This window comes from Myxocyprinus asiaticus, chromosome 26, assembly GCF_019703515.2.
Source record: "Myxocyprinus asiaticus isolate MX2 ecotype Aquarium Trade chromosome 26, UBuf_Myxa_2, whole genome shotgun sequence".
Taxonomy (NCBI): Eukaryota; Metazoa; Chordata; class Actinopteri; order Cypriniformes; family Catostomidae; genus Myxocyprinus; species Myxocyprinus asiaticus.
The window spans coordinates 30,497,123-30,557,688 of record NC_059369.1 but is presented as its reverse complement, the minus strand read 5'-3'; the positions used below and the strand labels follow the sequence as shown (position 1 = coordinate 30,557,688).

The 60,566-nt window shown below is 39.8% G+C and overlaps 2 protein-coding genes and 1 long non-coding RNA gene across 7 annotated transcripts; 1 reads left to right on the top strand and 2 right to left on the bottom strand.

Annotated features, from left to right (window-relative positions):
* Positions 1-16,673: 16,673 nt before the first annotated feature.
* On the bottom strand, positions 16,674-20,253 carry LOC127416992 (uncharacterized). Of its 2 annotated transcripts, none has more exons than XR_007893219.1 (3): positions 19,447-20,253; positions 18,535-18,685; positions 16,674-18,442 (listed from the first exon to the last, which is right to left on the bottom strand). It is a non-coding gene; the product is annotated as an uncharacterized LOC127416992 (long non-coding RNA). The 2 variants fall into 2 exon arrangements; XR_007893218.1 differs by having other exon boundaries at positions 16,674-18,685; positions 19,447-19,560; positions 19,679-20,253.
* Positions 20,254-20,973: 720 nt separating this feature from the next.
* On the bottom strand, positions 20,974-25,502 carry opa3 (outer mitochondrial membrane lipid metabolism regulator OPA3). Its single transcript, XM_051657316.1, has 2 exons — positions 25,351-25,502; positions 20,974-22,306 (listed from the first exon to the last, which is right to left on the bottom strand). The coding sequence occupies exons 1-2, from the start codon at positions 25,490-25,492 to the stop codon at positions 21,975-21,977; spliced, it is 474 nt and encodes a 157-aa protein (XP_051513276.1). The 5' UTR covers positions 25,493-25,502; the 3' UTR covers positions 20,974-21,974.
* Positions 25,503-25,577: 75 nt separating this feature from the next.
* ppp1r13l (protein phosphatase 1, regulatory subunit 13 like) lies at positions 25,578-49,628 on the top strand. 4 transcript variants are annotated; one of them, XM_051656840.1, is made up of 14 exons: positions 25,578-25,964; positions 26,671-26,791; positions 33,548-33,634; positions 33,766-33,881; positions 37,515-38,076; positions 39,117-39,209; positions 39,291-39,370; positions 39,863-40,220; positions 43,943-44,397; positions 44,502-44,636; positions 44,928-45,061; positions 45,156-45,322; positions 46,042-46,235; positions 48,701-49,628. In XM_051656840.1, the coding sequence occupies exons 3-14, from the start codon at positions 33,598-33,600 to the stop codon at positions 48,734-48,736; spliced, it is 2,367 nt and encodes a 788-aa protein (XP_051512800.1). In that variant the 5' UTR covers positions 25,578-25,964; positions 26,671-26,791; positions 33,548-33,597; the 3' UTR covers positions 48,737-49,628. The 4 variants fall into 4 exon arrangements, with proteins under 4 accessions (XP_051512800.1, XP_051512796.1, XP_051512799.1 ...); XM_051656836.1 differs by having other exon boundaries at positions 43,925-44,397; XM_051656839.1 differs by having other exon boundaries at positions 26,671-26,795; positions 43,925-44,397.
* The last annotated feature ends 10,938 nt before the right edge of the window (positions 49,629-60,566 follow it).

The following is a 60,566-nucleotide window of genomic DNA, read 5'->3' as shown; positions in this document are numbered from 1 at the left end:
GCAATTGTCATTTATTTTAATATTTTGAGAATAAAGTAAAAATTACGAGAAGTCAAAACATTATGAGATTAAATCGAAAGAAAAGTAACATCAAAGTGATCTGGTGGACAACAGCAAAGTAGAGCATCTAGGTCTTTACATACAACACCACTAACCAGGGAGATAGCTTGGCTATGCAACCGAGCTGAATTTGTGGGAAGTTTTTGCAAGCTCTCTGTTCATGAATGAGGTGTGCATTTGTACAGGAGTTTTCAACATATGGGTGTCTGTCAAAAGAGGCATGAGATATAGGCTTGCACTCAAGTGAAGTGAAAAAATAACTGGAACTGCTATGAATGATATAAGTTCATATCAAGATGTGGTAACATCCCCTCAGTTACAGTATTGTTTAGAGAGGAAAACCCAACGCCGATCGGGATTGTGCAAATCTGTCTGGTTCTTTCTCCTGAATAAATAAAGTTTACATAACCGCTGCAGAGTCCGGATACTAATAACTCTGTGCTGATGAGCCAAAAGACCATGGATGTCTTTAATGCTAAATCCTAAACAAAAGTAGTCCTATGATTTAACTACATCCTCCACATCCATCTCTCGCATTAATAAAGCTGCAGGCTCGCCGTCCGAACCGTTGTGATAATGACGCTCTGTTTGGCCTAATATTGAAATTTTTTTTCTCTAATATTTCTACTTTATTCACACAATATAGGCTACTACTTTATTCTCACAATGCTATGACTTTATTCTAATAATTTTTACTTTATTCTCTAAATATTATGACTATAATCTCAAAATGCAATGACTTTATTCTAATAATTTTATATCATTATATACAATTTAATATCATTATGCTATGAATTTATTCTCAAACTATTACGACATTAATCTCTTAATGCTAAAACTTTATTCTTGTAATTATTTGCAAAATATTACGACTTCACTCTTGAAATGTCAGGACAGCGAGAGCGAGACAAATAGACCCAAGAGCAGAGGAACAGTTCAAAGGACTGTGCTGGCGAAGAATGAAGATCCCGTCACCGGCTGCAGTAGCGGGGGAGAAGTGGATGGGTGCGTGCCATGGCCGCGCAATGGGAAAATCCGTGAATAGTGTGTTTGTAGGCGAGTGTGTGTGTTGTGGTAGTGAGGAGCATATTCGTGAGGAATCCTCAGCTGAAGCGTAGTGAGGTGCGGGGAATAAGTGCACAGCAGACAGGAAGGCAATCGCTATCTCGACATGCGGGCAGAGACGAGGAATCCTCAGTTGAAAATTCCTGAGTGCAGAGAACAAGCGTACAGCAAACAGGAAGGCAACCACACTCCCAACACACGGGCAGAGACAGGCAAACAAACAGATACACGAGACAGGACCAACTAGGCAGAGAGAGTGAGGTAAGTTACTTCACACCAAAGAATAATCTAGCAAAGATTTTGACAACACGAAGGGATTAAGTAGGGAGTGATTCAGCAGAGAACCAGCTGCTGCTAGCACGCTAATTAGTGGCATGATCAGCGTTCCCCTGGGAACAATCAGTGTTCCCATGGAAACACTGATCATGCATACCGGCAGCGCCTGTATACCCCATCCCCCCCCCGACGTCCTCAGCAGAATTACCCAACATCTCTCCTCAAGTCCATAATCCTACCAGTCAACCAGGTACTGGAACCCTCTGCCCCTCTGCCTGACGTCGATCAGTCTCCTGACCCTATACGCCGGAGAGCCCTCAACAAGACGCGGAGGTGGGATGTAAATTAGAACGTAACGGGTTTACTTTTGGAGATGTGAAAAACAGGGTGAATGTGTTTGAGGTGAGGTAGTTTAAGACGGACTTCCACCAGACTAATGACCTTGGTGATGGGAAATGGCCCGATAAACCTAGAACTCAGCTTACGTGAGGGGAGTCAGAGCGGAATGTCCTTAGAAGACAACCAAACCTTCTGCCCGCACGGGTAAGCTGGGGGCTTAGACCGGTGCCGGTCCACCGACCTCTTAACATGGGCATCAGTCCATATGAGGGCTTCCCTGGTGGCTTTCCAGGTGCGCTGGCACCTCTGAATAAATGCGTGGACGGACAGGACCTGAACGTCAGGCTCTTGTGTGAGGAAAAGAGGGGGCTGATAACCGAGACTGCACTGGAAGGGTAATAACCCCGTAGATGATGACTGAAAGGAGTTGTGGGCATTCTCGACCCAGACTAAATGATTGCTCCAAGAAGACAGATTACAGGAGGCCACACAGCACAGTGTTTTTTCAAGCTCCTGATTCTCCTGCTCCGCTTGTCCATTTGTCTGGGGTTGGAACCCAGAGGACAAACTCACCGTAGCTCCCAGCTGTCGTCAGAATTCTGCCCAAAAACGAGACACAAATTGGGGGCCTCTGTCAGAAACCACATCAACTGGGCGGCCATGAACGCGGAAGATGTGGTTTATGACTGCTACCGTTGTCTCCCTCACTGTATGGTAATTTGGGGGAGGGGAATGAAATGAGCCGCCTTCGAGAACCGGTCCACTACAGTCAAAACGAATGTGTTGCCATGGGAAGGGGGAGACGAGTTACCAAATCCATGGCTATGTGCGACAAGGGTATAGAAGGGACAGACAGCTGTTGGAGGAGCCCGGCCAGGGGGTTACAGGAGGTCTTATTTGTTACGCAAACGGGGCAAGCGTCTACGAAACGATGTACATCTTGCGCAAGCGATGGCCACCAGAATCGCTGTCTAATGAGCATCTGGGTGCGAGTCGCCCCTGGATGACAAGCCACGTTGGATGAGTGACACCACTGTAGGATGTGCATCTGAAATGATCGCGGAACTACCAACCAACCTGCTGGGCACATAGCGGGGACTCAGTGTTTTGTAGCGCAGCACGGACTTTAGCCTCCACCTCCCAGGATACCATGCCCACAACTCGAGTGGTGGGTAGAATGGTATCCTGTGGGACGGTGGAGGTCTTGACCTCAAATATCGAGAGAAAGAGTCAGGCTTGATGTTTTTTAGCCTGGGCGATACGAGAAAACGAAATTAAAACAGGTGAAAAATAGTGCACAGCGAGCACAACTACTGTCTATAGTTAAGACGTTTGGCGCTACGAATGTACTCTAGGTTCTTATGATCAGTCCAGACCATGAAAGGTACCCCCAAACCCTCTAACCAATGACGTCACTCGCCCAAAGCCAGCCGGACAGCAAGCAATTCTCTGTTGCCGACGTCATAGTTCCATTCTGCTGGTGTTAAGCGGTGTGAGAAAAAGCAAACAGATGCATCTTTCCGTCCGAGGAAGAGCGCTGCGACAGGACCGCTCCGACACCAACCTCACGCATCCACCTCCACCACAAACTGACATGCAGAGTTGTGTAGAAGGTGTGTGGTAGAACACCGCTTCTTTAATTTAGAAAACGTGGCCTCGGCCCGTGGGGACCAACAACAATCAGTGCGGGTGGAGGTGAGATCCATCCGAGGCGCGGCGAGTTGACTGTAATTCCGAATAAACCTCCAATAAAATTAGCGAACCCCAGAAACCTCTGCAAAACCTTGTGAGAATCATGGGTTGGCCAATCGGAGATGGCTCTGACCTCGGCAGGGTCCATGCACACTCCCTCGGTTGAAACTATGAACCCCAGGAACAGAACTGACTGTGCATGAAAAGCGCACTTCTCTGTCTTGACGAACAGCCGATTCTCTAGCAGTCGTTGAAGCACCTGCCTGACATGCTGAACATGGTCCTGGATATTCTGGGAGAATATCAGAATCTACATAAACAAACCCAAAGCAATCAACCATGTCTTTAAGCACGTCATTTATGAGCCCCTGGAAGACAGCGGGGGACTTGACCAATCCAAAGGGCATGACCAAATATTCAAAGTGCCCCTATGGGTGTTAAAAGCATCTTCCACTAACCCCCCTTCCTGATCCGAACAATGTGATAAACATTGTGTAGACCCAACTTCGAAAAGACGGACGCTCCCTGCAAGAGTTCGAAAGTTAAGGACATCAACAGCAAAGGATAATGATTCTTCACTGTGATGTCTTTCAGCCCCCGATAATCTATACAGGGTCTAAGTGAGCCATCCTTCTCCACAAAGAAGAAACCCACCCCTGCCAGCGATGAGGAAGGGTGGATCAGACCGGCTGTCAGAGAATCACTGATATACCTGTTCATGGCCTCCCTCTCGGGAGCCGAGAGTGAATACAGCCATCCCTGAGGAGGCAAAGTGCCAGAAAGTAATTAAATCACACAGTCGTATGGGCAATGAGGAGGAAGGGTCAAGCGTGGGACCGGCTGAACAACGCCTTCAAGTCATGGTATGTTAACGGAACTCTGGATAAATCCACCGGTTCATCCTGCAACGATGACTGGACAGGGGAGACAGCAGAGTTAAGACAGTACCACAAACAGTAAGGACTTCAAGGAAGAACAGTGTTGGTTGACCAGTCTATGTGTGGGTTGTACGTTACCAACCAAGGATGCCCCAACACTACCGGTGCTGATGGAGATTGGATCATGTAAAAGGACAACTGCTCGTATGATTTCCAGAAACAAAGGTGACTGGCTTGGTGGACTGGGTGATGATGGACAGAGGCGTGCCACTGAGGGTGTGGGTGGTGATAGGTTCATCCCACTGGACCATAGGAACCGGCCATTCGGAAGCCAAGTTGATGTCCATAAAGTTACCTTTGGCTCCGGAATCCACCAGGGCTGAGACCATGTGAGTGGTAGATACTGCAGCCGGGCCGGGAGAAGTGTAAGTAATCCAGGGGCTTTGTCCAAGGGTGTTGCGCTCGCCAGTAACCCCCTTCCTACTGACGAGTGGTGTAATTTTCTGGACAGAAAGCGGAGAAATGACTCAATGAAAGCATAATCCTTGAAAGAGGCGCCGCTGCTTCTCCTTATGCGATATCAGAGTTCTCCCGACTTGCATGGGCTCTGTGTCGGGCCGTGATTCTGGTGACCTGGCTGAAGCGGTTTCTCATGGAAACACTGATCATGCATGCTGGCAGCGCCTGTGAAATATGAGGGAGAGAAATAACAAAACAAACAGAACAAACTGACAAACTCACTGAAGCCGTGACACGAAATCTTAATTTTTTTGCATTTTATTTAACGTGGCAATAAAACAGCATCATGGGATCACTGAGTAAAGTTAAAAATAACTTTAATTTTTATAAACACATCTCGAAACACTTGCGTTGGGTTTCAGGATTCCAGGTTGTTTTTAACAAAGCACAGTTTCAATGCTTGATAAACGGTAAGACAGTGTTTTTTTTCTCTTTTGCTCAGGTGTACAGACTTAAGTACAACAATTAGATAAGTTCAATGTCATTTGATTTTAAACCATTTAAAAATCAAGGTACCCCAAAGAGGCTATTTAAACACAGCAGTATAACTCCACGCACATGACATGGAAATGTGAACCAGCCCGGGCAGAGCGCATATACAGGCAGTGACAGTTTGATCATTTTTGTTTGACTTTTGTGAGATTCATCATTTTAAGGCCTATGTATTGTGCTATTTAGGCTTATAGCTCACTGTGCTGCTATTTTGAGTTGCGTTTGAGGAAATTCCATTGCAATAAACATTCTTTATTCCCACATACCGACTCCCGACTAAACCCAAATAACCGAACAAGATGGCTGGCGAATACATTAACGTCTACTTGGAGTGAATTGTTAAAAACAAATGAAGATTAGAAATGAGGCTTATAGATTATATATTTAGAAATAAGACTTGCATAATAAAACTTCATTGCCTCTAATACAGAAAAGCTACACCCCTGTGAGAGAAAATAGAAAGCTCCCACTCGAGGTGTTTGTAACGTGTCTGATGTTCTTGAGCACGAACAGGTAAAAGTCAAAGTGCGAACTGTCATTTAATGCAAGTTGGGCTCACTGATCAGAATTAAGTTACATTTGAAGCCATGATACGGCACCCCTGCGTCGGCGCCCCTGCAGCCTGCCTTGTTGCTTTTGTACCCTGATGTAATGAACATTAAGCCTTACTTCTTTTTTTTACCATCACAAAAAAACATTCAGGGCTATTAACAAAAGAGTTGGGACTTCAGCCCTATCAGCCATGGTCTAGCTACGCTGCTGATATGCACACCGAAAAGAAACAGGCATTCAAATACACAATGGTTTTACTATCAAAGCTGTTTGCAAATATGTTTTCAGTTCATTGGTATTCTTTTTCTGTCTTTCACACCAACACAAACACAGGATAAGCATACTGTACACATACATGCCACACACAGCTAAGAAGTTTGTAGATAGCGGACACACACACACCTGAAGATACTACTATAGCATATTTGCGATAAGAATGTTAAGTTGCCTTTTTAGAAATGCATTGGATCTCTTTAGCCAAGTTGCTGTCTTTGTCATATTGCTGTAATTTTGTTATTGTTTTCAGTCAATAATAAAATACTAAATGAGCTATTAGTGTCATGTTTGTATTTTTCGCAGGTTTGATTGGTATTAGAAAGTAACTTCAAAGTAATTAGTAATCAGATTACTTTTCACATAAGTAATCGATTAGATTTTTAAACAAGTTATCAGTAATCAATAGTGGATTACTTTTTTTTTTAAAGTAACACCCAACACTGTTTAAAAGGACCAGATGCATGTCAAGTGGGCAAGTGTGGCATGGTCTGTATGTGTTTGATTTACAAAGATGATCATGTTAGAGCTTAGCTGCCCATTCACTGCAAAGAGCCGTATGAACTCTGTATGACCTGCTGTCCATAGTAGTTCCCATACTGGCCGTAGAACTGGTTCCACTGGCTCTGATTCTGTTAATAATACTACTGTTGCACTGCTGAGTTACCTGGGGGCAAAAAATAGATGAAGCTTCAGTGTAAATAAAACTTTTAACTGTTCAATGCTCTTTAACCAAATACATTGTTTAAATTTAATAATACAAACAAAATGTGATGGCGCCACGGATGGCCGCCTCGGTGTGGAACGCTCCTATTGTTCTGTTGTTTTTGTTTGTTAGTCCTGTGTTTAGTAATCTTTTTCCAGTCAGTTTTACCAGAGACGAACTGCTGAACATTCGACAGCTTATACCAGACAGTCTTTTCCCGGTTTTTGAATATTCAGACGTTTTGCTGGAAATTTTAGTCAGAGCCGCGGCTATGTTGTTTAAACGCGCTATGAGATGCAGGCGAGGGAGACGAGCTGGTGCGCTGGTCAAACTCCGTCGGCGCGGCTTTGGAACAGCCCTGCCGAGCATTCATCTTGCGAATCTCCGCTCTCTTCCTAACAAAATGGACGAACTACATCTCACCCGCACAAACAAGGACTTTTCAACATCTGCTGCCTTGTGCTTCACAGAAACCTGGATGAGTGAAGCCATCCCGGACAGCGCATTACATCTGCCGGGCTTTCAGCTGTTCAGAGCAGATCATATCGCGTATCGCGGAGTTAACAGGGAAAGCGAGAGGTGGTGGAAGATGCTTTTACATCAATGAAAATTGGTGTACAGATGTAACAATGTTAAAGAGGACGTGCTGTCCTAATTTGGAAGCGCTCTTTATTAACTGTAAGCCTTACTACTCGCCACGGGAGTTTTCCTCGTTTATTCTGGTGAGTGTGTATATCGTGCCAAATGCGTGTTTGAATGCGGCGCTGCATCAGCTGGCTGATCAAATCACAGACATGGAACAACAATACCCGGATTCAGTTATTATTATTCTTCGGAATTTTAACAAAGCAAATCTCACACGTGAACTGCCCAAATACAAACAGCACATTACATGCCCCACCAGAGACAGGAACATACTGGATCATTGCTACACAACAATAAAGGATGCATATCGCTCTGTCCCTAGAGCAGCTTTGAGACTCTCTGATCACTGTCTGGTTCATCTTCTTCCAACCTACAGGCAGAAATGAAAATCAACCAAGCCAGTAGTAAGGACTGTAAAGGGATGGACCAATGAAGCAGAGCGGGAACTACAAGCCTGCTTTGATTGCACGGATTGGAGTGTTTTTGAGGCTGCAGCCACAGACCCGGACGAGCTCACAGATACTATTACATCATATATCAGTTTCTGTGAGGATATGTGCATTCCTACTAGGACTTATTTAAAGTTCAACAACGACAAACCGTGGTTTACAGCAGAGCTCAGGCAGCTTTGTTAGGCCAAAGAGGATGCTTACAGGGGTGGGGATAAAGTCTTGTACAATCAGGCCAGGAACACACTGAACAAGGAAATCAGAGTGGCTAAAAGAAGATACTCTGAGAAGCTGAAAAACAAGTTTTCAGCTAACGACCCTGCATCAGTGTGGAGTGGCATGAAACAACCCTGTGGTGGACCAACAACTGGCTGACGACCTGAATGACCTCTTCTGCCATTTCATTCCTCGAGAAAAAAAAAAAAACATTTGCACTGTACATAACAGATAACAGATTTGTATTAGATTGCACTACGTATGTGTCTCTCTCTGTGTGTGTGTGTATGTACGTATGTGTATCACTATTTTTTATTATTATCTATGTCTTGCTGCTGTTTTTGTATTGTTTTTGTATTGTTGTACACTGGAAGCTCCTGTTACCAAGACAAATTCCTTGTATGCGTAAGCATACTTGACAATAAAGCTGATTCTGATTCTGAAAAGAATACAAAAGAATAGCAATATCTTAAAAGGAATTTTTCATGTTAAATTCAAGTGAAGAACTAGTAACAGCATCTGTGGCGTAATAGTTGATTACCACAGAAAATGATTGACTCGTCCCTCAGTTTGAAAAAGGATGGCGTTCCATAGGGTTTAAGAGCAGAAATGTGAAAATGTTTGTTATTTGTCTAAATCAACCTTTTGGGACTACTTTTCTTGGTGGGTGAAAATGTATATTCACTATAGAAATTTCCATGACTTTTCCAGGCCTGGCAAACACAATTTTTAAATTCCCTAATATTTCCAGGTTTTTCACAGCCGTGGGAACCCTGTAATACAACATCTGTGTGTAACAGTTGCAGCCGATAGAGCTCAAGTTGTATTTTAAATCTCATCCACATTTAACTCACCTGTTGACACTGTTGACTGTAGTTTTGCAGGCTGTATGATTGTCCAAAACCTTGATTGCCATTGTAACCTTGTCCATAACCTGGCCTGGATATTGGCCGTAGCTGCCATAGACTAGTTATAGCTTTTGTTGTAGTTTATGGAGCCTTATATTTATATTATAGATAGTGAGTAGGTCTTCCTGAGGGACTTTATTCCTGGCCATCACAGGTAAGAAATGAAGTCTTGTTGAGGCTTTTTTACAGCCTGATCAATGTGATAGTCATTACTTACAGTGTGAGGATAGCCTGTTCTCCTAAACTTAGGGGAGGAGGTGAGGGAGGACTTTCGGAGTAGCAGCGATATCATCAGAATACCCAGTGTCTTAGGTAACAGTGAAGATTTGTGGGCTGATTTATGTAGCAAAAACAGGTAAGGAGACACTACCTCACCTTGAGGTACTCAAAATGTGACTTCCTTTCAAGAACGAAAGATGCCATTTGCAATAACTCTCTGTTTTCGTCCAGTTACATAGCTACACAACCATGTCCATACTTTGTAGGTGCAGATCAATGTGGTATGGTCTACAAGGTTGAAAGCTTTTGACTTATTGGCTAGTAGGACAAGAACCATAGTAGGTTCGGTTGAGTCGTTCTGAGTGAGCCATGTACGTGTGGACCATATGAGAGCATTAGTTGTGCTGTTCTTTGGTAGATAAGCATTTTGATTTGCACACCTTTCTACCACTGTGGGCATGAGTTTTTTCAAGAAATTAACTTTTCTTGTACTTTTCGTGTACATGATGTTAAAAATATTGTTCTCTTATAATTTTTCTCAGCTGGATGAGGGACTTTTTGTATCATACTCACATTAACGTCTTTTCAAATTATGGGCACAATTACAGTCTGATAGGGAGTTCATTAAATGAGCTATAGGGGCCAAAATGTCTGCATTATCTCTCAAAAGCCATGGTGGGATTCCATCAGGGCTGCGGGCCTTGCGTGGAATGAGATTGGACAGAGCTTTCTTAACCTGCCCAATACTACACAGAACAGCCTCACACATGGACACAGCTGTATTAGGGACTTGAGGAACTTGATGGAGCAGACCAGGACTCAACAAAAAACTCATTCAATGTGTTCTTCGATGCCATCGATTCTCTTTTTCCCTCCTGTGTGTTTTTAACACAAACAACCCAGTTGTTTGTTGATATAATCCCACCACTCTTTGGGATTTTGTCGATTGAGAGCCTGTACCTCTTTCTCGTAATAATCCTTGTTGGCGTTTCTGATTTGTTTCCATTTGTCTGTTTTTTCCATACTTTGAAAAAAGTTTGTCTTTTTTTGGTGGCTGTTTAGATTTTCTGTGTCATCCAAAGTTTATCCTTATTTGTGACCTTTTTTTTTGAATGGGCATACAAGTATCTAGATCTGTTTGTATATAGGTGTTAAAAACCTTCCATCTTGTTGTCAATGTTTTGTATTTTATTCACTGCTGAACAATCTGTTTGATCAAGACAGATGGTTAGTACTTCCTTCCTCTCTTGAGTTACTTTACACTCCACTCTGTACTTGATTTCTGTATTATGACAAATCTTGGTTGCGGCTAAGTGCAAACTCTGATGATCACTTGAGTCTAGGGCAGCCAAGACGTGAGGGCTGCTATAACATTCTGTGAGATTAGTTATTATCAGGTCAATTATGGAGGCTCCTCTTGCCACTGTCTTCACTACTTGTTTTAGTGATGATTGTGAGGTACAGAGAGAGGTCAAAGGAAGATGGTTAAAATCCCCACACAGGATAATTCCTGCTTCTGGTGATTTCATCTTCACCGAATCGATGGTTTTAAGTAGCCCACAGTATCTTGTTGTGACTGTCTCTCATTTGCCCAGGGTATATCCAACACTCCAACTATAATAGATTGAGACATTTCTTGAAAGTCATATAGGGTCTGTTTGGATCCACATACACTCAATATGTTCTTTTTCAAGGTCTAATAACCTTTTGGCATGCAGATTATTTTGGACACAATGCAACACCTCCTTTATTTTAAATGAGCAATTTCTGACTTTTCTGAATAACAAAGTCTCTGATGTTCAAACACTCATTGGGCAAGTTTTCATAAGCCCACGTTTCTGTTACACATTCAATTTGCGCATTTGTTGACCTCAAAAGCAGATCAAACTCATCCACTTTGTTTAACAGGGATCTAGCTTTGCAGAACAACAAGTCTGGGAAATGACACCCAGTCTTTAATGATTTTTGTGGTTTTGTTTCTTTTCATCTAACAGAACTCTGTCACTCCTTTTCTCCTGTTCAAGGTCTTGATTGGGTCTGTGTCCTTCAAAAGTTTGCTCTGAGTTGCAACAAGTTTTATTCCTCCAACCAGAAACATGCTAGAGTGATGACACTCATGCTGCACATGCTCAGTTAGACCCTCCCCCCACCAGGAAGACAGAACGTGCATTCAACATCTGCTGCTGCTTTTATTGCAAAAAACTTGTTTTGGAGGTATGAAAGCATTTTTTTTCATGAGCTGTATTTTTGTCACTGTCATGACCTTTTTTTATGAATTAATCAAAACTTAGTTTGAACCACTGTTTTGTTGACTTCTAAGCAACATGGTTAGCATTAGGGCTGAAACGATTAGTCGATGTTAGAAAATGTCGACAATAAAAAAAATTGTAGACAAAAATGTTCATAGTCGAATAGTTGTTTGATCTCATTTAATGTAACATAAGATCACATTAAACTCTAATGTTGACGCGCGAGAGCAACACTGCAGTTCACGCCTGACTGAGTGAAGAATTACACAGCTCACAGTCCAGATGCACTCTAAACTTTCCAAACAGCTTCAGGTGATGTAGATCGCAAAGTATGAGGGAATTATAATGCACAAATACAAAATAATTAAATACAGAAGCACTCTCATTGTGGAATAAGCGGAGCCGGATCTCTTTATAGGAAACACCCCGGCGTTACATCTTAAATGCAGTTATATTTAATGTGTTACAGCTTTATTAAAGTTCAAATAATATGGAAGCAGATCATGTAAATAACTACAAACTCCGAAACTGGCATTTCTCTGTGCAGTCAGCACCTCTTCTACGAGTTGCGAGAAGTGTCCCGATCTAAGGGGGAGAGATTGAAACTGCACCCATCTGAGGCACACTCTGTCACGAGGACACTCGACCCTTGAACACGCACGCTTAAAGCAGCTAGATTATAACGTGATGGCTTGCGACTTATTGAATCATAATATATGTCACTGTGCATTCCTTATCATGAAGAAAATTGGCAATATGCAGCTTTATTAATAAGAGAGTTTGTTTTTTGTGAGTTAAAGATGGACTGAAGTGAACAGAAAGGTGAGAGAGGGTAGTCTTCGCCCCATTATACACTGCAACAAAATACGCTTTTGATTTTTTTTGTGTTTTGGCTTGTTTTCCAATATAAATATCTAAAACTCCTTTAAAACAACATACATTTTCTTTAGTAGCTATACTGCAGAAGAAAAAATTATCTGAGAATGTTGAATATAATATTAAAAATATTTTAATATTTTTAAACATCTAAAAATCCTTTTAAAACAAAAGATGCATTCACATGAGAAGCAGCATATAAGATATTTAGACTTGCTTTTAGAGAATATATCTTTAACATAAGTATATTTCGTCTTTACTGCACTCACAGAAGTATAACCAAGTGAAAGAATACACTTATAATGACGGGCTTCCTGACTCCTCCTCCACGTGACGCATGACCTTACCAACGAGCTTACGTCATCCCTATCATGATCGCTCGTCACAGAGATGTACAGAAGTGAACACTAGTTAAAAAGTATATAAGTATTGTTTTGTTTCTAAAAATAATCAATCGTTTGGGTTTAGAAGACCTTTATTTGTCGACTGGAGTCATGTGGATTATTTTGATGCACCCTAAATATGTATTTTGGACCGTCAAAAAATGGAGGACATTCACTTGCATTGTTTAGAGGAGGAGGCCTGAAATGAAATCCTAAAAGTCTTAAATTCTGTTTAGATGAAGAAAGAAACTCAAATACATCTTGGATGGCCTGAGGGTGAGTAAATTATCAGCAAATTTTCATTTTTGGGTGAACTATTCCTTTAAACAGCTGTCTGTGATGACCTGGAACCTGGAAGAAAAATGTTATTAGAAACCATTGTAACTTTGCTAAACCGTTATCTTCAAGACCATGATTGACTATTTTAAAAACATTCTGCAAAGAAACCACAAAAACATGCTAATAAACCTACAACTAATACATGTAATATTCAGGGTTCCAGACTTTCGATTGAGATTTCGATTTGTATGACAGGTACCAATCCTTGGAATTAATAGATTTACACAATTATTATTTTTGTGTAATAATTGTCTCCATTCAGAAAAAGAAAAAAAAAATTAAGAGACCGGATTGGACGATTCTTTCAACCCCCTTAAGATAGACAATTTTTATCCCAAAAGAAAGTTTTCGCACAGATCCACACGGTTTGTGATGTGTGAATGGCTTGCACACGCAGCACGAGTCTCGTCGCAGCCATTGACCAGGAAAATAAAAAAATGGTACTCCATGTCAAAAAGGTTGCCAACCCCTGCTTTATATGTATATACAAAAAAAAAAAAAAAAATTTTCTAGCATATATATTCACCAGATTAAAGATTTTGTGTTTATTTATATATATATTTATATATATATATATATATATATATATATATATATATATATATATATACACACACACATTTCATCAGATGGTTTTTTTATTACTATTCCCAAGATATGAAGTTGGAGAGACGATGTATGTGATGTAAAAATATGGATGAATATTTTCATTCAGTGATTGTTTTTATTTCCCCTCTAAAGGCTGCAGTTAGCCTATACTGTAGAACCAAGTTGTTCTAACTGTAGAATCCTCCAGCGCCGGCCACAGAATAACATGGAGGAATAATAATTTTTAAAAAAGCTATCTGCAACTATCAGCATAGGTTTTGCTGATAACCGATAGTTCAAAAAGCAACTATCGGCACAGATTAATCGGTAAAACCAATATATCGGTCTGCCTCTAATCATTTACTCTCCCTTATGTCATTCCGTATTATCCCCCCCACCCATGGAACACAAAAGGTAGATACTGTGCACCATACAATGAAAACGAATGGGGACAGATGCTGTCAAGCTTCAAAAATGACAAAAAAAAGCACCATAAAAGTGGTCCATACAACCTGTATGCTATATTCTAAGTCTCCATAAGCCATATGATAGCTTGGTGTGAGGAGCAGACTAAAGTTCAAATACTTATTTTTTTTTATAAATTTCCTGCTACAGTGTTTTCAATTTTTATCCCACAAGAAAGTTATTACATTATGACATTTGCTGTCCAATGAGTCACACAAGCAGTTACCATCAATAAATGTTATCCTCAACGAATGTTATCATGCTGGCTTACTTGTGAGCAAATTTTATTGTCAACAAGCACTCACAAAGAACAGTATACAGCTGATTACATTTTAGACCAGATAACTAGAATAAATTCTATATTTATTCAATATAGACATTTTTAGGACTTCTCCATAATTTGTAAGACTTTAAATTCCATGATTTTTCCAGTCCTGGAAATTCTTGAGAATCCTGTACATTGTCTAATAAATAGTGCAAGCCCTATTTTTTAGTTTTCAACTAAACAATTAAGTGTAATTAATCAATGTTTCCAATAAGTCAAAACAACAGCATAAGATATGGCACTTACCTGCTCAGATGACATGTTTTCAGATATCTGTCTTTTCTCTCATTATTTATTTGTCTATTCGCTCTGATAAGATGTCCTGTATCCATGTGTACACCTCGAACCATATTTATCCGCACAGAGAAGCAGAGTCGAAGCACAACTTAAGTCATTACCAAAACAATGTTCTTCCGCAAGATGCATGCAGTTTTATTTTTTATCCTAGAGGGCCAAAAGTTACATAATGTTGCTTTAAGATTTTACCTCCACTTTTATCAGAGAGTGGAGCAATAGTCCTAAAACCAGCTGTGGTGAACACTGTAGCTGGGTCTGAATTTGCATTCTTTCAGAGTATGTACTGCATTTTATGAGGGATGCACTTCTCGGCCGTTACATTTTTTTTTTTTTTAGGTATGCAGGTGTGTAGTATAAATATATTCCTGGAGAACCACTGAATCTTGTACTTGCTGTGGACAGATCCTCCCATAGGTGCACTTCCAATGAAACTTTAACTCCAGATTCTGTATTCCAATATTAGATTTCCACAGAGGAACTAGATGGATTTACTGTGTAAACTGAAAATGAGACACAGATCAGATCCACATTCTGAGTCAACTTAATTCAGAGTGATGTTTTTTCTTTAGTTGACAGAAAAATCCTTCATTTCAGGCCTTCTGCATCCAGAGCCCTTATTAATGTGTGGTGAAAGTAAGATCAGGTCATAACAGACTTGAATTACCTGCTTCTGGTAAACTGTTAACTGTTAACTGATTAATCAGCCAATAGTTTTTAAAATCGATTTATAGAATGTGAAAAAACTTTCCTGCCTTTAATGATGGGCACAGACATAGAGGCTGAAAGAATCCAAAATAAATAAAATCCCAGATGCAGTTTATTGTGCAATAAAAATCTCCATAATAATCAGAAAAAAAAAATCTGATTTTGGGAATAACGTGGGACTACGAACTAGCCTGAAATATATTTACTTATTTCAGGACTCTTATTTTTAAATGACGTTTTTTTAAAATGACAGTTACAATGCTCTATATTTTGGGTCGGCAACCTATGGCACGCATGCCAGCATTGGCACGCGGAGGGGTAATCACTGGCATGCCAGCAACGGCAAGGAGTAGACTATTTTATTTATATGAATTCCGAAATTGCATTCCAATCTACATCTTGATGTAATCCTTCCTCATGATCACGCAGCATGTTTTCATGAGCTGAATGGGAGGCTAAACAAAAAATTAAACTGTGATGAGACAGACTCGTGCAGCGCATGCAAGCCATTCGGTCATCACGAGCTGGCAACTCTTCACTTGCGGTTAATCATGCTAATAAACGCACCCGCTTCGCTTCGGTCAGGCTGTGCGGATGACAACATACATTCCGTGTTTCATTTGTTTCTTTTTGCATTCAGAACAACACGTAATGTAATAAGCAAAACACCACTATTAATCCTTAAGATTTCCAACCAAGCATACAGGTACACCCTCCTTAAACCATGGTCACATTCAAAATTACATTAAAAGATTAAAAGAGAAAATATAATCTGATAAAAATCTGAGTCTATTCAAAATATAAATTAAACCTGGAAATAAAGTTTTAGGATTTTTCAGGTGAGATTCACCGAAGGGCTAAATAGTTGATCGGTTTGTGATGTGTGAATGGCTTGCACACGCAGCACGAGTCTCGTCGCAGCCATTGACCAGGAAAATAAAAAAATGGCACTCCATGTCAAAAAGGTTGCCAACCCCTGCTTTATGTGTATATACAAAAAAAAATAAAAAAATTTTCTAGCATATATATTCACCAGATTAAAGATTTTGTGTTTATTTATATATATATATATATACACACACATTTCATCAGATGGTTTTTTTTATTACTATTCCCAAGATATGAAGTTGGAGAGACGATGTATGTGATGTAAAAATATGGATGAATATTTTCATTCAGTGATTGTTTTTATTTCCCCTCTAAAGGCCGCAGTTAGCCTATACTGTAGAACCAAGTTGTTCTAACTGTAGAATCCTCCAGCGCCGGCCACAGAATAACGTGGAGGAATAATAATTTTTAAAAAAGCTATCTGCAACTATCAGCATAGGTTTTGCTGATAACCGATAGTTCAAAAAGCAACTATCGGCACAGATTAATCGGTAAAACCAATATATCGGTCTGCCTCTAATCATTTACTCTCCCTTATGTCATTCCGTATTATCCCCCCAACCCATGGAACGCAAAAGGTAGATACTGTGCACCATACAATGAAAACGAATGGGGACAGATGCTGTCAAGCTTCAAAAATGACAAAAAAAAAAGCACCATAAAAGTGGTCCATACAACCTGTATGCTATATTCTAAGTCTCCATAAGCCAAATGATAGCTTGGTGTGAGGAGCAGACTGAAGTTCAAATACTTATTTTTTTATAAATTTTCTGCTACAGTGTTGCTCTTAAATCTCATTAATTCTTGCGCATCATTCTTGCAAACTTGGCATGCCAATACATAGTGTCAGAATTGACATCAATGACAATCAGTCACGGCACAAAAACGAATGCCATTTGATGTTGATGACATCTACTGTTTGACTTTAAACCTGATGCGATGCGTCTTGGTGCCTCATACTCTATTTCAATGTACACATATGCAAGCCAAATGAGATTTGATCTCGTATGACCTCAGAAGACTTGGAATATAGCACACAAGTCGTATGGACTACTTTGGTGGTGTTTTTTGTTATGGAAATTTCTGCCTTACATCTCCTTTCTGTGACCCACAGAGGAAGTAAAGTTTGAGTTTGGAATTACATGAGGGTAAGTAAATGATGACAAAACTTTCATTTTTGGGTGAACGATCCCTTTAAGCTGATTTATAAGATAACTAGCAAGAATTACCCTCATTTCATAGCACACACGCCCCTTGCTTACACCATATGTTGCTCGTGCTCCGGACCACCTGTATGCAAAACCTTTAATGGTCAAAGAGTAGCCACTACAGCAGTCTTGAGAGACTTTAAAACACAAGTCACTATTATCTGTTGAGGTTTATGGAGAATATTCCACTATTATGACCATTTCAGAGATATGATTCCATTTAATTTCACAATGACAAAACAAACCCTCACATACAAGTGTCAATGGCCACCAGTGAGCCATTAAAGTTTTGCTCTTACTCTTAATCTTCACCAGGTGGCTGCGCCGAATGAGCCCTATAATCAAAAACATTTTATTGAGCATAAAGCTTATTTCATTGCATCAAAATCTTATTGCTGATTTATGGCTTAAATAAAAAGCTTTGCACAGATCTGCTGTAAATTCATCTCGTCTTCTCAGTGTTCTTAATAGCAATAACCATGGCGTTCATCATAGCGCCTCATGCGACCATAACGTGCATGACTGTCCTGATCAGACTTACACTCTGCAGTCTGCTGGCTCTCCAGTTCTTCCCATTCACTGACTGGTATGCAATGCTGCAGCTCTTGATGCCCCACTTCCACCTCGTCCTCATTTTTCATCTCCACTGGTTCCACTTCATGTTTTGTGAAGCAAAGTCAATGTTCTAACATATCAATCACTACTGTAATACTCAAAGTAATTCTTAAGTTCATCTCATCTCGTTTAGACTACTGCACTTCCCTCTACATTGGAATCAATCAATCTGCCCTCAAATGTCTTCAATCAGTCCAAAATGCTGCAGCCAGATTCTTAATGAACAGACACAAGTATTAGCACATCACCCCAATTTTAACTACTACATTGGCTACCTGTCAGATACACAATATTTTATTCTATTTACCTTTCAAATTTGCTGCGTCCCCACATGCCTACTCGCTCCCTAAAATCTGGGGACCGTGGATTACTCCACGTTCCCAGATCTAGATTAAAGCATAGATTCACAGAGGCGAAGGCCAAAACTGCTTAAGAATTGCAATGAGGCAATAGATCATCTAAAAAGGAAACATCTGTTATTATTACCTAACCGTCAAGTTGTTCCGAACCTGTATGCTTTCTGTTATTGGTTGTCACAAAAGCAAAAAAGGAGACATTTTGAAGAATCTTTATGTAGCTTTTTTCCATACAACAACAGTTCATAGTGACCATTAGGGCTGGGCGATATGACGATATACTGTATGTTGTAGCGACGATATAAAGTGTCAATCGAAAGAGATTTTGCTATATCGTATATATATTATGATATGTAAATATCCATGTGCATGGCGTGTGCGTATCTATCAGTGGGCAAGGCTTCACGTGAGGCTGAGAGAGTTGAAGAGACATGGAGAGTGTTTTTCAGGCACTGACAATTTCAGTGAAATTCAGCAAATTCAATGACATTCATCTTGTATTCAGCGCTTCATAAGCACTCAATTTGCTTCTCATCTGAGTGAGGAAAAGACTGGAGAATGAGATTTGAGAGCTGCAGCAGAGTCAAAGATTGTCAGTCAATAACGTCTTGAATTTCAGACTGTTCCTCACAAAAAGCAAAAGACAGAAGACTCGAATACCACACACAAGTTGTATAAACTCCTTTTATGGTGTGTTTTTTGTCCTTTTTGGAGATTGACAGACATGGTCACTATAGCTAAACAGTTATTATATGGAAAAGAGCAGCGGGTAAATAAGGACATAATTTTTTTCTTTTGAACAAGCAATTTCTTAAAAAAAAAATAAAATAAAATGGGTCCATCTCAACTTTTGGTTGTTGTACCTCCACAGTCTCTGATTTATTGTCACTTTTAGTGAATTCCATTTCTGAGCGCTCTCTCTCACCGGCCATCTGCCCTGGATCAGACTGCTCATCACACCCTGCCTCTGAAAACACCTGTCACGGGTAAAGATGAAATGAGATCATTTTTAATGCTTCAGTGCGAGCATTTGAAACAATATTAGTCAACAAATGCATCAAATTAGTTTATCAGCATTCATGCAAAGTCTACTACCCGTTTCTGGCTTCTTGGAAGCATCAATGCATGTGGGGGACTTCAGGGAACTCTCCTCCTCTTCAGCCTCCAAAGCCACCTGCAAGCCTCTATCAGATCTGCTTTGAAGCCTCGGGTGTCCAGCTCGCGCTTCTGCAACTCTTCTTTCAACTCGTTAACTTTTAATTTTTTCACATCACACTCATCATGCATGACAGTCAAAATGGTAGCCTTCTAATATTATATCCAAACATAAATAAATGGTGGTGCATCACATGACTAACTGGCTTAAATTAACTGCACATATAACTCGGGCAGGAAAGCCATCGAAAAACGAATGTACACTATATTCATTCATAATATATGGCGACATAGTAGTAAACAAAGACACATGCATGGATGTTAGTTCACATAACTAAGTTCAGCTATACTCCGACGCAAATGGATGTGTATTTATCTAATGCAAACTCTGAAATGTCCAGAAAGTTTCAGGAACTCACCACGGCAGAACACCGGTGTTTAGTTGAAGAGAAGCAGTGTTTATAGACTGTAAACAAGTGTACAACAACGCGGGTTCCAGTAATGGGCAGCAGCAGTCCTTTGTGGCTCGATGTTGCCCCCTACTGTTCACACCTATAACACATGTTTGATTGTAACCGTAGTTATTACGTACAGAGAGTGTATTGCTGTACTTTATCCAGCCTAATGAATGTGTACTGATGATTATACTCTATTTTCCATGCAATAAAACAGTTTAGCGACCATTTCTGTAGATTGCATATTTATACAAGTGAGTCTTTTATGTTGTGACTCCGTGAATCATTTAATCATTGACCTAACTGACTCCTTAAAAAAAAAAAAAAAAAAAGGGAGGAAGACGTTCACCACGAAACAATAGAAGTGAACGAGAACGACTCATTCACTTAAAATATTTTGTGTTCTGCAGAAGAAAGTCAAAAACATCTGTGATGGCATGAAGGTGAGTAAATGATGAGAGAATTTTCATTATGGGGTGAACTATTCCCAGAACTTTCTTATACTGATCAAATGTTCATTCAAAATTTATTTCAAACTTACTTAAGCTTTAGTTTTTGAATACAGGATTCAAGACTATGAATTAAATAAAAATGGCTTAAGTTTTCTTATGTGATAAAGAACGGTGAATTGCACTCTTTGAGCACAACATTTTTTCACAATTTTAATACAAGATACAAAAACAACCATTCTAGAATATTTCACTTTATTTCACAATTATAAATATACACCCATATACACAAGCCATATAAAACACAGCAGTCTTTTTATGCAATGGGGATTTTTTTTATTTATTTATTTATTTATTTATTTTTTCGCAGCACACACAGAGATGGGGTCTCTGTTTCCTATACTGGGGGATAAAATGTAATTTGTCATTCAAGTTTTCACAATTCAAGTGCATTTTCAGATCACTTTCGGGGTTTACCGCTCACTACAAAGGAAATCAATGCCAAACCCCAAAAGCATAATCACCTTGAAGTGTATTGTATTGATCAAAACTTTTTTTTTACTTTTTTTTTTTTTTTCTACTTTGTGACCATTTCACCCAAAAAGGAAAAGAGTTACTGAAATGTTATGGCATAACATGTCTAAGCAGGTCCTGATGTGCAGTGTAATAAGTGGTCAAAACAAAGGGATAGTTCACCCAAAAATGAAAATTCTGTAATTGACTCTCATATTTTTCCCATATGACTTTGTTTCTTCTGTGGAAAACAAATGAAGGCTGAATGTTCCCATTCACTTTCATTGTATATTAAAAAAAAAATGTAATTAAAGTGAATGCTGACTGAGGCTTTCTGCCTAACATCTCTTTTTGTGTTCCACAGAAGGAAGAAATGGGTTTGAAACAATATGAAGATGAGTAACGGATGACAGAATTTTTGGGTGAACTAACCCTTTAACAATGGTTTGACAGTGTCATCAAATAACTAAAGCTTTCATGTGAAAACATATTTCAACCAAACAGATAAGGCATGGGAACCTTTAATTATGTTTTGGTGGTGGCCAGCCACTTGTCACCCACACTAACACAGAGATCTATGTTCCTTCCTTATTTTACATAGCCTGGTTGACAAGATGTCAGCAAGGAGAGTTGAGCTGAATCATCATAAATTGCCACTGAGCTGATTCTCACACTACAATCAGAGCTTACTCTGTGTTTATGGCAGGGCCTGAACAAGACTTATGTACATGTATATGGCAGTGCTGCACAATCAGATGTCCCAATAAACCAGTGTCTTTACCCTTCTTAGTCAGGGTGTTACTTTAGTGGTGCATATTGTTATTTGTGACTTGGGGCAGTTGGATAGGACAACAGAAGTCTGTTAACCTCTCTGATTTGGGCATCTAGGGTCGCTGTGGCTAGTGCAATCTCTCCTAGTTGCGTCTGAAGATTGTTAATGGTTTGTGCCAGCTCCTCTTCCTTGCGTCTGGAGTTGGCGGCCTGCCGGCTGTACTCAAGCACCATGCAGCCCCCACCAATGATGAAAATGATAGCCTCACCGAGCAACTCTGCTCCAAGCTCTGCAGCTGCCTCCTCATTCAGAGGCTTGATAGTGGAGCCACGGAACCCCATGATCCTCATCTTTGTTCTCATCTCGATCCAGTGGTATGCTTTGGAGAGAGCATGAGATCAGAGTGAATCATTTTACAAATTCATCTGAACAGTTCACTGAGGAAAAAAAAAAAATGGTACAAATCACTTTGGAGGCAAGAAACACTTTGGTAATACTGTTAGGTCTTGCAATTGAGGTAATAGAGGTAATCAGGTAATCAACCAGGGGTGCGTTTCCCAAAAGCATCGTAAGCCTAAGTAGATCGTAGAAGCCATTAGCGCCAATGATCTCTACGATCAACTTAAAGAGCACCTATTATGGTTTTTCAAATATTACCTTTCATGTAGTGTTATACATCTGTTTGTGAATATAAAAAAGTCTGCAAAGTTTCAAAAATCAAAGTGCACGACAAATGGAGTTACTGACTCCCAAAAGAAAGAACCGATTCTGAACACCTGAAATGAGTCATTAGTAATTCCAGACTTACTTCCTGTACTAACCTATGTAATTTGGTAACAAAAACCCGCCTCTGGTCTTCATTGGCTGCTCGTGAACAGCTTTGACCCGCCCTCAAACACTACACTAAGCGGTAGACCGATCACAACAGACTGGGAGATCTGACCAATCAGAGCGGAGTAGGCTCTCTGAAAGGAGGAGTTTAGAATGAATCCTTTCGATCATTGAACGAGTCGTTTTTTGAAACTGGGGAAAAAAGGTAATTCTGCAGTTTAAATGATGAGCAAATTAAAGTGTTTTTTAACCTTGAATGCATGCAAATCTATTGTATGAGACCTTTAAAACAAAATTAGGCACGTTTAAAAACCATAATAGGTGCTCTTTAAGCTTGCGATGCTTTTGGGAAATGCAGCTCAGGTAATTGACACAGACCCAGGTAATAGAGACTAGTACCTGTATATGGAAACTATACAATAACAATGAAACAACAATTTAAAGCTAAAGTGTGTAATTTCTGCTACACTAGCAGACTAGAATTGCAAACATAATATATATACACCGATCAGCCACAACATTAAAACCACCTGCCTAATATTGTGTAGGTCCCCTCGTGCTGCCAAAACAGCAGCAACCCGCATCTCAGAATAGCATTCTGAGATGTTATTCTTCTCACCACAATTGAACAAAGCGGTTATCTGAGTTACTGTAGACTTTGTCAGTTCATACCAGTCTGGCCATTCTCTGTTGACCCCTCTCATCAACAAGGCATTTCTATCCACAGAACTGCCGCTCACTGGATGTTTTTGGCACCATTCTGAATAAATTCTAGAGACTGTTGTGTGTGAAAATCCCAGGAGAACAGAGTTACAGAAATACTCAAACCAGCCCGTCTGGCACCAACAATCATGCCACGGTCCAAATCACTGAGATCACATTTTCCCCCAATTCTGATGGTTGACGTGAACATTAACTGAAGCTCCTGACCCGTATCTGCATGATTTTATGCACCGCAGCCACACGATTGGCTGATTAGATAATCGCATGGATGATTGTTGGTGCCAGATGGGCTGGTTTAAGTATTTCTGTAACTGCTGATCTCTTGGGATTTTCACACACAACAGTCTCTAGAATTTACTCAGAATGGTGCCAAAACAAAAAACATCCAGTGAGCGGCAGTTCTGTGGATGGAAATGCCTTGTTGATGAGAGAGGTCAACAGAGAATGGCCAGACTGGTTCGAACTGACAAAGTCTACGGTAACTCAACGTCCTTAGTCCAGGTAAGATGCCTCTGACGTTGTCTGTGGTTCAGGAGTGGCTTAACAAGAGGAATACGACAACTGTAGCCAAATTCCTTGACACGTCTGTGTGTGGTGGCTCTTGATGCCTTGACCCCAGCCTCAGTCCATTGCTTGTGAAGTTCACCCAAATTCTTGAATCGATTTTGCTTGACAATCATAAGGCTGCGGTTCTCTCGGTTGGTTGTGCATCTTTTTCTTCCACACTTTTTCCTTCCACTCAACTTTCTGTTAACATGCTTGGATACAGCACTCTGTGAACAGCCAGCTTCTTTGGCAATGAATGTTTGTGGCTTACCCTCCTTGTGAAGGGTGTCAATGATTGTCTTCTGGACAACTGTCAGATCAGCAGTCTTCCCCATGATTGTGTAGCCTAGTGAACCAAACTGAGAGACCATTTTGAAGGCTCAGGAAACCTTTGCAGGTGTTTTGAGTTGATTAGCTGATTGGCATGTCACCATATTCTAATTTTTTGAGATAGTGAATTGGTGGGTTTTTGTTAAATGTGAGCCAAAATCATCACAATTAAAAGAACCAAAGACTTAAACTACTTCAGTCTGTGTGCACTGAATTTATTTAATACACGAGTTTCACAATTTGAGTTGAATTACTGAAATAAATGAACTTTTCCATGACATTCTAATTTATTGAGATGCACCTGTATATGTGTATATATATATATATATATATATATATATACACACACACACACACACACACACACACACACACACACATACATACAGTATATACTTACATATACATATAGATAAGACAGATCATTAGTAATAGTAGTAGTAATATCATTGCTTTAATATGCTGAATAGTTTAAGCTTTATGGTAAACCTTCTATTTATTTTAGTTGTCAAGAGTGTTTAATGCAAAAGATTAATTGGGACCAACACCTTTTCAAATTAGTAATACAATTTTTGGTTTCATAACTAGAGTTACAGCCAAGATAAAATTATGTACTGTATCGACAAGCACTGCAAGCATGTAAAATGTTAAACTTTAGATGGTAGAGGAAAATATTGGATATCATCATGCTAGAAGAAACAAATTTAGCAACAAGCAGCAAAAGGCACTTTCAGGTGTTCACTGTGCTCTCAATGACAGGACACTCCTGCCCACTTCACACATGCAGAATCTCATTGGTCTGCCCGGAAGAACTTTTTAGTATCTCATTGGTCTACTGGTAAATCTGGTGTTAGAAAAATCTAATGATTGGCTAAACCTCAGTGCAGGGCAATGTCTATTGGCTGTGTGTTGCTTCGATATTTCCGCCTACAGACACCCTTAGCATGGACTGATGTCATATCGTTAAACACGAACAGCCAAATATCAGCTTACCTTGGGCCGGGGGATGGCAGATATAATTCTTAAAGAATTCACTTCTCCGTGCGCCTGCTTTTATTCGGTTGGCCACTGGTTTGCTCAGTTGTCGTACGCCCAGATAGAGCAGCTTTGCGATTGGAAAGGCACCGACAACCATCTTGGCGGAAATGCGTCATCTGAGGAGGCGGGATGAGCATAAGAACGTCGTCACGAGGCATATATTTAATATTAATGACGCAACATTAATATTAACGAGACGTATACGCAGCCTCCAAAATACTTTAAAATATTTTATTTTAGGATAAATTTTATTTTGTTCGTTCCCAATATTGATATATTTTCTACAAAAAGTTATTCTAAAAAGCTTTAAAAACAAATGCGTAACATATAAACATAATGCAAAATAAGCAACAAATGAAACACGTTTCTGGTCGGCATTGCAGCGCATCGTTTACCTGCGCCAGCTGTGCGACTGAAACACCTGGGTCGGGTTTCAGTAGCAGTGGGCTGGACTGAGAAAGATATATTGAAACTTCACAGGCAAGCGTTAAACACTGTTGAAATGTTTGCCGAGAAGTCATGTAACACATCCGAGCTCAGTCAGTGGAACTAAGTTCTAGCGGTTTACGGTGCGAAAACTTAAATACTATTACAGCTGTTCAAGGTACCGTAATGTATTTGTATCTTCTTGTGCTTAAGAGTTCAGCTCGCAGTTTTACTTGGCTTTGAGGCGATGTTGAGCTGCACAATAGACTCGGTCGTGTCCATTTCCCACTGTCAGGTTATTTCTATGCTAGTCATCCTTGGTAGATTTTAAACATTTTCAGTGTAAAAATCTGTACTGTGTACAATAGGGTTTAAGGAGCCTTTGTGTTTCGAGGTGTACGACGAGTCAGAGGCACTTCTGGAAGTTAATGGGAATCATATGTCTTCAAAGCGCAGTATGAAGTCATTTAACTTGTCTGCTAAACAAGATGAAGTCTTTGAATCACCCAAAAGCCTATTTGTGCTCTTATATATTTAGTAATAATGTAGTTTTGTAATGTGGGGTGTTGTTTAGAATGTTAATAGCTACATAAAAGCACATAAAGCCCTGTCAACATGAAAGCCAATTATGTTATATAAATCTATATGCTTGTTTTGTGAGAGAAGCCTGATAGCAGGTCACAATGTGTAACCTACTTTGATTCTTCTTTGAACGTATAAGGCTGAAACCATGATATAAGGATTGACCTTTTACACATGCACCAAATATCTTTGGGTCAACATTGTTGTTCTTTGTACTCTTTTCTAAAGCAGGTTAGTAATGAGCACCTTCATGTCATTTCTATGCAGATAGGACTGGGCACAATTCCAGCATGCAAGCTTGATGCGACTAAATGCTGTCATAACCAGCTGAACTGCAAACTTGGCCACAGGAACGTCCCTCCCACTGTTTTAGGAGTGAATCAGTGAGGTTGGTAAGATCCAAATGTTTTTTATTCACTCTTTGTTCCATGTCGTGATAGAGGGTGGTGAGATCAGAAGCAGATAGCTCCCACTTAAATAGTAGCTTTTCAGTCAGTGTTTTACAAATCATGTTCCATTATTCCAGCTATGCAGAAAAGTTAGACCTAAAGTTAGCCCATAAATTTCACTATTGAGAGGCTTGTAATCTAAAGATGCTTGAAATCAGTATTAGCAGTAGATAGCATGAACAGTAGTGTACACTGTGTTCATTTTTTTTTTTTTTTTCTTCGTTTGGCCACTGTTCAGACTTTGCATATTTGTGTAATTGATTTTTATTTTTCATCCGATGAACCCACTTGCTGCTCCATCTTAGCTGATAATAAAAGTCATTTTACCACCTTGGCAAGGTCCTGCATGAATTCCAAACCTGTTACTCGCTGTTTGGATTTATGTCCTTGTTGATTTGTTCTTATCAGCTAGACTTTGACACACCCTTTCACCCTCCCAAATAATGGTTGGATGGTCCTGATGCCATGAGGTAGTGTACTGTCTGAGATGCATCATGAATGCTCACATTCACATACTATTACAACATAGTCTCAGACAACTCAAAATAATTCGTACAAGATGGCAAAATCGTACGACTTGGTTTGTACGAAAAGGGATATCTTTTATTCTCATAGAGACCAACCAATCAACAAACAGAGTTTCAGATTGATACATTAAAGACATAACATTTTAGCTAGCCTTCGTCTTGTCTTAATTACTCTTTATTTTAAGAAAGGAAATGTCAGTGAACAAATTTGGTTACTCATTCAATTTTTATGCAATAAGAATGACTGAGGTATGTCTATTACCTTTAAAATGCTTGCCTTGTCTTGTTCCAAACCCAATGTTTTCTTGCCTCAGTGGGGAACAAAAGTTATTTTTCTATTAAAATAATGTTTAGGTTTGGGATTTCGGTTAGGAGTGAGGCTACATTTTGAAGAAGAAAAAAAAAAAGAAAAGAAAAAATCGTAAGAATGCTTGTTCAAAACTCAGATGTTTCTCTTTCTTCTGTGGTAGTCAACAGTGATTTTCCAAGTAAAATCATGGTTAAGTTTTGGGTGTGAGTAAGGGGTTAGACTTTATGGGCAAGTTTAGGTTTGGGTAAGGGGTAAAACTTAGGAAAAATCATTACATAGTTGGTTTGTTTATTTATCTTTATTGGAGCCTTACGTTTTTGCACCAGAATTTCTTACGATTACATTATCTTGTGCTATTTTTACAACTTGTCATGATACCAGGTTGGTCTATTACTACTGAGACATAATTGACCATCTGGAAAACAGAACTGTGGAGGAGTTGAAGCCAGCTGATCTAAATGAAGCAATTCAACCCAACTTGCCAGTCCCAATGATGCCAGTCCTATACCTGTTTACAATTGCCCAACATTTATTTCATCATGACATTCTGATTAATGTAAAAAAATTGGAAGATGCAAATAAATGACAGATTCCTTAGAAAGTTATTTTATGCAAATCAGGGCAGATGGCATGCATAGCAGCTGATTGAGAAATGAGAGTGTGAATGTGAACAAATGGTTTCTGCAACCACACCTAAATCTGTTAGTAAAGAGCATTGCTGTGTTAACACTTTGATCATTCTGTTTTCTGCCTCAGGCTCAGTGCGGGCTAGGTCTTGTTATCACTATGCCCAAAAGTTATTATTAACTATAGCATCACTCTCAAATCCACTGCATTCCAGACTCTATGTGCCAGGTCCTACTGCAACGGCACCAGAGCATGTGAGCGGAGCGGAGCTCTCTCAGGCCGCTCAGTTCCGCTCGCTCAACCCAGAATACGCTTCATGATATGCTGGTTTGGGAATCTGTGAAATAACCAATAGGCCTGAGGTTATGGAGCTCTAACATTGTTTTAGTGAAGTTGCAGACCTTATAACCTAAATAAATGCAAAGTATAAATCAAAGTTAAGAATGAGGAAATCGAAAAGGACTGTGGAGAGACTGTGAGAATTAGCAAATATTCTTTTTGGAGTTGTATGTGTCACATTGCCAGAGAGCACGAGGTTGTGCTACGCAATGGTAGTGCATCAAAAGGTGAGCTAGTATGCTACACTACTATTCGATAATAAATTAATAGGTAAGTAATGTATCTTGTTTTGCCATCATGTCAGTGCAGCTGCCTATAATGCAGGCCCGGTTCTGCAGGGTTGTGAACGTTTGAGCACCCTCAATTGAATATGTAAGCTTAATAATACTGTATATTGGTAAAGCATTTTTCCTTGAATCCCGGCGAACACATAAAAAATCCCTGCATCAAAACCAATAAATATGTATGATCTTGCAGATCAGCGTGTCCTAATTTGCAGGCGGAGCATTCTGCTTTCATACCTCCATTGTACAATTGATCATTTGATTGCTAAAGATTTCTACTCTCGCATAGAGAATTTCATAGCAGAATTCTCTCACTTAATCGACCGCCTGTTGCTTTCGATTTCTGCTTCAACATAAAGTGGCACATAACTGCTGGTCAGTTTCAGGCAAATCCACACCTTAACGATAAGTGAAATGTAAAAAAAATGACTCTAGATTATGGTCGCAGAAAACATCTTCGACATCGCTTGCTGCATTCATGCGCAGAGAAAAAAATCTATAAATGATTGTACATTAGAAAAAAGCAACTTTTCTTAAACGAAGGCAGTGTAATTTGTGAAATAAATAGTTTTTATTTGTTTAGGATCATTAAACATGATTTCATCTAATATATATATTGGACAAAATCTCACTTTATGCAGGACAAATATGTTTTATTTGTTAAATCCATGGTTAAACCTTGCTGTACATATAAAGAGTGCATGCACAAGACATGATCGTTTGATGCATATAAAGTCCAGATTCACTTTATAATGCTTTAAAAATACCAAGGAAAAACAATGGGGGCACATGGTATCTACTAATATAATAATTATTATATAAATAACCACAGTCCTTAAGATTGCATTTGATAACATATAAAATTGTAGGGAATATTAATAAAGCAACAACACTGAAAAAGGGAAAAACATTCACTTCTCTTTTCTGGATAACTTAAACCCTTTAAAACTGAACACAAAATTAGGATGATAAATTGCTCATTTTAATTTACAGACAGTCTGATAGCATTAAATCAGTAACCTGTTAATGTATCAAATCTACAGTATAATCTTTCCGTGGAGAAAACTGAAAAACAATTATGAATTTCACTTTTACCTGCAATATTTTTCCTGGTATCAGTCCATGTTTTCATTATTGCCATAAATGACTCGAACAAACTTTAAAGTTGAAAAGTTTGTAGTTTTCTGGGTCGGTTGTATCACTCGGGTCCAGTTTAAACTGAAAAGCGCAAATTTGCGCATATGCGAGTTTCCGTGCCAACACACATATGTTTTTTCACTTGTAGAGGCATGTTTGATGACTTGTTTAAAGTAAATAAAGGCAATTTAGAACTGGAATTTTTTTGAGGCATTATTTGAAGATGTATAATGACATGTGCTAACAGAGGAATATTTGACTGATTACAAATGATAAGGAAGGTCTGGTATCTAACAGCAGTTGTAAACCAGTCCAATACAAACAGCGAGATTTTATATACTAAAACACAACAATACAATCACATAATTTCAGATGTGTACATTACTAATCATTCGATAATTTAATAAATGTCGCCCTATAGTCTATATTTCACCCTGAGTGGCACCTCATCCCATGTGGGCAAAGGGCAGTTGCTTGGGCCACTGTAGCTACCACCTGTGTATGTGTTTGGAACCAAGTATACTACAGAGAAATGTAATGTCGGAGCAGGATTTGAGCGACCGCTTTTTTACCGGTGAGCGTGAACGGTACTTGAGTGGAGCTTCTGCTTATGCCGTGAGCGGTTGAGCGGAGCACACACACATGGAGCAGGTTATTGAGCAGAGTGTCACACCGCTCCGCTTTGCTCACATGCTCTGAACGGCACTTAAGCAAAAGTGCTACATTTTCAGTGACGCTTCAATCGGCCAGTGATTGTTGAGTTGTGAATGAGGGGTGGAAATCTGGGATTAAGGTCAGAGTCATAAAGAGAGAACGTGAAAGGACAGATAGAACAAACAAATATCAGGACACACCAGGTGGAGACAGTTTCTGCAGTGTGCTTTAGTAAGCAGTCTTGAAGTGAGTTCGACGAGGTGACCTAGTGGTGAATCAATGTCGGTGAGAGTTAGTAGACTGATTTTCTTGACAACAAACAAAACTGAGTGGCTGGATGGAAAATTAGCGCAAACACACATACAATGGGGTCTAATTTAATACAGTTTTTTTTTTTTTTCCCATTACATATTCTATCATCATCACAATTTGAGGGAAAAGTTACATTGAGAAATTTACATGCATTTCCTGTTTATAATTATGCCACCCTTTTGCTTTAATGACAGTATGCACAAGCTTGCATGGATTCCACAAGTTTGTGCAAAACTTGATGATCCATGTTATCCCAGCATGATTTGAGAATGTTCCAAAGGAAAATGGACCTTCTGTACAAAGGAGTTCTCACAGTGAATGTCACAAATTTGCTTACATTGGATTAGTGACCTAAACATAGTGCAGAATAAATAGTGCAGAATATATTAAGTACTTAAATAGCTCTTATTCACTAAGTCATAACATTTCTGTTTTATATTTTTCAAAATCCTAATCTATCTACATATTTCCATGTGTAAATGAGATTTTCAATCACAGATTTTTAATGTGTACTCACACTATATATATTACTTACTATTACTACTAATATATATATATATATTTGCCAAAACTACACTGTAAAAAGTAGTAACCTGCAGTTGTTACTTAAATCGGCCTTAAGGAGCTTTTTTTACCTGATCTGTTGTTGTGACCCAATGTATTCAAGTTGATTCAGTGATTTTAAATAGTATTAAGTTTAATCTAACCAGTTTATTTAGATGTGAACCACATTTTAGGTTAACATTTTTATCAGTGTATGCATCAAGTGGCTGCTGAATATGATACATAATTTAATTAAATCGTTTAAAGGCCAAAACGGACATGCTGTAACATATATGACATTTGTAACATGACTGATGTTTTTCACATATGTATATCTTCTATCAAACCCCTAGCAGCCTATTATATGACCTTGTGTGTGGGTGAAGATATTTTTGCAGCTGGATGACTCAGTATTGAATAAGTTTGAAGAACTGACTGGCTTATTGAAACTACACAGAGAACAGCCATAACTAAAACTCTAGTCTCTCCTTGTGCTTCCATAAAGGACATCAAGTACCATATCAAAGAACAGAGTTATCAAAATGCATTGTTTCTGCTGAATTGAATTCTGATAACAGAGGGTAAAGGTCTAACAGGAAGTGTCTTATGCGATACATAACTTAGCCCGTCTATACACTCACAGACATGTTGGGTAAAGCATATATAGACACATGGGCCTAATCTGCATGCAAAAGCCACAAGTGATAAAGTTCCTTGTGTCACCCATCTGGGGGTTGTAGCTCTTCATTCAACTGCCTTCAGAACACAGTTAATTATACAAAGCAGGAGTTGCAGCAACATGCCTGTGGACAGAAGATCACTTTATAAATCACAAAGAGGGAGTTTCCCTGCTTTTAAAATATTATAGGCAGTACTTGAACTCAAGGCAATGAGACACTGGACTGCATTAGAAAGACTTGCTAGCCTATATGTATTTCTTTTTGAGCTGACATTTCAGTAGGCAAAGCATGTTTTGTCAGTTCACTGTTGCCTAAGATCTTGGGCCGTGTACATATTACAAAGTTGTGGTAGTGACGACCGCATTTAAATGCGTGTGTGTGAATCTCCTAAATTATCAGTCCGGTTGTTTAAGGAATGCAGAAGTCACTTCTGAAATTATGATGGTCAGTTGACAGTGATAATCATAGGAACATTTTGGCTTCTTGAGGCTGTAAAAAGAAACATGGATGCCAACAGTTTAAGCTGTTCGGTCTGTTAGCTGTTGTTTACTGAAGTAATATTAGCAACCAGAGACATATTACTGTCTGTCAACTATTTAGAAAAAATGCCTTCAAATTCACTCTCTCTAGACTGTAATTTATAAGTTGCAGCTAAACAGCAGAGCTGGTGGAAGGAACTATGGTGGAGAGAAACAGTCAAAAAGTGCAAAAATTTCAAGGCGCCTTTTTGTGATTTTTAAGCAATGCACTTCAGATTAAACACTCTCAAAAGAGAGTGGCGTCACTAGACTTACTACATGAACAACTAATTTTTCAGTTCCATTCCATACACATCACGTGGTAAATGCAAGATACATTTTTGGAGTGAAATTGGTTGTAGAATTCGCTTGTCTCTCCAATAGGCCTAAATAACTGATTTGTGTGTATACAGAATGGGATTAAGCACTCAGAATGGAGTGACAACCAAATTTTGCTGCAGTTAGTCTATTGCTATTATTTATAGAATTTATAGAATAAACACTGGTGCAAAGCAGTTAGAATGGCTTTGAAAGAGTTAAGAAGCACTTATTTTATTCAGCATAAAATAAAATGAAGGGCATCTGCAGCAAATAAACAGCATAGTACTGTAAGTAACCTAAAATATAGAATGTAGAATAATTTGTTGGAAATTTTATTGTTGAGACAGGAACCACATGGACTTCCAAACAATGACAAGACTGAACAACAAAACAAGACTGAACAATAAGTGTGACCAATCTGCTTTCTCTCTCTGTTCACTCAGACAGTTTATTGAATGAATTGGAGGTCACACCAACAGCAAACACAGACATCATGAATTCCCAGAGCAGCTTTGGGAGCGACTTTATGTGTGAGTATTACAAAACAATTAAACAATATTACTGTTTAATTCCTGTTTAACTTTTATGCAGGCATCTAACATGTTCACACTTCTCAGTCTCTTGTTGAGTCTTTACTCAAGGTTTTGTTTGTGTGTTGTAGTTCAATCCATCAATGATGAACTAAGTGCATCTTTGACCACAGCAGACGAGCTTTCACGGGAGTTCAGCTCGCTCCTACAGGAAGCCACTCCTGTTGTGCAAACCACCACTGAACAGGTACAGAACACAAAACTAAGCCATTATTCCAGTCAAGCCATTGTTGTTCCTTAATTACAACTGTAAAACACCATCTTATGAGAACCAAAACCAGAGATTCTAGGCTGTTTTGGTGTGCCAAATGTAATGAATACTGTCTCATTTACTAAACAAGATTAATGCACGTATTTGTGCGTGAAACCTCTGTGTGAACGTTTTCACGCAGAAAAATCAGAATCAGAATGTGCTTCCACATACAAGGATTTTTTCTTGGTGACAGAAGCTTCCAGTGCACAAACAATACAACAACAAGACAGAGATAATAAAAAGAAAAAATAGAATAAAAATAAAGAGCGAATAGAAATATGTGTATATATAGAAATACACAATAAGACAAATATATATATATTAGTATGTGCAAATACAAATCTGTTGTATACAGTGTAAGGGAATGTAATGCAGAAGAGGTAGGATATGTTAAATAATATAATTGACTAGTCTGTGTATTTCACATAATTATAGTATAGTTTTTAACTGTTCATGAGATGGATAGCCTGAGGGAAAAAAATGTTCTTGTGCCTGACGGTTCTGGTGCTCAGTACTCTGAAGCATTGGTCAGAAGTCAACAGTGTGAAAAGGTAGTGAGGTCCAGTGTGAAAAGGTAGTGAGGTCCAGAGTGATTTCAACAGCCCTTTTCCTCTCTCTGGAAGTGTGCAGTTCTTGAAGGGAGGACAAGGGGCAACCAATAGTCTGCTCAGTCTTCTGACGTCCGATAACGTAGCTGAATGAAACTAGGCATTTATTGAAATGCAGAGGACAGACTCAATGACTGCTGAGTAGAACTGGATTAGCAACGCCTGTGGCAGGTTGAACTTCCTCAACTGGCGAAGGAAGTACAACCTCTGCTGGGCCTTTTTCACAATGGAGTCAATGTGGGTCTCCCACTTCAGGTCTTGTGATATGGTAGTGCCCAAGAACCTGAATGATTCCACTGCTGCCACAGTGCTGTTTAGAATGGTGAATGGGGTCAGTGTTGGGGTGCTCCTCCTAAAGTCCACAATCATCTCCACTGTTTTGAGCGTGTTGAGCTCCAGGTTGTTATGACTGCACCAGTGAGCCAGCTATTCAAACTCCCTTCTGTATGCAGACTCATCGTCATCTTGGATCATCAGCTTGAAGAGGGGTCCTTGGCGGTGCAGTCATTGGTATACAGGGAGAAGAGTAGTGGGGAGAGCACACATCCCTGGGGGGCACCAGTGCTGATCGTACATATTCTGGAAGTGAATTTCCCCAGTCTCACTAGCTGCTGCCTGTCTGTCAGAAAGCTGGTGATCCACTGGCAGATAGACATGGGAATAGAGAGCTAGGTTAATTTTTTCCATTGGGGGAGGGGGGGGGGTGTTGGTGTTTGTGTGAAGTGAAGGTCAGAGCAGGTGTGGTGTGTGAGACTGGTCTTCAAATCTACAGTAAAACACATTCAATTCATCAGCCAGTTGTTGGTTCCCTACAGTGCTGGGGGATGGTGTCTTTAAGTTAGCAATGTCTTTCAGACCTCTCCACACTGATGCAGGGTTGTTAGCTGAAAACTTGTTTTTCAGCTTCTCAGAGTAGCTTCTTTAAGCCACTATAATTTACTTAGTCCGTGTGTTTTTGGCCTGATTATAAGATTTTAATACAAGATTGTATCCCTGCTTCTGTAAGCATCCTCTTTGGTATGACGAAGCTGTCTGAGTTTTCCTGTAAACCGTGGTTTGTCGTTGTTGAACGTTAAATACGTCCTAGTTGGAATGCACATATCCTCACCGAAACTGATATATGATGTCACAGTATCTGCAAGCTCGTGCAGATTGGTGTCTGCAGCTTCAAAAACACTCCAATCAGTGCAGTGTAAGCAGGCTTGTAGTTCCAGCTCTGCTTCATTGGTCCGTTTCTTTTACAGTCTTTACTACAGGTTTAGCTGATTTTAGTTTCTGCCTGTAGGTTGGAAGAAGATGAACCAGACAGTGATCAGAGAGTCCCAAAGCTGCTCTAGGGACAGAGCGATATGCATCCTTTATTGCTGTGTAGCAGTGGCCCAGTATATTTCTGTCCCTGGTGGGGCATGTATTGTGCTGTCTGTATTTGGCAGTTCACGGGTGAGGTTGGCTTTGTTAAATTCACAGAGAATAATAATAAGTGAGTCCAGGTGTTGTTGCTCTGTGTCTGTGATCTGATCAGCCAGCTGTTGCAGCGCTGCATTCACACACGTGTGGAGGAATATAAGCACTCACCAGAATAAACAAGGAAAACTCCTGCGGTGAATAGAAAGGCTTACAGTTGATAAAGAGTGCTTCCAAATTAGGACAGCACATCATCTTTAACGTTGTTACATCTGTACACCAACTTTCACTGATGTAAAAGCATGTTCTACCACCTCTTGTTTTCCCCATTAACTCAGCCAGGTTTCTGTGAAGCACAAGACAGCAGAGTTTGAAAATTCCTTGTTTGTATGGGTGAGGAGATGTAGTTCGTCCGTTTTGTTAGGGAGAGGGCGGAGATTAGCTAGATGAATACTCGGCAGCGCTGTTCGAAAGCTGTGCTGTAGGAGCTTGACCAGCGCGCTGGTTCGCTTCCCTCATAGTGCGCCACTTGACTAAAATGTCCAGCAAAACGTCCGAATAGTCAAAAACCGGGAAAAGATTGTTTGGTATGTGCTGCCGAATGTTCAGCAGTTCATCCCTGGTAAAACTGATTGGAAAAAAATGACTAAACACAGGACAAACAAAAAAACAACAAAAGAATTGGAGAGCTCCACACTGAGGCGGCCATTTGCGGTGCCATCTTCATCAGTCCAGATATATAATATATGGTTCATTATTAAAGGAATATTCCAGGTTCAATACAAGTTAAGCTCAATCAGCAGCATTTGTGGCATAATATTAATGTTCATCCCTCCTTTGATTTGAGCTGTAAATAGTTGTTTTTACAGTCGGTTTAGAGTTTATGGCATTACGTCATCATGGCAACGAAGTTGTAAAATTGGATATAACTTTACACAGAAAAGGTAAGCGATTTTATCACACTAAAATCAAGTTAACATGCATATTGTTTACATCTTGTGGCTATACTTTTTAAACAGTGAGTATTCTAATGGTTATGGATTGGCCACATTCACTTCCATTGTAAGTGCCTCACTGTTACCCAGATATTTGCTTTTTTTTAAAGAAAAGGAGGGATGAGTTTAAATAAATTTTTGTGGTAATCAGCATTATACCACAAATGCCACTGATTGAGCTTAACTTGTATTGAACCCGTAATATTCCTTTTAAAGCCTATAAAGTGTGGAAAGCCTTTATATGGAGATCGTTTGAGGATGCATTATGCTAATTATCTGGATTCATCAACAGTAGAAGTAATGTATGTGTGTACACACCTGTTGTGAATCCAGCAAATATTTTGTGCAAGAATCTTTTCTGTGCACACAAGTAAAAACACTTGAAAGCAATTATTAGTGAATGAGATTCATTGTCTAAATAAAAAACCTCTTTAGCTTAAAAATGTCCAATACAATTTCACTTACATTCTGTGTGAGTTTTAGATTATGAAAATGTAGCTACAGTACACATTCCTGTTCTACTGTGTTTTGACACCAACATCATGGCCTTTTTATTGTAGAGTTCTGGCCCCAAATCCCAGAACGGCAGTGATGGCAACAGCAGTTTGTACAGCGCAAACAAAAATGTCAGTGAGAACATCCAGGGGAGCTCCACGAGCAGCTTGACCACAGTTCCCAGCCAACGCTCCCTGGACTCCACCCTCAGCAGGAAAGACTCTAACCTGGATGTACCTCCTGCCATCGTGCTTGGGCCGTCATATCCTGCACCAAACCTGGACTCACCTTCTGGCATGAATTTTAGGCCTTCATCTCCCAGCCCTTTAACCCAGCAGCACTCCCCATTTTCATCACCGAGTGCTATTAGACAAGCATCGCCAATGCCCCTGAGGCCTCAAAATTCTAGAGGATCACTGAGCTATAGGGAGCAGCCACCCATTTCCAGCCCCACCTGTGACAATAAAACATCTCGCAGCTTGGTGCAGCCCTCAGCTAGTCCCTTAGCTATGTATGACTCTTCAAGTCTCAGGCCTTCGAGGTTGGATAGAACGTCTTCCCCTCAACCTTTCAATCAGCCAGCTGCCAGTACCCTACCACGCAATTTCCAGCCATTCAGACCCTCAGGTAATTTAACATTTGTTTCTTTCTCTCTTCTGTGCTAATCATGGAACAGTTTTTAAGTGTATTCAAATTATGACTCACTGCTGCATGAGAGATGGGACAACATAGGCTGCAAAACTGGAAAACAAAAAAAAAAAAAAATGTTTTTGGATTAATCTATTGAACATGTTCAGATATTACAGATATTCACCTGTGTTTGGATGCAGTCACCTACGGTACTTCTTCCATCTTACAAAATACATGTTTTTGTCCTTTCTTTTACTCTGTCAGTACATTTACAAGAGCTACAACAGGTTTTTGCTGAGTCAAGGTAGTCTTCATCTCTCTGTCCAAGTATACATGACACAATGCGTAATCGTATATTTGAAGGAAGGACATCACTTTAGGAAGTGTTAAGATACACCGCGCATCACCTTTTTCTTTCAGAGGAAGCGCACAACACCAAGGCCATCTGTGATCTGATTAACATGTATTCGTGCTGGACGATGCCAAGCTACATTTGCATTATCTTGGTATGTTATGTACATTGCATTTTAAAAAGACAAATTATTGTATTAGTCCGACAAAAAAATCGAATTTTAAAAGTGCATGTTAACCTACTGTGTGTGGGTCAACACCGTCAGATACAAAAATAATGGGGCGAATTCACTAAACGGCTGCATAACTTTTGCGCATGGTATTTCAGTCGAAAAACTTATTCACTAACCACCCGCAATCTAGTTGAAGCAGGTGCAATCTGCGCTGAAATAGTGCTGCGTCTTGAGTATTTAAATGAAGTCATTTTCTTTCCTTTCTGCACGAACACCTCATTTCTATGTACATTTGGCTCATTATAGATTGTGCTTTGTTCACAAAACTCTGTATTATTTGCTCGGCTCAATAAACATTGCACTATTACCGCCCGAGGAGAGCAGGCTGTAAACTGTACATTTTCTATCAAACATGGCAGCAGCATTGATCAAATAATGATCAAATGAAAGAATAACTGGGATGAGGCTCCTTTGCTGGTTTCCTCATTGGTTCTTCCTGCAATCTTCTTTTAGAAGAGGGAATGCAGAGACAGAAGAGCCCCTCTAAGTGGAACGAGACAGACCTGGATGTGCCATATGATAGAAGGCCTCACCAAAGTTATGACAGTAAGTCCATAACTAGAAGCACATATGAATCAAGAGTAGCCCAGTCCTCTCTGTGTCAATGCTTTCTTTTTTTTCTCATAGAGAATGAATGGGTAAGACCATCTGTACCCAACAGTAATTGGAAAGAATCTAACCTGGATGCACCTCCTTCCGCTAAGAAGGTTTGCAAACTTTTGTGGGGTGTTTGTGTCCGTCTGTGTGAAATACTGTATGGTACATCCATCTGCATGTGTAATTTTCCGCATGGCACACTTACAGAGGTATGTTCTTGTTGAATTACCTTAAGCAACTGAAAACATAGATCTGTGCCAAATGTTTGCAAGAACATAAACGTTGAGTTGTTCTAAGGATCTCCTTTTCTCTTTCTCTCCCACATAAACTCTGTAACTTTTTGAGGTCTCTTGAATGCCTCATTTCTCTTGGTCTCTTTCTGGTTGTTTTTTGCCAATTGGTAACCATCTTACCTTGGTGACCCAGTGAAGAAAAAGATGTTTGTTTTTATATACAGTATAATCATATTTAAACACCTTCCAGAAAAACACGTGTAGACAATTAAAATGAAACGGGCAACAGTTTCTTACACGTTATTCTTATTTGTCTTGCACTCTCCCTCTCTCATATCCTTCATTCTCTTATGCTCGCTCTGTCATCAGGATACTGTGCCCCATCAGCTCTCATCCTCTTTCAGCTCACTCCCACGGAACACCCGTATCTCAGTGTCCCCTGATCTCGCGTTAACCACCAGCTTTCCTTATGGCCCTCAGCCAATCATTTCCCGTATCTCCATTCCACCTGCAACCTCTGGAGTCCGGCAGCATAGGCCCATCCCACTGTCCATCATAATGAGGCTCCAAAACCCCTACTATGCTGCAGAGGCCGCCAGATATGCCCCTGGTCCAGTGAAAGATCCACAGCAAAGATTTTACAGCCAACGTCTTCCCTTGCCCCGAGAGTACTTGCAGCAAGGTCAAATCCCTCAACCTCAGAGACAGAAGACCTATTACAGAGAAGGTACCCTGCAACTCTTTTTTCTGTTTGTGTATGTTTAAAGCTGCACTATGAAAGATTTTTTGGTTAAAAATGACAAAATGCCATTATAGATTGAGTACATAAACAGTGTTCAAATCAATGTCTTTACCTTACCCCAATTCACTACGGTAAGCAGTAGCAGCTGGTGACCACAGATATAGGCAGGGCAGATCTTGCTCTTAGCGCTATGTTTTTTTTTTTTTTTTTACTTTATTCAACTTGTTCAACTCGTTCTTAAAAATAATAAAGTCTTCCATTGAACTCATCTTAACCATATCATGAGTTCCACCTCTTAAATTAATAAGTGTAGTACAAACATTAATAGTAGATAAAACACTTATTTAAAATACACATATTAAAATATGCTGGTAACTGTTGGTGGTTTGTTATCAATGTAAAAGCTCTTTGAGTGTAGTGTCAGAAAAGCGCTAAAAGTGTCAAATGAATCCACTCATTCAAAACTCATAAATGCAAGTGTTGTTTTTCTTTATCAAAGCAAGTAATATTTCAGTTTTAAATGTTTAATAGAATAACATAGTATCAACATGAAAATAGCACATTATGACTCCGGCTCATGATAAAACACAGGTGATGTCCAGGTAAGCTCAAATCGTGAGATCCATTCACGCAGAAGAGCCGTGATGAAACACGACTCGCGTAAAGTGTTCTTCCGCAAATTGCTTGCAATTTTAAGTTTCAACCACAGATGTCGCTAGAGAGCACAAAGTTACTTAGTGCAGCTTTAAATGCTCTTCTGACGGATGAATCTCATGGTTTGAGGTTACCTGGACATCGCCTGTGTGTGTGATCATCACAGGGAGATATTCGGAGCCGGACTCAGAACATGCTTTTTTCATGTTGATACTATGTTATATGATTTAATATTTAAACCTGAAATATTACTTGCTTTCACGAAGATAAACAACACTCTTATGTACATATTTTCAATGTATGAATTTTACACTTATAGAGCTTTTCTGACACCACACTCAAAGCTCTTTTACATAGAGAACGGGACTCTCCTCAATCACTGCCAATTACCAGTATATTTTAATATGATTATTCAAGTGTTTTATCTACTATGTTTTTATCTACTATATTTGTTTGCACACAATAACACTGCAAACTAAAAACATAAAACGAGGATTTAATAATGATGGGGATAAAATATACTTTATTAAACATGAAAATAATATGCAATATAACAATTACAAGAAGTCAATTTTAGAAGTCATAAATATCAAACATGTCACAGTAACTCCCCCCGACAACGTAGAGACATTGCGATCGATTAACACACAAGTAGTGTTCGATTCATAAAAACATGACAAGCAATCTTAGCTTCAACATCTCTACTTGAAAATATTTCCAAGCATTATAGCAGGTAAAAAACTCTGGTAAACTTATAACAGATAAACATCCATCCAGATTGCTGCGATGCTGTCCTAAAGTGTGTGAGTCTGACTGACTGAACTGCAGCCGGAGCAGTTTCTCCAGCTGGAACATGTGACAACCCTAACTTCTTTTCACGTAACTTCTTTGTGGTTACGGACATGACGTTACGATGTATAGATGAATGACATAAGCAAGCGATTTTTTTTTTTTTTTTTTTGCCAATTCCGACCAGACTGCTCAAAATACAATTCATTTTTATAGGCTAACCATAGGGGTAAGGTAAGGACATTGCTTTGAACACTGATTATGTACTCAGTCAATAATGGCAATTTGTTCATTTTTAACCAAAAAAATCTTTAATTTAAATTTTAATTAGCATTCTGTCATCATTTACTTGCCGTCATGTTTCTCAGCCTGTATGACTTTCTTTCTTCCATGGAACACAAGAGGAGATGTTAGGCAGAAAAGCATACCTCAGTTACCATTCACTTACACTGCAGTTCCTTATCTGTCACTCACTCGAAGTTGTGTCGATGTAGTGACACTAGGTGTCGCCCTTGGGAGTCCCAAACACCTCTGATCTTTGAGAAAAGGCCAATGGGAATTGGCGAGTGGAATTTGCATGCCACTCCCCCGGACATACGGGTATAAAAGGAGCTGGCTTGCAACCACTCATTCAGATTTTTCTTCGGAGCCGAGCGGTTGTGTTTCAGCGAGCTAAATTCCTTCGCCGATCCATTCACCTCGAAAGCTGTTGGATTTATGGCGCATTACAGCTGTTTCTCCCTCTCTTGCACTGGTGGTGTGCAGAGAACGCCCCTGGGTGCTTCAACAGCTAAAAGAGTATATTTTCCTACTAAAAGAGTGGCACTCACGGAGAGCGTCTTTTTAAAGATGCTTTTCCGTTTGTGTATAATTCCTGGTTGCGGTCGTTACCTTTCCACTTCTGACGGCCACAGTCACTGTCTTACGTGCTTGGGCACTGCCCACACGGAGACAGCGTTCGTGGACAGGTCATGTCCTCACTGTGAGAACATGACCATGGCAATGTTGCCGTCGCGGCTTTCCTTCTTCAGAGGGAATGCCACCCCAGCGGCTCCCCGGCGCGGTCCTTCTACCTACGGGTTTGAGGCCACGTTGGTTAGCACTGGGGCCGATTTGGGGACCCCAATGGGAGCCGTTCCGCCGGGTATGCCTCCACGGACCTCCCATTCCCCAGCATGCTTGTTTGCCCCGGTCGAGTTCTGGGATGGGATCGCCGGCTCATCTCAGGGCAAGTTCGCGGTCTCATTCGGGGTTCACGAAGAGGATGAGCTGTCGATCGCAGCATCGGAGAGCAGGCTCGTCCAGTCTGATGCTGAGGACTCGGCTGGGCTCCCACCTTCGGGTGTGGTCGCCCAGTCGCAGGCTGACATGGAGCTGGCGGCCATGCTTGCCCGGGCGGCTGCGAGCGTCGTGCTGGAGTGGAACCCTCCACTCCCCCCTGAAACCTCGCGGCTCGACGATTGGTTCCAGGGCTCAGAGCGCCTCTCACGGCCGCGCCCCATCCCGGTTCCTTTCTTCCCGGAGGTGCATGATGAGCTCACGAGATCGTGGCGGGCACCTTTCACTGCCCGGACCCGATTTATGCATCCTGCATGGCCAGGTGCGCTGGCTATGAGGCACACAATGGTCTGCCCGTCTCGCACCGCCAGTTCATGCACAGTTCAGCTAGTTGTGGCGTTTTGTAGTAGGACCCCTAGTGTCACTACATCGACACAATGTCGAGTGAGTGACAGACAGGGAACGTCCTGGTTAATCTCGTAACCTCCGTTCCCTGATGGAGGGAATGAGACGTTGTGTCCCTCCTGCCACAACACTGAACTACCCGCTGAAATGACCGGGACCTTGTCTCGGCTCCTCAGCACAAAACCTGAATGAGTGGTTGCAAGCCAGCTCCTTTTATACCCGTATGTCTGAAGGAGTGGCATGCAAATTCCACTTGCCAATTCCCATTGGCCTTTTCTCAAAGATCAGAGGTGTTTGGGGCTCCCAAGGGTGACCCCTAGTGTCACTACATCGACACAACATCTTGTTCCCTCCATCAGGGAACGGAGGTTACGAAAGTAACCAGGACATTTTTCCATACAATGAAAGTGATTGGTAACTGAGATGAGCAATCTGCATCACGTCTCTTGTTTAATAGAAGAAAGTCATATGAGTTTGGAAAAATATGAGGGTGACAAATTTTCATTATTGGCTAAGTTATCCCTTAAATTTTGTTTTGAATGCAAATAAAAAAAAATTCTAAGCTGTTCTTCACCCTGGAGATGTTGAAGCTGAGCTTGACAGACAGGATAGCACTACAATAGAAGGCCCTGGGTGCTTGATTGACCAACGCAAGAAACCAGAAGAAGAGGGTAAAGAAGATCCAGAGATGCCCCCTCGCCCACTCAGCCCCACACGCCTGCAGCCTGTGATCGCCCCTGAGGCAGAGCTATTCGGAGACCTAGAGGATGTGATGCGGATCCGGGCCGAGTTCCCCAGGGCCCTGAAGAGACGGGGCTCAGTTGAAGTTTCTCAGCCCCTGAAAAAGTTGCCTGTTTCCCAACCCAACTATTACAAGCAGATGATGAATAAACTGTTTCGCAGGACGACCCTCTACATCAAGGAGGAACAGTTAGTCACCGAAAGTGGCAGCTCTTCAGATGGAGAGGACAGTCCCAAATCACCAACAGAACCTCCCTTACCAATCACAGAGATCCAGGTCTCCTCTGAACAAAAGGTAAGGGGAGACAGATTCAATATTGCACAGAAACAGTAGATAATAGTGACTATTAAGAAGATAGTGGAATTGTATCTGTTTTTCTGTCTTACCTGCTCTAACAGGGCCTTCACTCTATCTTGCGGAAAGCCAGTAAAGCCAAATCGTCCAGCCGTAGAGCTCACCTGAGCCCACTGGTGCTGATGTTGGATGGGGCTTTAGTAGGAGAATTAGAAACTGTACAGAGGGCTGCACAGGAGGTTTGTCACAATGCTTTAAGGATGAGCACAAATACCCGAGTACATGACAGTAATCATCGATCATGAAAATACATTAATTGCATGACCGGTCAAATTCTAGTTACAATTATATGCAAATATGCCAGAATGGTGCCTCGTTTATTTAAAAAAAAAAAATTGTCAAACATTACAGACGTTACAGCTTCATTTTCTGTTTTAGCATTATTTTCTGTAAAGTTACTTCGAAACTATTTGTGTTGTGAAAAGCGCTATACAAATAGAAATGTCTTGACTTGATGTGTCCCCCTACAGATGAGTGACCCAAGTCAGGCTAATGATGAAGGCATCACGGCTCTTCACAATGCCATCTGCGGTTTACACTTCCCAGTGGTCGAGTTCCTGGTGCGGATAGGAGCTAACGTTAGCGCTCCAGACAGCCACGGCTGGTGAGCATATCAATTTAACAAGAGATGTATGTGTGTATGTGGAAGGGTTGTTGCATTTGTGTGTACAGTATGTACACTCTGATCTCATTGGCAGGATGCCTCTGCACTGTGCTGCATCCTGTAATGACCGTAAAATGTGCGAGTTCCTGGTGCGGAACGGGGCAGCGGTGATGGCAGTAACAGACAGCGATGGTGCCACAGCAGCACAGAAGTGTGACCCGTACGCTCCGGGCTTTGAGGAGTGTGAGAGCTTCTTGAAGGGTAAGGATGATATCATGAGAAAAATTATGCAAGTTTATGTTACTCGTGTACAGGTTAAAAGAGGTAAACCGCGTGATGAAACTTGTTTTCACAGGCATAACGCCTACATGTGCATTAACTCCCATCTATATTTAGCATGTCACAATGAGCTGTACATTCCTAAATAAATATTATCATGCATCCATATGGTTTGGAAAGGATGTCAGTAATAGTGAGCTAATTCTGAAATTATTTGGTGGAGGTTAAATGTAATACACCCTTATTAACAGACAAAGAGTGAAAAAATTTAGCTAGTAATTGAGCAAAGTGGTGTATTATTTTATGCGCCCAGGTAGTTGATGCATAACATGTCCATGTTTTTAAATCAAGATTTTAGGTTAACCTTTTTAGGTTAACCTTTTTTTACAGTATGAATGTATAACTGTGACCGTAATTTTAACCGTAATTATTCACCCTTTATTCTTCGCTAGTTAATTGTAAATGGTCCAGTGAAATTTTTTTTTTAAAGTACTAATATTCCATGTAGTTTCTCAATTAATGAGGTCATAAAAATGGCATGCATAATAATTAAATAATTAGAAAAATATTCAATAAATTTAATATAATGCAGAAAATAATTAGCAAAATGCTAAAATGCTTAAAGTTTTATATAAGAGTCACCCTGCAAGATTGTTAACTTAAAGCAAATGTCCAGCTTCATGGAGTGTGATTTTGATTAGGTGTGGAGGAAGCCATGGGCGTGGAGAACAGTGGGGTGGTGTACGCTCTATGGGGATATCCTTCCCAGGCTCCAGACGAGCTGAGCTTCAAAGAAGGAGACATGGTCACCATCCTGCAGAAGCCTGAGGGGGTAGACTGGTGGTGGGCTTCACTATGTGGCAGAGAGGGCTTTGTACCAAACAACTACTTTGGGGTAAGAGGAGCCTGTTTACAAAAAAAAAAAAAACACAAAAAAAAAAACCTAATCAGCTAATGCATTAGTTAGCCAAACACATGACCTAGTTTCTCCATTTCTAACAGTATTTTGTATATAAATGCAGTAACCCTGCTAAAATCCAGCGAAACCCGTTTTTGATGATAGCTGATTGTACATAGTTTCTATTTGGTCCAAGCTGGTAATTTATTGTCATTAGCTGATCCAAGCCAGTTTAGATGGTTAATCAGTTGGGCTACCAGACAGTGGCATCGAGATCAACCCGGTAGATCACCTTGGACCGGCAACAAACCTGCTAAACACCTTAAAGTGTCACGAGACCCCCTAGTTCAGCACCAATCGTTCACACCTCAAACTGAAAAAAGACTCATGAAATGGGCATGAACAGATGTAAAATTGTGGGGGGTTCTGTGGTGAGGGTCAAGAGCTACTTCCAAAACACACACAACAGAGACAGTTGAACATCACATTATGAGTAGAGATGAAAACAAGAGTTTTGGGCCACTGTGCAAACATTATCATCAAAATCAGCACTGCTTTGAGACTTTACAATAAGTCATAGATATTTATTCTTACAAGGAATGTTTAGGGTTTAACACAAGTTAAACTATTGACAGCATTTGTGGCATAATGATGATAGCCACAGAAAATAATTTAGACTCATCCCTCTTTTTCTAAAGAAAAAAATAACGTTCAGATAGGCACATAACGAAAGTAAACAGGTCCGATACACAAAACATTAAATATGCACTATTTTTCAAAAAGGATAGCCTCAATACTTAATGCATAATGTGTGTTAACATGACTCTAGTTTGATAAATTCACTTACTAACCTTGTCTGTGTAAAGTTATCCTGTATTTCAACTCCATTGTCATGACAACATAACCCAGATAAACCATGTAGGCATAAATCCCAGAAACCTTCGCACAATGTAAAGGATACATAAAAGAGAGCTGACGAGTGATTTTGGTCCCATCACGGTGTTTAGTGTAAAAGTCCGCTCTCATGTCTGTTCCGTGAGTACTGTCGGAGTTTCCCGCCTGCCAGGAACAGTTGTTACGTCCATGAGTTTGAATTCTCTGCTGTTTGTGATCTCATGCAAGAGCTCACACTGTGATTGGATGGAAGTGTTCCTTCTTATGAATATTGTGGAGAAACTATCAGAATCGACTGACGTACATGTATGCTGTCCTACCAATCATGTTTACGCATATAGCTCATTTTTGTGATGTTGCTTCTGTAACGGTATACAGCTGGTAGGTGGCTATGCCATGCATAAACCTCACTCCCTTGGCCTCAAGAGGTGCACTAGTGACTGATGCTAGGGGCTGTAGCCTTTAGCCTCCTCGTTAGCACGCCCATGCCAGAGATGCTGGTTCGAATCCCGCTTGGAGCGGGTCGAGCAGGACTGGTTACAGTGGTGCCGTGACCCACATGGGAGTGAGGTGTAGGGAGGTGAGTGTAACAGTAGCCAGCTGATAGGTAGCTGTGCAGTGTGTAAACTTCACTCACTTGGCCTCAAGAGGTGCACTAGCGACTGACACCAGGGGCTGTAGACTTAAGCCTCCTAGTTAGCGCGCCTGCCTCCCATGCTGGAGACGCTGGTTTCAATCCCGCTTGGAGCGGGTTACACTTCAATTTAGTTTTTAAACCGGAAGTATGAAATGGCTCAATAAAATGAAAAAATAAAATAAAAAAATAAACACTTTCACCTCTACAATAAACATAATGTGTGCTATCATTGTTTTCAATTATGTGGGACCTGTACATATCTGTTAACATCTCAAAAAAAAAAAATATATGACCCTTTAAAGATATAGTATATTTCCTCTGAAAATGGGTTAGTTAGGGGTTAATCTTCATCATTTATTGACCCTCACATTTTTCTAAACCTGTCTGACTTACTTTCTTACGTAGAACAGCCTAGTCACCTGTCACTTTCATTGCATCTTTTTTCCATACAACTAAGTGAATAGTGAAGCTTACATTCTGCCTGATATCGCTTTTTGTGTTCCACAGAAGAAAGAAAGTCATGAGCGTGAGTAAATGTACATTTTTGATCATTTAGGCTGGTATGACCTGGATTTTACAGCACGGAAGATCCAGAGTTGGATGCATTCATACACAAAAATAATACATAAAACATTTTCTTGGTGACTTCCACTAAGGGATTTTTTATGCTGTTGTTTATAATGCTGTTTGACTGGTCAGATGTTGGAACATTTTTCCATGCATACATTCCCCTAATTTTTACTCGGCATTTAAAAGTCATATTCTCCATGTCTGCTTGAAAATTCATACTATTAGCATGCAGTGGACAGTGAGGTTTGGCAGGTCTTCATGGAACCTCGTTCTCATGCCTCTCTCACTCTCTCTCTCTCTCTCTCTCTCTCTCTCTCTCTCTCTCTCTCTCTCTCTCTCTCTCTCTCTCTCTCTCGTGCAGCTTTTTCCAAAAGTGCGGCCCAAGTCACTGTGCTAAAGCACAGAATCCATCCTCAGACTTTATACAGAAGGGACTAAGTAACAGACTCTGATCCATGCTTGGCAAATCTGAGATCCCTTTTTTGTTTTCAAACACACAATGTTTTTTTTCCCCCTCATTCCTGTGTACTGGGACAGTTGTGATGGGATTCTATACATTCACACTGCAGTAATTCAGCAATCTGTCATTGATGTATTCCCATTTCTGTTCAAATTAAAGTTCTCGACCATACCAGGCTGCTAAAAATACTTCTACCATTAATCACTCTAACGTCCATGACTGCAAACACGCTTGCATAAGCTAAGTGCAAACTGACGTTAAGAGCACTTTTGCCCAGGAATTTTCAATACATGGTTAGTATGGTTAAGTCTCACAATTCCTTGTTTGGAGAGGCTAATTCTCTGTCTAGATCTGTGGGATTGAGAAAGGAAGAAAGGAATTCACAGACTGTCAGATTTGTTTATCAGTTGTTAGTAGTAAAGATGCATCGGAACAAAGATATGTTAAAGAAGAATTTGAATGATTGGTGCCCTAACTCATCTTCTGATTACAGTATTTCACCCAAAAAGTTTTTCTTTATGTAACATGATGAATGTTTTATCTGCTACCTATTTCTCTACTGTTGTCACAGTGATCTTTAGATATGAAATATGTTTAAGATTTCTCCTCAAAATAACATACTTTTCTCTACATGTGGGTTGTGTATTATAATTGTGATGCTTTGGTGAGGGATATTTTTTAGAAGGTGAGTTTGTTTTAGAGGTGACTGTGTGTGTGTAAGTGTGTTTTGATTTGTTTCTTGTTAAATCCTTTGACTGTGACTTTACAATGACAAATATTACTCTCTGTAATACCCTTACACAAAAGCAACAAATAAATATTAATTGCATATATGTGTTGTTTTTGATACTTTACAGCATGATCGAAGAAACTGGGTTTAAGTTAAAAGAAAGAAAACACTGTAATCCCTAATAAAACACTGCACTCAGGATTACATGCTGAATGTGTGTATGCCATGATGTTTTTGTATCAAAGCCACCAGCAGAGGGCAACACCAACACATCTGCAGCGGTCACTCAACCAGATTTTAATTTTGTATTTTTTTGGAGAGGGGATTGCAAATGATATGTAAGCCTAATTTTCTTGACCTGCTTGGTCAGGTATAAATGCAATATTATTTTTTCTGTATTTTGATTAATGATATAGATTTGGGTGAGGTGTGTTTTGAAGCAAATTTGATTAATCAATTATCTAGCACAAATATGTTTACTTGGGTCTAATTAAGGCTAGTAATTCATCTTTTAAATTAAATTCCAGAGGATTATTTTGATCTGTGATCTATGAAAGAAAAGACAGGCTTGTTCATCCCACCACAGTATGGCAAAAGATTTATGCCAGCATTATATGTGGAAAGGAATTATTTCATACATGCTAATATAATTTTGGGCATAAACTTAATACAAATCCAACACATACAGTGCACAGGATGCAGACAAGAAGGATTTTGTTTTCATTTTGTATCTGCAGTTTGTAATAGTTATATTTTTTTTCTTGTAATATATTTATGCTTGTGGTAAAATTACATAGCCACAAGGGGATTTATTTATGTATTATATATTTTATATTTTTGCCTGAATACGTTGTTTAGAAAACCATGGACTAAGTCAACATTACTTTCTTTATAGTCATAGCTGGGTACTTGTGTATTAAGAGGAGAACAAATAACTGTACTTGTATAACAAAAGACAGATGTCCTCAATGCATGTTGCATGGTGAGATACAGGTCACTTCATATGCCTTTTGTTACTTCCTGTTACTTTTGCCAAGAGCATTATATAGATTACTTAAAGCGCACTTGTTCATTCACATACATGCCTAACCAATGTTCATCCTTCCTTGTCAAACTGTAGGACTGTTATTTGCAGAAGTCAGCAGTGGTGATTGTGTGGAGGCAGAACTCATTTGATGCCTCATTGGAACACCATTATGATAGAGGAGAATGAAAATAGAGTGCTTTTGAGGCCTCAAACACAGCGAGCACACCCTCCCTCAGAAACTAACATTATAGCCACACCTGAATGCTTTTCAGCCTTTTTTCCGGTCTCTCCCGCTTTCCTGGCCTCATCCCTTTATTTCCCGTACTGCGTTTTTTTTTTTCCCTCGTTGAGTTCCACTCCACTGCCAGCCATTGTCTGCTTCATTCCCTCTTGATTTTCTCTCGCACACTGTCTTGCTCCTTCTGTTTTTTCTTCTTTCTGTCTGTCTCTCCTCTCCCATTTCTTGCTCTCCTTTTTCAGACACATACTGTTAGCCCAGAGATGAGTTGGCCATTATTAGAGATGGCATTTTGGCCCATCAGCTCCTGACAGGCTTGCTTGATGTGACAGGACAGTGTATGTGCACCCCAAAACAAATAAATGTGTAATCAGCTTCCAGCAGATGGGCTTTTCTGATGCATCTACCTTGTGATGGAAAAAAATAGAAAAAAAAATAGAAAAACGATTAGAGTGGAAAAATGGCGTGGTAGAAATGAAAAGCTGTAAATGTTCTTTTATCTCTTAACCTCCCTTCCCACCTCTCTCTCCGTGCACATGGAGGATGGGCTACCTGTCAGCTGAATATGAGGATAATCCATATTTTGGTGATTAAAATGAATAAACTGAGGGTGGAATATCATTGGTATAGATGACAGTAAATCATGAAGTCTGGTTTCCTGACCTATGCAGAAGACGAACAGAAATTTTCTAATGAGTCCAATATAGGTCCATCCGCCCACCTGCCTGTCTGTCCATCCATCCATCCTAATTAAGTTGTTTTATCACTGTATGGGAAAAAAAAGGTGATTGTCTAAAATTCTGTTGCTTGATTGGTTAGTCCAAGAGCATTTAATTGCATGCCACTCAAATCACTTTTTTTTCCCCCTGTGAATCACCAAATCTTTTATGAAAATGTCAAAGCTGCATTTATCCATACAACGAACATGCATGGTGATCACTGGCTGTCAAGTTTTGTTTCAATTTTGATTAGTTTATAAAAATAAAAACACACTTAAACTTACTTTTTATTAAAATTGCTACTATGTTTTTATTTTTTTATTTTTTTTTATTCATTTGGTCATGTCTTATCTTGCCTCTAGGGCACCAAGTGAGTCAGGCCTGCCAAAGTTGAACCCTTAAAAACTAGCCTAGGTGCTGACTGATTTGGCAGGGCATGAGAATGCACCATAACACCATCACACAGGCCCACAAATTAAACATATTGTGCCAAAACAGCCACAGCCCCACAAAGCACCCATGCCAAAGGCACAACCCCCCTCTCCCAAGTTTCCTAGCTGTCACTGAGCCCAAGGGTCATAAATGTTGAAATGTCTATTTTTAAGTATTAAAGGTTGTGTGCTGAGTAATTACTGCAGAGGATATTGGCTTTATCAGATCAACACCTGGGAAATCGCTGTGTAAGCAATCACATTACTCAATGCTTCAGGCACAAGACAGACAATGCAGCAAGTGGCACAAAAACATGCAGGGATGGGGCTCCTCCTAGTATGTGACAAACTTACACAAACACAAATGATTGACTCTATGATCATACATTTAGACATTTATTAGATGACAGTGTGATACCTTGTCTCATCATCACTGAGTAAGTATAACATCTGCTAACCAGAATGACTGCAAAGATGTTGTTCTTGCATGTTTTTTGCTATGTAAGGTGTTTACATGTATGTACAATCCAATACATCAGTTAGTTTATATCCATATAAGATATGGGAAAAACATTAGATTAAAAAAAAAAGAAAGAAAGAAATTAGAAAAGTAGTTGTAGCTGAATTTATTTTCTCACAATTTGTTAAGATTTGTCTCATGCACATCTTTAGTGCAACTGTCTTAAAGGATTTCATGATATGAGGAATCAAAATAGGTCAGTGTACTATAAAATATGTTTCAGAACTCAACTTCCTTCTCACTGCGATAAGAGCATTTGTTGAAACCAAGCTGCCAAAATGACTCAGTGTCTACTTCCTCCACATTGTGGTGTCACACTGTGGTAGAAATTGGCATCTGACCATCTCCACGACAACACATCAATGCCTACTTTACCTTATAACTTCCATAGCCCCGTACAGTAGCGGTGAGTAGTGAGATGGCAAGGAGAGAGCAGGTCAGTCGAGAGCAGAGAGCCAATCATAACAGTGGGCGTTTTCTGTCAAGTCTTAAAGGAGAAGCAGCACAAAAACTGAGTGTTTCTGATAGAGGGTCAAAATGAGGGTGGAAAATTATCATGTTTTACAAATATATAACTTATATTAACCTCTATAACCTTAATAACCTTTACTTATATTAAAAGTGAACCTCAAGGAACATATTAAAATAACAAAAAGATGGCATGTCAATCTTTTTAAACAAACTGCTAATGTTTAGTGACATGTGATGTGTAAATCTATAATGAAGTAATAAACAAGGACAATACTTGTCTTGTCGATATTCTGTCCATTAAGCTCCTCCTTCTGTTAACGACTCGCAAGTGTTTATTTAGAACCAAGTGAGAATACGCACTCTGACTGACTCTTGTAATCTTAACTTTGTGGATACATTTTTGTTATTCATGTGTTATTAAAAAATAATAATAAATAAATAAATAAAAAACAAGCTGCTTCAAGAAATATTTTTTTTTGTTTTACAGACATTTTTTCATATATTCAATCCAACACTCGAAGGAAACGTAATCATTAGGCCTACCTTGTATGTCAAATGTATTCATGATATAACTCCATTATGAAACTCAAACTTCAAGTAAATTTTTCTCACCTAGATTTTCTATGCTCTGTCAATGCGTGAATATACAGCACGTTTTTCAAACAGTTTCATGCTCTTAAAACCATCCCTAATTTGTAAGTCACATTGGGTAGAATTGTCTACTGTTGAAAGTGAATAACTGTAAATATGTTGCTGCAGACACGCCACTACAATAACTACAACAACAGTGTAGTTTGATATGTGATTCGGGCTTTAATTAGAAGAGTCAGGTCCCCCCAAATCTTAATTTGCACCCTTCTTCTTCAAATCATGTTTGCACTCAAGCTGATGCCACAAACTCCTCTCCTCTCTCCTTATGCTCTATCACACGCAAACACACATTCATGCATAGCATGCACTCAAAACAGGGTAAATAGACACAGTGTGCCGAATAAAAATATCTTCCTCCAATCCTTTTTCTTTTTTCTTTATCTCACCAGGCCTGCTCTTCATACCCTCCTGTCCCTCTCTCTGTTGCCCTATAGTAATGAATAAAAGAGGGATACTTGTCTTTTCTTTCTCCTCCAGTTAATTAGGCCTCGCCTCGCTGCCCTCTCCATCCCTCCTTTCCTCTCTCACAACCGTTCTTTAATAAATCATTCAGAGTTTCAGGATGACAGGACCGTCAACAGCAGCAGTAAGTGGAGGAGAACGCCACTAATGACACCCCACATCCATTTCCTCTTCCCCTATTTCTCTCTATCTATTTTCCTGTCATTATCTTCATTTTCTTTTATGTGTCCCATGAGACACATTGCCATCCATTACTCTTCCTCACCTGCTCCTACACTAATCACATTTGCCTATTGACAGTAATATCCGGGTTGCCATCTGTCTCTCAAAAATCTTCACCAAATCAAAATCATGTCATTATTTACTCACTAAAATCACCCTCATTCCAAATTCGTAATTTTTCAAGACAACACAAAAGGACACATTTTTAAGAATATTTTTATGCTGTGTTTTTCATACATCAGTTCATAATCGGTCAAGCTCAAAAAAGTACAAAATAAATACATAAATAAAAAATAAACACATACTCCTGCATGCACTTCTTGTTGGGTAAATGTATTAAAGTGAGAAAACAGATCTCATTCTATCTGATCCAGCATAAAGTAAGCCAGGAAAGAGATCCTGCTGAAGCATGTGTTAGAATGTAAGAGAGACATCATTAAATATGCACTTTTCTCATTTACCCTTTAATCACTCTCTCATTACGTCTCCATCTATCTACATACTGCCTTGATTTCAGTTTCTCTCCCTCCATTATTTTCCCTCCATGTCTCTTTCTTTTTCTTTCTCTGTCTGTCTGCCTTCCTTTCTCTATCCCCCTTCTCCTCTGCAGGGTCAGGTTCTGTGACAATTACTTTTAATCTGCCTCCATTAACAAATGTCCTCTTCCATTCCTTGGTTCATAATATTAATCACTATAATTGCCACAGGGTGTGAGACATCACCATTTTCACTCTCTTCTGAAAGGTGCTCCCTTTGTGAGTCTAATCCTCTTAAATGACCACCTCAGCATTTAAATAATTATTTCTTATCTTCTTCGCAGTCATCGGAATCCCACTAAACCCTACAAATTCCCCTGCTTGACACAATACGGGGCCTGGATAGCTCAGCGAGTAAAGACGCTGACTATCATCCCTGGAGTCACGAGTTTGAATCCAGGGCATGCTGAGTGAATCCAGCCAGGTCTCCTAAGCAACTAAATTGGCCTGGTTGCTAGGGAGGGTAGAGTCAGATGGGGTAACCTCCTCGTGGTCACTATAATGTGGTTCTCGCTCTCGGTGGGGCACGTGGTGAGTTGTGCGTGGATGCCGCAGAGAATAGCATGAAGCCTCCATATGCGCTGTCTCCGCGGTAATGCACTCAACAAGCCACGTGATAAGATGCGCTGATTGACAGTCTCAGATGCGGAGGCAACTGATATTCGTTCTCCACCACCTGGATTAAGGCGAGTCACTATGCCACCACAAGGGCCTAGAGTGCATTGGGTATTGGACATTCCAAATTGGGAAAAAAAAAAAAAAAGAAAAAAGATAGACACAATACTCTGTGTGTCTATGTATGGGAGGGAAGGATAAAAACAGACAGCCAATCATCAGTGAGTGTCAAGAGCTATTGTGTGTAATATAACAGTTTTAAAGACCCCATGAAATCACTTGACGGGAGCAGTTTTCTGTCTTGTGTTGACACATTTTCTATTAAAACAGAAAATTTAGATACAACATATTGAAAGTCCCTTTGAAAAAATAAATAGGCTATAGGCTTTAGCTATGTCACAGCAATGAACTCTGGTTTGCTACTTGCTGTTTGGTTGCAGGAGGGACATTTTAATTTTAGAGAGCATTTGATTGGACAAATAATGCCAAGCCGTATACTCTGATTGAAAATAATGTATGTGAATGCTTTTACTGTAACATTTGTAATAAATTTTGAGACTTATTCCAAGACGTTGATTCACAAAAATAAGTGCTTAAATTGGTTAACACATTCACATAGGATGAATGGACGGGTCGATAGTGTTTGTGTGTGAGACAATCAATATAAACCTTGTCTAAAATGAGCCCAAGTCCACCTTACCGCATATCTCGAACCTCTCATGTATTAAATGTGTGTTGTGCGAACATTTGGAAGGTTTTGCCATTGACTGAAAGTCAGTCCTGTCCCTCTTGCAGGGAAGCTGTGCATTCTTGAACACTCCTGGCCTGGGATCAACTCACCCAGTGAAGCGCTTGAGAGGCTGAAACGCTCGTCTTATGAGAATGTCAAGTGGTGTCATGAATAATCACGAGACAGTGCCTTCTCATAGCATAAGCAGTGCAGTCTCATAAATAATTATGAGACAAAGGTGCATCCCAAACCGCACACTTCTGCACTATTCTTCATCATTTTTTAGAGTACCTGTAAGTAGTATATTAACTCTAGTGATGAGAAGTCCGATTCTTTTCCATGAATCGTTTCTTTCAGAAGGTTCTTTTTAATGAACCGGTTCAAAAAAATGATTCACCAGTTCATTTACGTCATTACATAATGACGTCACAATACATAATGCTAATATGCCGGCGTCATAGAATACACGCTCAAACACATTCATTACAGCCATATGTAAATGCGTATTGCTGATTATTACATTTTATTTAATTAAGTTATAATAATAAGGGTGTTTATTGTCATCAGTGTTTCATTCAGTGATCTTACATCCTATATTAAAGCTTTGCACCTAAAGCACCCAATACTGACACTGATTTACAAACGCGGATGTTCTACACATGTCTAAAGCATATAAAGTGATTAAACTAGTCTTTATCAACTCGCACTTTTTTACAGAAACCATGATCCAGCTCATCACAACTTTCAGATATAATCAGCATGCACAATATTCAATAGTAAAATTCGTTTACATCTCTCGATGTTTCGCCCCCTCATTCAAGTCCTCAGTTCACGCATGCTCATCAGCTGCTCACTGATCAGCAGTTCTCAGTATTATGTCCGAAAGAGGTGATTCTCAGTTCAGTTTACTGGTGACTCACGAACTGCTGTGATTGACTCAATGTACTGTTGATGCGAGAGCTGCTGTCCTGGGATCAGTGTACTGTTGACTCGTGAACTGCAATGAGCAACTCAATGTACTGTTTTGACTTGAGAGCTGCTGTCCTGGGATAAGTGTACTGATGACTCAAGAACTGCTGTGAACGACTCAATGTACTGTTTTGACCCGAGAGCTGCTGTCCAGGGATCAGTGTACTGTTGACTTGAGAACTGCTGTGAACGACTCAAAGTACTGTTGACTCGAGAGCTGTAGACTGGAGCATCTTCATACGTTGATAAAACGGTAATACAATCAAGTCATAAACATATTTCCAGTATGTTTTATTTGTTACACTTTCTGTTGTTCAGCAAAATACACCTGAAACATACATTTCGCCCCTTTATCACATGCATGCTCAATTTCAGCAGCTCACCGTTTCTCAGTATGTTGGACACCTCTGAAAGAGGCGATTCTCAGTTCAGTGTACTTTTGACTCGAAAACTGTTACGAGCGACTCATTGTACTGTTGACTCGAGATCTGTTGCAACCGGAGCATTCAGTCCGATTTGTGAACTAGTTGGAGCGGTTCATTGCAAATAAGCAGATATCACCAGTTCTAGGATCATATTACTCGCGGTTATCGGCTAATTTCGATTCGGAGTGCCAGGCACATCCGAGAGACAGGTTAAGATAGAGTAACTTGTGGATCAGTGTTGACTTGGGACGTAAACTGTTTCAAACAATTCAGTCCAATTTTGTGAACTGGTTCAACTCGTTCACTAAAAAGAGCCGGTTTAAATGAATGATTCGTTCACGAACTGGACATCACTAATTAACACTGAAAATGCAACAATAAGAAGTGTACTATAAGTATCTGGATGATGCACTTTATCAACCATCAAAACAGAGTGTGCAATATTGGACACTTCATGCACTCAGCGCTCGCCATATGTTGCAGAGCTATCTGGCTGCGTTGCTGGTCTGTAAAAACACTTGTAAGTAATGGAGAATGTAGCAGCTAGCAAACATAGGTTTTATGTGACTGTAATGGATTACAGTTACACATTTTTTGGTATCCTGATTACGTAACACTGTTACAAGTATTCCATTACTCCCCAAGCCTGATTACAGTGATGTATATAGTGATATTAGATTTGTTGGCGGGAGAAAGTGAGGTGAACTGCAAACCGAGAGAGACAGTATTTAAATAAATAATCATTAGCCGCCTCACTTTAATTTGGGTTATAGCTCTTGAGATGGCTAAAAGCACTCACGACTCAGCCCCCACAGGCTGCTCTAGCTATTTCACTTTAATAATGCCCTTTCTCCTGACTACATTGTTTCTATCCTTCTGTTTGACCCTTCATTTATTAGGGCCATGAATTCTCATCTGCCCTCTTTAAGTCATTAAGATTCAAAGTAAAAGCATCGACTGACATTTTCTATCTCTAATCCTCCAGTCCCTTCCATTTAAAAAGGATATTTCACTCTCTCTCTCTCTTATTACACCCTTCCCCCTGAGCTCGTCTCGAAAGAACAGCTTTCGAGACACAAATGTTTACGAATCCTTTGAGGTTCAAAGAACTGGCATTTTGGAACAATTTCGACAACACACACACACACACACACACACACACACACACACACAGAAATCAGGAAATGAATTAAATACTTTAATATTACACTGTAATATTAACGGTGTTTCACTAATATTTCCTACTTGATCAGGTTTAATGATAATTAAATTCAGCCATACATATAGTGGAAATTTTATTAATCCCATTTTTATGTCACTTACACTCACTGAGCACTTTAGTAGGAAAACCTGTACACTTATTTGTGTGATTATCTAATCAGACAATCATGTGGCATCAATGCAGTGCATAAAATCATGCCGATACAGGTCAGGAGCTTCAGTTAATGTTCACATCAATCATCACAATGGGGAAAAAATGTGATCTCAGTGATTTCGACAGTGGCATGATTTTTGGTGCCTGACGGGCTGGTTTGAGTTTTTCTGTAATTGCTGATCTCCTGGGATTTTCACGCACAACAGTCTCTAGAGTTTTCTCAGAACTGTGCCAAAAACAAAAAACATCAACATTGATGAGAGAGGTCAACAGAGCATTACCAGACTGGTTTGAGCTGACAGAAAGGCTACGGTACCTCAGATAATCACTCTGTACAATTGTAGTGAACAGAATAGCATCTCGGAAAGCACATGTCGAACCTTGAGGCAGATGGGCTAAAACAGGAGAAGACTACATTGGGCATAGTGTTCCTAATAAAGTGCTCGGTGAGTATATATATATATATATATATATATATATATATATATATATATATATATATATATATATATATATATATACATATTTTTTTTTTTTTTTTTTTTTTTTCCTTTTTCTCCCAATTTGGAATGGCCAATTCCCAATGTGCTTTTAAGTCCTCGTGGTCACGTAGTGATTCGCCTCAATCCGGGTGGCAGAGGATGAATCCCAGTTGCCCCTGCGTCTGAGACAGTCAACCCACGCATCTTATCACGTGGCTTGTTGAGCGCATTGCCACGGAGACATAGCGTGTGTGGAGGCTTCACGCCATCCACCGTGGCATCCACGCTCAACTCACCACACACCCCACCAAGAACGAACCATATTATAGCGATCACAAGGAGGATACCCCATGTGACTCTACCCGCCCTAGCAACCGGGCCAATTTGGTTGCTTAGGAGACCTGGCTGGAGACACTCAGCACGCCCTGGGATTCGAGAACTAGCGATCTCCATGGGTGGTAGCCAGAGTCTGTATCACTGAGCTACCCAGAAAAAGTATTGCTATGGGACTGCGTCTGAGTATTAAAGCGTACTGCAGTGGTATCCTTGTAAAATTTCACTTCTGACCAGTCATCAGAGGATTCGTAAAGATCTCTTGAGCTGAACATATGTAAAAGCGCTTACGTTTTAAATGCTGTGAACGGTGAAGTAGTGTCACACATTATTCTTGCAATCAGTAATCAAATTAATTAATAAATCTTGACATTGCAGTCTATGTGCATGATCGTGATTTCAAGTTTGATTACCCTTCCTAGCACTTGACATATGTGCAGAGTGCTAGAAAGTGTAATCAAGCTTTATATCATGATCGTCAAGGAGACTGCAAGATTGATAGTGAAAAAGGAGTTACATTTTGGTCTGTTCTCACCTTAAACTGACTGGATTGCTTCAGAAGACATGGATTAAAATGCTCTTTTTTTTATAGTTTCATTATCCTCCCTGAGGTCCACTGATAATGTTAGTTAGTTTTTTTTTCACCAAAACCATAATTTTGTAATATATGATAATTTTCCACCCTGTCTCTGACCATCTTTCTGAAAAGCTCAATTTTTGCCTCCACTCCTCTTTTAAACTTCAATGCCAATGCCATCTGTTATGATTGGCTAACAGTGTACAGCCCCTCAAATTCAGCCATTTTTGAAACTCAATTGGAAGAGAATAAAC

What these genes read in the sequence shown, in the direction of transcription:
- opa3 (XM_051657316.1), bottom strand. Translation starts at nt 25,492, where the DNA reads ATGGTTGTCGGTGCCTTTCCAATCGCAAAGCTGCTCTATCTGGGCGTA. An exon ending in CTGCCATCCCCCGGCCCAAG is followed by an intron (nt 22,307 to 25,350) that starts GTAAGCTGATAT and finishes CTCTCTCCAAAG; the next exon opens with CATACCACTGGATCGAGATG.
- ppp1r13l (XM_051656836.1), top strand. Translation starts at nt 33,598, where the DNA reads ATGAATTCCCAGAGCAGCTTTGGGAGCGACTTTATGT. An exon ending in GCCTCACCAAAGTTATGACA is followed by an intron (nt 39,210 to 39,290) that starts GTAAGTCCATAA and finishes TTTTTCTCATAG; the next exon opens with AGAATGAATGGGTAAGACCA. An exon ending in TACAGAGGGCTGCACAGGAG is followed by an intron (nt 44,637 to 44,927) that starts GTTTGTCACAAT and finishes GTCCCCCTACAG; the next exon opens with ATGAGTGACCCAAGTCAGGC.